General features: G+C 39.1%; 1 protein-coding gene across 1 annotated transcript; it reads right to left on the bottom strand.

The window, feature by feature from the left end:
- Positions 1 to 25816: 25816 nt before the first annotated feature.
- LOC132400118 (cadherin-like protein 26) lies at positions 25817 to 71791 on the bottom strand. The gene is made up of 15 exons (XM_059981192.1): positions 71669 to 71791; positions 68761 to 68908; positions 64553 to 64719; positions 64291 to 64419; positions 61858 to 62043; positions 60199 to 60458; positions 55761 to 55903; positions 55306 to 55539; positions 54614 to 54835; positions 43825 to 43940; positions 43040 to 43138; positions 39007 to 39087; positions 35795 to 35878; positions 33354 to 33443; positions 25817 to 27304 (listed from the first exon to the last, which is right to left on the bottom strand). Exons 1-15 carry the CDS (start codon positions 71669 to 71671, stop codon positions 27098 to 27100), a joined length of 2169 nt encoding a protein of 722 aa, XP_059837175.1. The 5' UTR covers positions 71672 to 71791; the 3' UTR covers positions 25817 to 27097.
- Between the last annotated feature and the right edge of the window lie 298 nt (positions 71792 to 72089).

The following is a 72089-nucleotide window of genomic DNA, read 5'->3' as shown; positions in this document are numbered from 1 at the left end:
AGTGCCATCTTGGCTAAGAAAAAAATTTGATTTCTTGGAGAAAGGACGAAGCATGAAATATATGAGACATACATTTACACAACACCTATCACAATCTCTGAGACATCACAGAACACTTCAAAGTCGATGAAGCAAATTTTGACAAGTAGTCAACTTATTACATGAGAAATAAGGTATAAACTTCTGTACACCAAACAACTCTTCTGATACCAGCCAGTTTGTTGATTGAAGGATAAGTATTTGTTTGGAAATTACGAGGAACTCCCCTGCTATTTCATGAAGAAGTGTCAAGACCAGGTACTTTCCAGGTGAAACTCCTGTTTGAATGTTGGTTACGTTCAGTCGTGCAATGGAACAAAATGGAACACCTCTTTACATCCTTGCACCAACTTCAGCCAAGTGATTTTTAGGTTTCTTCTTTGATGGCAGCTTGCAGTAATTCTTCAATAACTGTTGGTTAATATACCAATTTTCTTCAGCACGAACTGTAGCGCCTATACCTGATCATTTTTTTGCTACAGAAACAAACCTCTCTTGCATGGGCTCTGACTACACTTCCCAACACCTTGGGAAAACAGCCAATTTAATAAAAGACTCATCCCACCCTTTTTGTTCTTTCTTCTGCCCCCTCCCCATTAGGCAGAAGATATTAAAGCTTGAAACACTTCATAAAGTCATCAATTAGTTCCTTAGTTTCACTGACATTGAGTGAACAGTGATTGTTGAGGCACAAATCAACCAGTCATAGAGCATGGAACATAGAAGAGTATAGCACAGGAACAGGCCACCTGGCCCACAATGTTGTACCAAACAGGCTAGAAAGCAAATGAATTACATCCACACACTAATCCCTCCTACGTACACCATGTCCATATCCTTCCACCTTCCTTACATCCATGTGCCTATCTAAGCATTTCTTAAAAGCCTCTAATGCACTTGCCTCTACCACTATACAAGGCAACACATTCCAGGTATTTAAGACTATTTATAAAAATTTACCCCTCACATCACTCTTGAAATTGCCCCCTCACCTTCAATGCATGCCCTCTGATATTGGACATTCCAATCTTGGGAAAGAGGTACACTCTGGCCACTCTATCTGTGTCTCATAATCTTCTAAACCCCCAGCAGATTTCCCCTCAGCCTCTGATGATCCAGCTTAACAACCTTATCAACCTGTGTCGCTGCTTTCAAGGAGCTATGAACTTGGCACAGCAACACTGTTAAGGACCTTGCCCCTTTCCATTTGCCCTACTGAGGTGCAACATCTCACATTTATATGGCTTAAACTTCATCTATCATTTCTCAGCCCATGTCTACAACTGATCTGTATTCTTTCCCTGGCTTCTACACTATCTACATCTCCACCAACCTTGATATCACCTGCCAATTTTATAACCCACCCGTCAGCATTTTCATCCAGGTCATTTAAATGCTTTGCAAACAGCAGAGGTCCCGGCACAGGTCCCTACAGATAGAAACATAGAAACACAGAAAACCTACAGCACAATACAGGTCCTTCGGCCCACACAGTTGTGTCAAATATGTCCCTACCTTAGAAATTACTAGGCTTACCTATAGCCATCTATTTTTCTAAGCTCCATGTACCTATCCAAAAGTCTCTTAAAAGGCCCTATCATATCCGCCTCCACCACCATTGCTGGCAGCTCATTCCATGCACTCACTACTCTCTGAGTAAAAAAAAACTTACCCCTGACATCTCCTCTGTACCTACTCCCCAGCACCTTAAACCTGTGTCCGCTTGTGGCAACCATTTCAGCCCTGGGAAAAAACCTTTGACTATCCACATGATCAATGCCCCTCATCATCCTACACACCTCTATCAGGTCACCTCTCATCCTCCTTCGCTCTAAGGAGAAACGGCCAAGTTCACTCACTCAACCTATTCTCATAAGGCTTGCTCCCCAATCCAGGCAACATCCCTATAAATCTCCTCAGCACCTTTTCTATGGTTTCCATATCCTTCCTGCAGTGAGGCGATCAGAACTGAGTACAATACTCCAAGTGGGATCTGACCAGGGTCCTATATAGCTGCAACATTACCTCTTGACTCCTAAATTGAATTCCACCATTGATGAAGGGCAATACATCATACACCTTCTTAACCATAGAATCAACCTGCACAGCTGCTTTGAGTGTCCTATGCACTCGGACCCCAAGATCCCTCTGATCCTCCAAACTGCCAAGAGTCTTAGCATTAATACTATATTCTGCCATCATATTTGACCTACCAAAATGAACCACTTCACACTTAACTGGGTTGAACTCCATCTGCCACTGCTCAGCCCAGTTTTGCATCCTATCAAAGTCCCTCTGTAAACTCTGACAGCCCTCTACACTATCTACAACACCACCAATCTTTGTGTCATCAGCAAACTTACTAAACCATCCCTCCACTTCCTCATCCAGGCCATTTATAAAAATCACGAAGAGTAAGGGTCCCAGAACAGATCCCTGAGGCACTCCACTGGCGACTGACCTCCATGCAGAATATGACCCATCTACAACCACTCTTTGCCTTCTGTGGGCAAGCCAGTTCTGGATCAACAAAGCAATATCCCCTTGGATCCCATGCCTCTTTACTTTCTCAATAAGCCTTGCGTGGGGTACGTTATCAAATGCCTCGAAGAGATCCATATACACTACATCTACTACTCTTCCTTCTTCAATGTGTTTAGTCACATCCTCAAACAATTCAATCAGGCTCTTAAGGCACAACCTGCCCTTGACAAAGCCATGCTGACCATTCCTAATCATATTATACCTCTTCAAATGCTCTTAAATCCTACCTCTCAGGATCTTCTCCATCACTGGGCTATAATTTCCTGGGTTATCTCTGCTCCCTTTCTTAAGTCTACAGTAATGGATGGTGACAATTTTATAATGTAAGGCTGCCTAATAGTCATGATAAATACAGTGTTATATTAGTAGTAATCAATTTCCATAGAAGACAACAGTCAGACTTACTAGGCCAAGTAGTAAATTTGAATCTTACTTATCTCATCAGAGCTCTTGCACAGAAAATAAATAACACACCAAAATATCTTCTCATTCCTGTAATCTGCAAGGACATTGCATAAGTTATTATTTTAAGCCCAAAATGATGTATGAAATGATGGAATGCTTGACATTCAGATCAGTGGATTTACAATGCATTTTATTGTGTGCTGAGGATACATTAAACTATAAAGTTATTTTAATGACCCGTCATGTTACAGGGATAGCTAGAGTTGAGTGAAGCCATTGTGGCATTCAAATGGGAATGTAAATATTCTATCCCAGGGAAGGTCAACATTAAGAAATTCCCGAATTCCACACATCCTCAATGAGGCTATATGAATTCTAAGTCTTTATACATAATGATTTATTTCAAGGAAGATACCCACACTATATATATAAATTACCCAAACATTAAGATTAAGATTAGCTTTATTTGTCACATATGCATTGAAATATACAGTGAAATGTTTCATTTGCTTCAACGACCAACATAGTTCAAGGATGTACTGGGGAAGCCTGCAAGTGTCACCACCCTTCTAGCAGCAACATAGCATGCCCACTGCTTGCAGCTCTGAAACGTGGATGGAACAGTAGCATAGTGGCCAGTACAATTAATTTATAGTGCCAGCAACCTAGGTTCACTTCCGCTGCTGTCTACAAGGAGTTTGTACATTCTCCATGTGACCACATGGGTTTCCTCTGGATGTTCCATTTTCTTCCCACATTTCCAAAGAATGTGTGAATAGTAAGCTAATTGATCACATGGGTTTAGTTGGCTGGTGTGGCCTCATTCGGCCAGATAGGCCTATAACCATGCTACATCTCAAAACAAAAATCAGAACAGAGTACCCAGAGGAAACCCACAGAGTCACGTAAAGAGTTCCTTACAGACTGTGGCCTGAATTGAACCCCGATCTTCCAGTCGCTGGTGCTGTAAAGTGTTATACTAACCATATTATTACTGTGTCACATCGTCACAAAAACTCAAACCACTCATATATGAAAGATCATATGCCTCAGAAAATGAAAATTCAGCACCTCATAAATAAATAAATTGTCACTTTTTTGTTCCTTTCTTCACTTCTGAAATTGTCAGTGGCTGTATTTTATGCTTTCTGAGATTGAAGAGTGTGGACAGAGTATATAGAGAGGAACTGATCCCTTGGCACATAGAATGAAGATGATGAGTAAAAGTACCTAAAGTGACATGAAAAATATATTTGTACAACATTTGGAATGTATTGCCAGGGTTGAAAGATAAGGTAGATTAAATTGTAGTGTTCAGACAGAACTGGATAAATAACTAGAGTATGAAGAATTATAGGGAGAGAGTCAGGTACTGTTTTAGGGAAGGAATAGCTCTAGTGTAGTGCTGGTACATGCTCTGTGCGTTAGTTCTGTGCTCTATCCATTCTGCAATCTCCACACAACTATCAGGTTACTTCTAGCATTTATTAGTCATTTTGAATGATTCTTCATAATATCACTCCTTAAATTTGCATTCACTGTTGTCATCAGATCGATTTTATCTGCTCTTTGATTTAAAATAATGCTCAGAATTAATTTCTGCCAGCTCAATGTTTTATTAAATTCTGTATAGAAACAAGTCCAACAAACTGCATCATCTCAAAATAATTTAAACAATGCACAAAACTCAACCTGTGAAACACAGCTGTTGCCAGATGTTAATCAGGAAATCTTTGTTAGAAGTGTCATACTCTTGAAACATAGTGCTGTTTGCAATAAACCCAAGTTAACATTTGCAATTATCCTAAATCTCTCACTTCAACTAACTCAACTTTTAATGATTCCATATAATCTATAAAATATGCCCAGGTTGTGCTTCAGTTAGGATTCATTTTGAATGCTTTCTCGAAAGATTCCACAAAATAAACAATCTCTCCTTGCATCACTTAGCTCTTCATTGAACTAATAATACTCAAAACAATTTCTTCAATTCAGGCAAGGACGCAGAAGTGGTCTCCCCTTGCTTTTGATTCTGTTTATAAAACCGGAAGCATTCTGTAATTAACAAATGGTTTTTGTTCTAAGTGTTCCTGCATTACTTCTGCAATAGCAGCTAAGTTCATTTATGCTGGTTTGGCTGGAGCTGTTGAACCTTGAAGCAAACTGTATGCCTTTAAACCCGATGCATGCAGCAAAATTGGTATTCATTTCTCATTGGCTATTTCTTTCACTATTTCAAAATACTGTTTAATTAGCTCAGTATACATGAGCTGGTTAACTGCTGAGCAATTGAACATGTCAATCTTTCTGATGTTGCCAGCCATTTCTGATTGTATTTTTATGATTGTTATCACCAGGTACTCACTTTTTATGGACCTGTGAATTCTGTTTACTGCCATTTTTGTACTCCACAGTCTCTGCACGTGTTGGGCTGCGTTTTTTGCTCACTGTTCCTTGTTACAATTTTTTTAGTTTGAATGTCTCACTGCATTTCAATAGGTTGGTAGTCACCTCGAGTTCATTGTAAAAAATACTTTGTCACTGTTATGTTTTGTAACTTCAAAGCATTAAACTAATTCAAAGGAAGATATGGAGTTCTAACTTTGTGCTTACTTTTATGTAGGCATCACATGGTAGCGTGATGTCATATGCAATTTATGTATTTATACACATAACCCATAATGAATTATTTAATGAACAAGAATGCTTAATCAAATAATATATATACGAGTTTTTTCAAATGTTACTGAAATACTCAATACACAATGTATGAAAATGGCACATTTCACTATATGTTTTGATGCCATTAATTCATCTGAATCTGAAAAGTGTTAGAACTGTGTTCTGAGTCATTGGCGAGACACTGAAACTATGATATAGAAATCTTTAAGTATAACTTCTCCTGGCTTCCTCTCGGTAGAGTCTCCCAAACTCGAAGCATAATCACAATTCCTTACTCTCAGGATCAAAGGCACAACAGGTGATCCAATACAATCCTAACAGTTATGACAACATCATCCATTTCGATATTCTGAGTCTGACAATGACTCCCCTGAGACACACATCCACAGCACGAGACATCTCTGTATGTTCAAACACTTCCACCAGAACAAAGCAATTCTAAGCAAAGCTAAAGGCTTTTGGGAACAGACATGTCAGATACCCAAAATTACCCCAAATATTGGTTGATCAACTCCAGCTCTAACCAGATTTGCTATGCTAAGTGACAAAACCAGTTTGGTCAGCAAGCTTCCCTGAACTCAATCACAAATGTGCAAAACAATGTACTCATGTTGTCAATCAGCACAGCCCCATTGTCTTACATTTGAATGATGCTGATGAGAAAAACCCCATGGTCACTCCACCCTGCAAACCGCAATTCCTAGCATCTAGCTTCCTGCTGCTTGCCAGCAGCGCTGTAGACAGTACTGTTTGCTTGCAAAGCTGTTTCACCAGCTGCAAACCAATTCCCACCTGCGTTTACACCAGGAACAGAAGACTGGTTCTTGCCTGAATCAATATCTACTATATTCACATAATTCCAATATAATCCTAACACAGAGTAGCCCGGTGACAGTGCTGCAGAACACGCCATTCACTGCTCACACACTACTTTGATTACAGCAATGACAGTTTCGAGCAAACAGTCAGAAAGATGTCAAATTCTCCTGTGAGATTTTCTGTCAACAGCAGCTGGCACTAACCACATCTGAGTTCAGAAGCTGCCCCTTTGAAAATAGTTCTGAAAATCAAGATGCTCTAAAGTTGTGAGACTCATCTAGTAAGAGAACATTGGATAAGAAATATTTGAATGAAATAAGTTAGATATGGCCCTTGTGGCTAAAGGGATCGGGGGTATGGAGAGAAAGCAGGTACAGGGTTCTGAGTTGGATGATCAGCCGTGATTATACTGAATGGTGGTGCAGGCACGAAGGGCCAAATGGCCTACTCCTGCACCTATTTTCTATGTTTCTATGTTAAATAACTGAGTTATGGATGGTTCACCCTTTGATATTGCCATCATCCCTTACCATACTGAAGATAACTGTTAATATGGCTAACTAAGGATATGTCATACTTTAAGGCATATATGTCAAACTCATATATGCCAAATCCGGCCCGCAGTGGAATTATCTTTGGCCCACGAGATAATATCTAATTACTATTAAAGCTGGCCCCAGTAATCGAAGCACCTATGGCGTATGATATGGCTAATGCTGAGTTTATTCAGGTACCAGGTTTTCAGGGTTTTTAGTGTTTATTCGGTTTCCTTGGTTTATTTCCTGAATATCATAAATGAATATTTTTTTTCTATTAGAGCTGGCCCGCCGGTATATTGCATGCACCACTAATACTACAAATCCCATAATGCACTGCCAGTGCATTGCTCGCGCTTGCCTTACTCTCTCCTCAGCATCCTTATGGCGCTAGTCACGTGTGGTCAACTTTCAGCTATCCCTCACCCCAAAAATGGCTGAACGAAAGGTGGACTTTGAAAACAGGGGTTTTCAAGGCAGGTGGGAGGCAGAGTATATGTTCACAGATATAAAGGGCAAACCTGTTTGTCTTGTGTGCGGACACGGTGTGGCTGTAATTAAAGAATATAACGTAAGACGACACTATGAAACGAAACACCACGACAAATACAAGTAACTGGACAAGAAACAGAAGCCCGCGATGTGCGGTTAAAAGAGTGGATTGGTGGGCAGGATCCGGGAGAAGATGCGGGAGGAAAACGGTGCAGGTGAACTGACAGCTTATCACTGCATCATACACCAGGAATCGTTGTGTGGCAAAGCCTTGAAAATGGAACATATAATGAGCACCATAACACGAGCAGTTAACTTCATAAGAGCCAAAGGTTTAAATCACCACAAGTTCAAGTCATTTCTGGAGGAGTTGGGTTCAGAATATAATGATTTGCTCTATCACACAGAGGTGCGATGGTTAAGCCAAGGAAAAGTGCTGAAAAGATGCTTCGAGTTGCGTGAGGAGATCTGTCAGTTCATGGAAAGCAAAGGGAAAGACATGTAACCCCCTGGGTCACCTCAGGCTCGCTCAGCTCGTTCCCGTCTAGGGGGAGCAGCCTTCGGCCCCGCCAAACTGGGTAATCAGCTGGTGTGGATGCTGTGTGATGTCCCTGCCTCGCCCAAAACCAGACAGTACACCATATGCGATTAAATGAGTACAATTTATAAAGGTTACTATAACTAAGTGATTAATAACGATACAGTATATATGAAGAGAAAATTAAAGAAAAGGCGCCAAACTTATCAAAGTCCAAACCACTTCGTGCACAACCGTTGGAGCTCAATTACTGAAGTCTTCTGGCCACCATTCGATCCCCTCCGAACTCCTCGACTCTCCAAACAGCTCAGGACCCTCCAAACTCCTCGACTCTCCAAACAGCTCAGGACCCTCCGAGTGGTCAACCAAGCACATCTAGCTTCATCCCCCCCTCCTCGGAGAATCTCCCGGCCTCGGACCCCCCTTTGGGGTCCGATCCTCACCCAGCTTAGAGCATTGCGTCCTCTCTCTCGACCCCCTCGCGCCGATCTGCCCAAAAGCCCGTCAACAAAAGCTTACAGACTCAGAAGAAAGAACATTAATCCCCATTTGGTTTACAAAGGAATACCATTCTCGGTATCAGTAAATTAGCATTCCTGCTAGTTAACATAAGGAAACCCTTTCCCAACAGTAATAAAGAAAAAAAAGAAACCCCCTTTACAGACACAACAGAGCTCCAGGATAAAAAGTTGCTTTGTGAAATGGTGTTTCTGTGTGACATCACAAGCCATCTCAATGCGCTCAACCTGCAGCTTCAGGGGCGGGGTCGTGTGATCACAGACATGTGCGCTGCAGTGAGGGCTTTTAAAACCAAGCTGCGCCTGTGGGAGACGCAGATGCAGCAAGAAAACTTGAGCCATTTTCCGTGTTGCCAAACTATGAAAGAGCAGGTTTCTACCGCAGTGTTCCCACGTGCAAAGTTTGCTGAAAAACTTAGCATACTTGGTGCCGACTTCACACGGCGATTTGCCGACTTTGAAGCCCAAAAAAGCAGGTTTGAACTGCTCAGTAATCCATTTGCAGCTGACGTGGAAAGTGCACCAACCAACATACAAATGGAGCTGATTGAACTCCAATGTAGTGACACACTCAAGGCAAAGTATGACTCGGTGGGCGCTGCACAGTTTCTACGTTTCATTCCCGACACAATGCCCCAGCTGCGTACCCAAGCTGCTCAAATGCTGTCTATGTTTGGCAGCACATATCTGTGTGAACAACTGTTCTCTTTGATGAAGATAAACAAAACATCACACAGGAGTCATCTTTCTGATGAACACCTTCACTCGATTCTAAGGATTTCCTCAGCTCAGAGCCTGACTCCAAACATTGAACTTGCATCCAAGATGAGATGCCAAGTATCTGGCTTAGACTAGTGTGAATCACAGAGTGTTGGCCTGTGGAAAAATGTTTTCATTAGAAATTACTCCGGAAAAGCTGCAGATAAAGCCATAAGAAATAAATGCAACTGATTTTTTATTTATTTAATGTTCAATGTTGTTTTTGTAGGCAATAACCTAAGCTTTGTTAGTTCCAGGTTAATATGTGTAATAAATTCATTTCAATAAGTTTTGCAATAAACGCTGAACCAGTCCGGCCCTCGGCTTGTACCGATTTTTAAATTTTGGCCCACTGTGTATTTGAGTTAGACACCCCTGCATTAGGTCTACGTTTGTGTTTGCTAATGCTTGATTTCAAATGGTTTATTAATAGAAAAGGTATGGCTCCCAAAACAATCTTAGCCGAAATAGCATCGTTTCTTTCTCGTTGCCTACTTTCTTGAAATCTACGTCTATAAGTTAATACCAATCATAAAAAGAATGCTTGCTAGGCAATCTGCTTCATAAAAAATGAAATTCGTAAAGTGAAACAATTTTAGATATAGCAGAGACTGAAACACATGAGAGCAGGTTGAAAAAATGAAGGCAACGAAAGCTGTGGGAGCACGCGCGCGTGCATTCGCGGGTGCACAACTGATCCGGCCCGCACGAAGTCCCATTTTTCTCAATCCGGCCCGTGACCTAAAATGAGTTTGACACCCCTGCTTTAAGGTGACAGGCAAAATGGATTTCAAAAGTACGCCCATTCAAAGGAACATGTAAATAGGTCTATGTGAACCTACTTTAAAAAACATTGCTTTAAGCCCCATGAAGGAGGACAATTGTTACCATGGCAACATTACCCATGCAGCTACTGGTGTAGACGCATCTGCACAGGACTTTTGAGGTGAGTGGTCCTGGGTTTAATCCGGACGGCACTTTGCACATTTTCCATCCATGTTGGGAGTGTTGAGCTAGCAATTTGGCCTCATAAAAAAAAGTCAAATGCTAATGAAATGGCAAGGGTGCCATCTGATGTGCTACAAGGCACGGAGAGGAACAAAAAAAACACTACCCATGTTTCCTGGCCTGGGAAAGAAAAAGAGCAGGATTGCTACATGCAGACCCTTGGTTCTGTTCTATCATTCAAAGATCCTTCACCATCTTTGTAAAATAATTTTTTCTCATAAACGTGGCCGGCTTTTTCATTTAGACAATGACCTCTGGTTTTGTACACTGCAGCCACCAGAAATAGCTACCCTGCATCTACCATGTGAAAGTTTATATTAGATCAACTTGGTTTGGAGCTCCATCGAAGAGGACTCTGTCTCAACCATACAGGAGTAAAATCAAGTTACATGCTCTCTGACACCAACCATTAAGCTAAGCCTGTTGTCCGAGCTTCATTTACCTCACTTGAATTGATAGAGGTCCAGACATGCCACAATAGCGTCATCACAGTGAGCCAGCCAACGAAACTCATCAGAGAACGTTTGAAGCCAAGCCTACAATATCGCCTTTCACATGATTTCTTTAGCATTAAAATATCTTCAGTCATTCAAGCTTTTCCTTTGTTGTTAATGCATAAGGCAATAAATGACTCATCCAAGGCTCTTTGTGTGTGGAATGCAAGCATTGTTAGTGAAGTATAAAATAGGTCTTACCACCCTCATATCAAGTTACTGAGTCCTCCTTAATGCTTTTGCCAAAAAATGCTTTAGCATTACCAACTCTCCATCCATAACTAGAAGGAGGCCTTTTGGCACACTAGGCCATGCAAATCCCCGGCAGAATAATCCCATCAACCCACTCCCCTCATGTCCAAGCAGCTCCATTCTTTATTCTCACATTACTACCAACTCCCTTTGGCTATTTCACCACTCAGTTACTATGAAAGGTGAGTCACAACAGTCAAGTAATCCGTCAGCACTTCTTAAACAAATAAGACAAACATGCAACACCTGACAGAAATCTACACAGTGCCTGGGAGCGTAACAACCACATATAGAGAGCAACAGAACAGAACTGAAGTGCCTGCAGCAGTGCTAATGACAGTGTTTCATTCTGTATGGCTGGTTTAGCTGCTAAAGAGGAAAAGTAGTTGAGTAACTAGGAAAATAACAAATCTGAAGTTTGGCTCATGCAGAATTCAGCATTGCAACAGTAAAGAAAACTCCAATGCTTCTTGCGTGTTGTGCTGCACAAATGCACTTACAGCCCAAAGAGCATTTCCAAGAGGGAGAGTCATTTAGTAACCTAGTTCAAACATATTCTTCCTTGAATTTCACGCTTGGTTCTATCCATCTAGTGGCTGAGTGAACACAATTCCACCGTAGGCTAAATGAGAGAGAAGTCCAGTGAGCCATACCAATCACCATACGAAGCGGCTTTCAACCTTACTAAATATTTCAACACATTCAACCAGAGGGACTATGAAGCCTTTCGACAAATTCATCTGCTCACTAGAATACATCTTCTGTTTATTTCATGATGACATGCTAACCAAGAGGCCGACTACAATCTCAGTAAAGCAAAGGGTCCCATAAACCTTTCAAATCTTTCTATCCACAATGCCTCCCCTAACCTCCTTGGGCTTCCTGCTGCAGTAGAACTAATTCGCTACATTAATTGGAAACAATTGTACCAACAGTGCCTTGACTCCAGAGCCAAGGTAACCCCAATCTCAGTAGTCAAATTGCATTATGTAGATGATGTTTGCTTTTTTGCATGCTTGAAGGCCATGCTCCAAACCATCACTGACTCTTTCACTGATGACAGGTCTGACACTAAATATCCATGCCACAAATACACCTACATTACACAACACCATCTCAGAATCAGAATCAGGTTTATTATCACTGATATGTGACGTAAAATCTGTTAACTTAGCAGCAGCAGTTCAATGCAATACATAATCTAGCAGAGAGAGAGAGAGAGAGAGAGAGAGAAATAATAAATAAAATAAAACGTATCAATAAATAAACAAGTAAATTAATAACGTTTATTGAATAGATTATTAAAAAATGTGCAAAAACAGAAATACTGTATATTAAAAAAAGTGAGGTAGTGTCCAAAGCTTCAATGTCGATTTCGGAATCGGATGGCAGAGGGGAAGAAGTTGTTCCTGAATCGCTGAGTGTGTGCCTTCAGGTTTCTGTACCTCCTACCTGATGGTAACACTGAGAAAAGGGCATGCCCTGGGTGCTGGAGGTCCTTAATAATGGACACTGCCTTTCTGAGACACCGCTCCCTGAAGATGTCTTGGGTGCTTTGTAGCCTAGTGCCCAACATGGAGCTGAATAGACTTACAACCTTCCGCAGCTTCTTCTTTCGGTCCTTTGCAGTAGCCCCTCCATACCAGACAGTGATGAAGCTTGTTAGAATGCTTTCCACGGTACAACTACAGAAGTTTTTGAGTGTATTTGTTGACGTGCCAAATCTCTTCAAACTCCTAGTAAGGTGTAGCCACTGCCTTGCCTTCTGTATAACTACATCAATAAGTTGGTACCAGGTATATTCTCAGAGATCTTGACACCCAGGAACTTGAAGCTGCTCATTCTCTCCACTTTTGATCCCTCTTTGAGGATTGGTATGCGTTCCTTAGTCTTACACTTCCTGAAGTCCACAATCAGCTCTTTCATCTTACTGACATTGTGTGCCAGGTTGTTGCTGTGACACCACTCCAGTAGTTGGTATATCTCACTCCTATAACAGTTCACAACAAGGATCTGGTAAACATAAACAACTTCCCACATCTGGGGAGTTTTATCATATCAAAGGCAAGAGATGAACTTGAACATTGTCTTTAGTGCACTGGAACATCCTTTGGCTGAATGTGCATAAAATGTTTGAAAATCTGGCATAGACTGATAATCTACAGAACAGCTATTATCCCTTCCCTCTACAGGTTTCTGAAACTTGAGCCACCTATGACAAGCACATTAAGGAGTGAAACCAACAACACTGTCTCCCCCAAATCCTCTAAATCCAGAGGCAGAGTAGTAAACCATGTCAGCCTCATCTCTCAGGCAAACACTCCATCACTGAGATCCTGGTTTACAACATCGTTTACAATCTGAGTGGCTGAAACCACGCAGATTATTCCACTGCACTGATTACTGAAAGAGACGCATTTTCTTTTTGACACACTGGTTTTGTGAGAAGCTTGGAATCCCCTGAACCCCTGATCAATAAAAGACTAAGCGGAAGATGAAAAATAATAGTAACCAGAGTTGAAATGCTTGCTGAGGTCTTCATTGCATGAAGGCTGATGAAGGCTCGGCCCGAAACGTCAACAGTTTAGTCTTTTCCATAGATGCTGCCTGGCTGCTAAGTTTCTCCAGCATTGTGTGTGTGTGTGTGAGAGAGAGAGAGAGAGAGAGAGAGACTGTGTGCAGTTTACAGCACAGTGCACCTTTATGTCTTGACTAGCCAAGACACAGCAGTTTCAACTAATTCTACTTCCTCATCCTTGACCTGTAGTCTAGTGCTTATTCATGTACCTCATATCTGTGAAGGCTTTTCTCTCACCATGTTTCAAGCAGCAAGTTCCAGACCCCCAACATATTTTACTCAGCCCCATTCTAGCCTTCCTGTCATAAACATATTTCCTCTAGTCATTGTACTGCGGGGAACAGATCTTTCCTTCCTGTTCTTTCAGAAGATCTCAGAACATTATACATATCCATTACTGGACTCTTCGGTACTTTGTTTTTCCAATCTCAGAAACAAATCTCAACATAACTAATTTCACCTCACTACTCAGATTCTCCGGGTTGGCAACAACTTTTCAAATCTGTACTGCAGCCTCTCTGTGTTATTACATGCTTCCTGCAGCATGGTGACAGAATTTACAGAGAACTTATTTTGCGGAGGACCCCTGAACCTTAAGAGAGGTTTATAAAATTATGAGGGGCAAACATTTGGTAGAAAGTCATGGATATTTCCCAGGGTAGGGGTGTCGAAAATTAGTAGACACAATTTTAAGGTGATGGGGAAACATGTAATGGGAATGTGAGGGAAACACTGATCACAAATTGTCAAAGTTGAAGTTGAGTTTATTATCACAGCACAAGTACATGTTTGCACAAGTGCAATGAAAAGCTTACTTGCACAACATCACAGGCACATTATCCATATAAGCAAGTGACAAGGTAAACATAAATTAAACAGAACATACACATGTCTTACAAGAAAACACAGAACAAAAAAAAGTCTATATGATTGCAAAATGGTAATGAGGCCACAGTGTTGCTCAACTGTAGCGATTAGGTTTTTGTTAGTTAGTTCAAGAACTGAATGATTGAAGGTAAGTAGCTATTCTTGGACCTGATGGTGTGGGGCTCAGGTTTCTGAAACTCCTGTTTGATACAAGCTGCAAAAAAGTGGCGTGGCCTCAGTGATGGGCTTTTTAATGATAGTTGTTACCTTCTGCGGGCAGGGCCTCTTGTAGATAATACCATTCATGGGGAGGGATGTGCCCAAGATTTCTTGGGCAGAATCATTGCTGTCTTTAGTGTTTTACCATCCAGCACATTTGAATAGCCATGCCAGGCCATGATGCAACTTATTCTTTCAGCAGTATATCAACAGTAGAAGCTTGTTAGAATGTTCAGTGACAAGTGGTGACTAGATGGAATGTGCTGCCAGAGGAAGTGTTGATACAGGTCGAGTTACAAAATTAGAATTACAAAACAATGCAGCATAGAAACAGACTATTTCGCTCAACTAGTCCATGTTGACCACAGCATCCTCTGCTAGTCCCAGTTGCCTACATTAGGTCTATAATCCGAAAAGACCCTCCCCACCATGTACTTATCAACATGACTCTTACATGTTGCAATTTTACCTTCCTCAACCATTTCCTCTGGCAGCTCGTCTTAGGTACTCATCACTCACCATGTAAGGAAATTACCTCTGAGGTCTCTCTAAGCCTCTCCCCTCTTACCATATACCTGCACCCTAGCTTTCCACTCCACAACCCTGGGGAAAGGACTATGACCATCCACCTTATACATATCCCTCATGATTTTATAAATTTCTATGAGGTTGAAATTCTCTTCATTTTCCTACACTTAGAGGAATAAAGATCCAGCACAACCAATGTCCCCCTATAGCATCCTTGTAAGTCTCTTCTGCACCCTCTCCAGTCTGGCAATGTTTTTCATATAACAGGATGACCAAAACTGTATACAATATTCCATTTAAAAGATATTTGGACAGGTACGTGGATAAGTGAGGCTTAGGACCTTCAGGGCCAAACACAAGCATGTGGGGCTAATTTAGGTAAGCTCACTAGTCAACAGGAATAAACTGCATTGAAGACCCTGCTTCCATCCTGTATGACTCTATGATACTACTCATGGCCTAATTAATGTTTTGTATTTCACCAACATGTTTTATATGCTTTTCCTCTGCCAATAAATGCATACATTTCCAATGCCTCTGTAACAGTATTACTTCCACCTATCATCTCTGGGAGGGAAGTCACATGCTTCTTCATAAACTATCATGAAGGGGACCAGGACAACAATGCTTGGTTGTTGGTAGGTAGGGTTTATACCTGACTTTCAAGAGCCCTTGGGAGTTATGTTCCAGCTGGACTTAGTCCTTAAACTGCTGGAGAACAGTGTGGAAAGAACAGGTGCTGTTTTCTCCCGGTAGGGATTAGTTTTCAGTTCCAAGTGCTCCTGCCCTGTTTTGTCACCCTGCAACCTAATCCTTCAATCTCTTTGAATTATGGAGGACAGCATGTGTATAAATGTCTCTCCCCAGCAGATTTCATCATGATCATCATGACTCCAGTATTTTTATTATTTATAATGTTTCTTAATTGTACACATGATTTTTTTGGATTCTATCGCTGAGCAGCAGTGAACCATGTAATTGGCCTATCAGAGTTCTCTTTGGGAACTAGTTGACTTGATCAGCATTTCTGATCTGGCTATTGTTCACGATTGCACTTAATAAAAAAAAGTCACATATGTTATGATATATGAGGGAAAGGGGAGTTATCTGAACAGTTTGACTTGAAGGGTAGTCATAAGCCCTAGGTCAGATAATAAATAAAAACTGGATAGTAATTATGGTGAGAAGAATAAGAAATTTGAGTCAGGCAGTTTGAGAAATCAGGATTACGTAATGCCGGAGTATTTACATTTGATCTTGTTCAGCAAAAATTGCATTTCCAATGGTTCAGAAGGGAGGAGTAAAATAAAAGATTATAGGGACGGTGTAGAAGGTGGAGAGAAGGAGAAATAAATACCATCCTCTACTCTCAAGTGTATGAGTCTTGCAGACCAGGCAGTTTACTCATTTTCAGGATTAAGCATACTCATCAGGGCCGGAGATGTACTTGCAGTGAGAGGGGGAAGATACAGTTGCCCTTGCCCAATGTAATATAGAGGTAATCCCAGCAGACATATGAGGGGCAAGTGTCTAAATTCATAAACAGAGCTACAGGGGTATTAAGGCTTGCATTTTACATATCTTTTACTTATATATTTTACTTATATATCGAGATACAGGGCAAATAGCCAAACTGGGACATTAAGTCAAACCGTTTGGAGTTGACAGCCGGCTTAATGTGGTCTGGGAGGTACAGTAGGAGTTCCTGATTCATAAGGCACTAGTGGCATTTACTGGGGAGCAGTTCTGTTGCATTGTCTTTTACCTAAAAAGGAATAGCCAGTGCTGTTAGAAATCAATTAACTGGGGCTGAGAATGTGGTTTGATTTTAAATAGTGAGAGTTTGGGTCAGGTGAAATTAAATTTCATAAATTTAAAGAGAGCAGAGTGCAGTGATTTTGAGTAAGGATGAGCAGATTGTAACAGTGCAAAAAAACAATGAGTCTGCAGAAAGGGCCACTGTGAGGGAAGCAGAGTAGAGACAAAAGCAAAGCATCTGTTTCTGAATGAATAATATATTTGTAATAATATTAATGGCATAAATATATACGTTGTGGTAAAGAGCTACCCAGAGACATTCAACATGTAACAAGATAGATGAGTTGATGGCAAAATAGAATGAAAATAGTTTGAAATTTAATAACCGTTACAGAGGTGTGACTGTAGGGAAACCAAGACATTCCAAGTTGCCCAATGTTTCAGAAGAATATGAGTAAAGGGAAAGGTGGTGGGGTAGCATTGCTAATGAAGGAAGGTATTCATGCAGCAATTCATGAAGTACAGAAACATCAAGGAAAGAGGATAAGGGTGTGAAGGACACACACAAAATGCTGGAGGAACAGTGGGCCAGGCAGCATCTATGGAAAAAAAGTACAGTCAAAGTTCCAAGCAGAGTTCCTTCGGCAGGTGCAAATCAGCCATTTTACCCATAGGTATTGTCTCATTTTGGACAAAGCGTGAACAGAGAAGTATTGAAATGCATATACATATGAAATTGCAATTACAGATTGCAATTGCAGATTTTAATCTATGCATTTATTTGGCTTAATCAAGCTGGCAATGTACCATGGAAGAGGAACTTTAGGAGTGCATGGAGGCAAAATAAAATCAAATCTGAAGTAGTAGAAAGGAGATTTATTGCACAGAACTGGTTAATTAGAAGCACAGCTCATAAAGTCCTGAGACTGTTCTGCACAGTTTCCCCTTGTTGATATATAATAATAATGTACATACAGGATCTAGCATGAACATTTTTTTAACTCAGTCACTTCCCAATGTCTTTGCACCAGAGATGTTAATTTAATCAATGTTTCTGCTCTCTTCCTTGATCATATCAATTGGCCCTGCCCTCACCTTATCCTGCCTTTGATAATACAAGATTAGTGCTCAGATAAATTTGACAGCACTTTAAAATATCCCACAATGATTTTCAGACACATTTTAGATTTTAATTAACGGATTCTTGCAGGTGATTCTTGGAGGTGATAGGTGAAACCTGGAGGGGGTAGGGTGAATTAAGGAGCTGGTAAGTTGAATGGTGAAAGAAATAAAGAGCTGGACTAGAAATCTGATAGGAGAGAATGAAGACAGTGAAAGAAAGGGAAATGGGAGGAGCCATAGAGGGAGATGATGGGCAGATGAGGAAATAATGTGAGAGAGGGAAACAGGAAACAGGGAACTAGAAAATGCATGTAATAAGGATAATGAGACAATTGTAATGGGGGATTTCAATGTGCAAGGAGATTTGGAAAATCAGCTAGGTGTTTGTTGAGTGCCTATGAAAAGGCTTATTAGAGCATTTTGTGCTTGAGCCCACTCGGGGGAAGGCTATCTTATTATACAACCTGGATCTTATTAGCGAGCTTAATGTAAAGGAACCCTTAAGAAGCAGTGATCATGAAATGATTGAACATATACTGCAGTTTGAGAGGGACTTTAATACACATTTATCAGTATCTAATGGAATAAAGGGAATCACAGAGGCATGAGAGAGGTGGATTGGAGGAGGATAATGGTGAGGTTGACGGCAGAGAAAGATGGATGAAGTTTCTTGGAATAGTTCACAAGGTGTAGGATATATATATCCCACAGAGGGAGAAGTATATGAATGGCAGGGGTAGGTAACCGTGGCTGACAAAGGAAGTTAAGGACTGCATAAAAGCCATGTAAAGTAGCAAAAGTGAGTGGGAAAATGGATGATTGGGAAGCTTTTAAGATCCAACAAAAGACAGCTAAAGAAGCTATAAGAAGGGAAAAGATGGAATACGAAGGCAGACCTGCCGATAATATAAAGCAAGATACTAAAAGTTCTTATAGAGAGTAAAAGGGAGGTGAGGGTTGCACCACTGGAAAATGTTGCTTGTGAGGTAGAAATGGGGAACAAAGGAATGGCAGATGAACTTAATGAGGACTTTACATCCGTCTTCGCCATGGAAGACATTAGTAGTGTATCAGAGGTCTGTAAGTGTCTAGAAGGGATTGCCATTGCTATTACAAGGGAAAAGGTGCTAGCTAAACTCAAAAGTCTTAAGATGGACTATATCCCACAATCCTGACAGAGGTTGGTGAAGAGATAACAGATGCATTGGTCATGATCTTTCAAGAAACATTTGATTCTCGCATGGTCCCGGATGACCAAAAGATTGCAAATGTCACTCCACTCTTTAAGAAGGGAGGTAGGGAAAACAAGGAACTTTTAAACCAGTTAGCCTAATCTCAGTTGTTGAGAAAGTGTCAGAATTTATTATTAAGGATAAGGTTTCAAGGTACTTGGACACTAATGATAAAGTAAGTCAAAGTCAGCAAGGTTTCTCTGAAGGGAAATATTGCCTTACAAATCTGTTAGAATTCTTTAAGGGTGGACAAAGGAAAGGCAGTGGATGTCATTTACTTGGATTTTCAGAAGGCATTTGATAAGATACCACAATGAGGCTGCTTACCAAGATAAAATCCAATGGCATTACTGTAAATCAGTGGGAATAAAAGGGCCTTTTCTGGTTGGCTGCCATTGACTAGTGGTGATCCTCAGGGATCAGTATTGGGACTGCTACTTTTCACATTGTTTGCCAATGATTTAGATTATGGAAATAATGGCTTTGATGATAAAAGATAGTTGGAGGAGTAGGTAGTGCTGAGGGAACAATGCAATTCAGCAGGTCTTAGACACATTGGAAGAATGGGCAAAAAGGTGGCAGATGGAATACAGTGTTGGGAAATGTATGATATTGCAGTTTGGTGAAAGAAACAATATTGTGGACTATTAAGTAAATGGGAAGAAGGTTCAAACAGCAGAGGTGCAAAGGAACTTAGAAGTCCTTGTGCAAGACTCCCAGAAGGTTAATTTACAGGTTGAGTCTGTGGTAAAGAAAGTAAATGCAATGTTGGCATTGATTGCATGGGGAATAGAATATAAAATCAAGGAGATAATGCTGAACCTTTAAAATCTACCAAATGTTGAAAGGACTAGATAGGGAGGGTGTGGAGAGGATGTTTCCTATGGTGGAGGTATCCAGAACTAGAGAGCACAGCCTCGAACTTAAGGGGTGGCCCTTTAGAACAGAGGGAAGGAGGAATTTTTTTTAGCCAGAGAGCTGTAAATCTGTGAACTGCTCTGCCTCAGACTTGACCCCACTTGTCAAGAAAACTTTCAGCAACATCCTTGAAAGACTTCTAAGCAATTTTCAATGGTCCCACTAGAAAGTCTTCAAATTGCCTGTCATTGATGAACTGTTTGATTAGTGGACCATCAGAACTGTTTTCCTTAATCTTGGCATCTGTTATTCTGGGAATACCTGTTTGAAATATATACATCCTTCAAAGAAATTTAAATCTTTCTAAAACTTGCCCCTACCATGTAGCATCTGCCTAAGCATGCCTGGACAAGATAGAATACTTATCAGCTTACATTGCGGGCAACATTTTAATAGACTTGAATTATGAATTGAAATAGCAAATACAGATTTTTTTTAAAAAGTGGTGCATGATAGGGAAATTTCATGGCAATTTTCATCATCAGCAGCCCAAAATCCATAAGATACACCCAAAAGTATTCAGGAAGTAGAGTATAAGGCATCCAACTTTACAGATGACATAAAAATAGGTAGGTGGACATGGTGAAAACATATTTGGACTCTGCAATGGGATGTAAATGGGTTGAGTGAGGCAACAATCTGGTAAATGAAGATATTGTCATGGTCCCATCTGACAATCCCCCATCTTGCTATTATCTCCTTGACTGGGCCTTAATCCCCTCACCTGATTTCCAATTGTTCCCAGTTCCATTAATTACAGCACACCTGGTTTCCATCAGGGAATGCAGGATAAGATCCGTAGCATCACAGCATTGAGCTGCCAGTTTGTTTGTCAATTCTAGTGTGTGTAAACCTCGTTTCCTGATCCATTAGTTTCTAGCTCTGCACCATTCCCTGGAAATTCTACATGAATCTTGTCTCTGAGTAAAGACTCCTCTGGGTATCTGCTCCATGTTTGCAACTGTGCTAGCGCCTCTTGGCCCTGTCTCCGTGCCTGTGTCCTGCACTTGGGTTCATCCTCAGTCACGTCCTTGCAACAGAACAAAGTGGCCAAGAATGAACCCAGTGAGCATAGGCCCTGTGCAACAGGCCCTTGTCAACCAGGGCTCCCTACTGGGCTTACATGATCAACTGCTCAGGGAAGTCATGGAAAATCTTCGTGCCCTGTCTGAGGATGTAAAGAAGGTCAGTGAGCAGCTTTACTGGGTTTCCGCTCCCCTTACTCCGTCCATTCCAAGAACCCTGCCTGACCAAACCGCACAGCCTGGGATGGCATTGCCCTTTGGGTCGGCAACACAATCACCTTGAGAGCCATATGTACCCGAACTGGAACCGTACGCTGGGATCCTAGGGAAGTGCCGTGCCTCTATCGCAGTCTGTGGCAGAGCATTCCACAGATTTACTACTCTCTGGCTAAAAAAAATCCTCTGTTCTAAAGGGTCACCCCTCAATTTTGAGGCTGTGGCTTCTAGTTCTGGATACCCCAGCCATAAGAAACATCATCTTCACATCCACCCTATCTAGTCCTTTCAAAATTCAGTAGTTTCAAAGAGATACCCTGCATTCTTCTAAATTCCATTGAATGTAGGCCCAAGTGTACCAAGCATTCCCCTTGATCCCTGGAATCATCCTCGTGAACAGCTTCTTCCACCAGGCCATCAGACTGATTAATTCATGCTGATATAAATGTATTTCTACATTATACTGTCTGTCCTGTTGTATATACTATTTATAATAAACTACTATAAATTACACAAGCCAAAGGTAATCAAACTGCAGCTCCAGTTCCCTCACATGGTCTCTAAGGGGCTGCATCTTGATGCACCTGGCACAGATGTCATCATTGGGGAGGCTGAGAGTCTCCTGGAAATCCCACATCTGACACCCAGAACAGAACATTGGCTCTGTAGACATAACCCCTATTCTCTCAAGACTTAAATAATAAATAAGATATAGCCAAAAGTATTCTATATTCTATAAGTAAAATCTTTGTTGACCAGTGTAAGCAATTTGTTCTTCCTCTAGTTCAAATTGTTTAGCATCTACAACTTTATTTCCAACTAAATTATTTTTAACTTGGATACATCTAGAGGCACTCCTGTGATTACTTCCCAAAGCCACTGTTGTTCAACATAATTCCTTTGTGTTACTTTCCTTCTTTCCACAGCTTTTAACCCTGAAGCTTTCTCATGTTGCTTACTATCATTAAAAAAAACATTGAATGCCTATTTCTTAAAGGTCTTGCACCCTCAATACCTTCTACCATTTTTATTCAAATCCTTAGTTACTCTAGTCTGTTTGATATCTGAAACAGTTCCACAAAATCATTCCTTCTTTCATTTAACTCCTATCTACTGCCTTCACCACCAGGCAAACAATCCACTAAAATTCACTGCTTATTTTCCCATTTCCCAAAAACTCACCATTTGCCTTTCTCCATACAACTCCTATCAACCAATTCCTTCCCCTGTTCACTATCTCCATCTTCTTCATCGCTTCCTGTGAACTGTGTACACCTGCAAGGAACTCCCAACAGCAGGCTTAGTCCTTTGCTCAATTCAACTCTCCAGAGGTCTGGTAACCCACCTCATCTTGACCCTTGCTTTTTTTTTAATTACCAGCTGTTAATTGGTTTATTAGCTAATTGTTGTGCAGTTTATATTTCAGTAATATTGGAGTAATAATGCACATATATGCTTGATTAAGTACTTCTTGATGTTTACATTATGCATAGCAGGTTATATGCATAAGTATGTAAATGGCATATATTATTATTCCACCAAGTCATACATATATGCCTCACTGAAAGTAAAAAATGAATCCCAGACAAGTTCTCCTGGACTCCCATCTTTTTACTTTTAATTAGCTTTATGTTTTAGAGTTACAAAACATCATAGTGGCAATGGGAAAGTTTTAAATGATTCAGAGACAATTACCTACCTGTCGAAGAGCAGTGAGTTGTTCGAGTTAAAAAAAAGAACATAACACATATTTCTTCAGAAGAGAGAGAGAGAACACAGTCAAGTTTAAAGTAAAGGCAGAAAACAGACAAACCCAAGGTTTTGCAAACAGTGAACGCTGGGTGATATCATAAATTTTAAAAAAGAAGAAATAGCGGTTATATTGGAAAAACAGATCTGTTCAATTACATAGCGGATAACTGGAACATGTATACTGAGCGACTTGAGCAATATTTTAAAATAAGTGGAATAGCCAGTGAGAAATAAGTACCAGTTTTGCTGAATGATTTGGGTAGAAAAACATACAGTTTGCTTAGAAGTTTGACTGCTCCAACCAAACCAGCAGAAATTAGCTTTTCTGATATCATAAAGGTAATGCAGAAACATTTAGAACCAAGACCATTGTTGATTGCAGAACACTTTAGGTTTCATAAGTGAAATCAAAAGAAAGGGAAGTCCATTCAACCTGGTTGAATTGAATAATAGTCTGATCATTATCAGTTCAGTAATGCACTAAGAGGTTGCTTAGTTTGTGGAATTTTACAAGAAATCATTCAAAAACAGCTCCAAATTGAAGCACAACTTACATTTTAAAGAGCAGTTAAAATACCCGTACCAATGGAAACAACAGACAAAGATGCACACACAAAATGCTGGTGGAACACAGCAGGCCAGGCAGCATCTATAAGGAGAAGCACTGTCGACGTTTCGGGCCGAGACCCTTCGTCAGGACTAACTGAAAGGAAAAATAGTAAGAGATTTGAAAGTAGTGGGGGGAGGGGGAAATGAGAAATTATAGGAGAAGACCAGAGGGGGTGGGATGAAGCTAAGAGCTGGAAAGGTGATTGGTAAAACTGATACCAAGCTGGAGAAGGGAAAGGATCATGAGACAGAAGGCCTCGGGAGAAAGAAAGGAGGGGTGCCGGGGGGGGGGGGGGGGGGGGGGAAGCACCAGAGGGAGATGGAACTGTGGTGTAAACAGCAATGGAATTGAGTGTGAACAAAATTGCAGTATCTAGCTGGATACATGCTTGACCAAACAAATTATGTTATCATTGTGGCAGGGGCTCCCATACACCAGACCAATGCAGGTTTGAAGGTGAAACTTGCAGAAAATGCAAGAAACTAGGACACATACAAAGAGCATGTTGGGCAGACAAAAATAAATGGACTACACAGAGAAGAGAAAAAGCTAAAAGATTCATAACAGTGAAGTACAATGACTAACAAGCCACATTGCATTTTTATGTGGTAAGAACAGGAGAACCAGTGTTGTGGTGTCATCAGCGGTTGAGACAATCACAACTTGATTGAACATCCATCTACCATTTGCATGCCACATCCCCAGCAATAAAGTCAACTGAGAGCAAATCAAGAAAAGTACTGAATGAGGCCACAGCAGTGTTCAAGCATGGCATTGGAAAACTCAAACATATTAAGGGTAAAACAGTGTTTAATGAAATGCCACACCTAAGTTTTACAAAGCCCATCCAGTTCCTTATACTATCCATGATAAAGTAGCTGGTGAGCTGGATCACTTGGAGGCTGAAATAAGTTCTTCCAGGGCTGAGAGGCTCAGTGGCCAAAAAGAATGAGTCTGTCAGAATCTGTAGCACCAGTAAGGTCACCATCAACTAAATTCTGAGAGTAGATCAATACCCCCTGCCCAGGTTAAAGGATATTTTTACAAACCTTTCTAAAGGAAAACACTTCTGCAAAGTGGATTTAGCTGAAGCCACAGATGAAGATGGAAGAAGAGTCTAAATTGTTTTTCCCTATAAGCAAAGGGCTTTATTACTATAAATGAGCTTATGTTTGGAGTAGGGTCTGCACCTGCACTCAGGCACAATGCAGTCAGGCACTCAATGTTGCCTAGATGACATCATTGTTATTGGAAAGGATGACAAAGAACATTTTAAAAATCTCTAGACAGTGTTAAAAAGATTAGAAGTTTATGGGCTTACAGCTCAAGGCAACAAGTGTGAATTCTTTAAACCAGTGAATTAGTTTTATGGTTTGGAGTTATTAAACATAAATCAAATCAACTTAATTGAGCGTCAACAAATGTGTCGTGTTAAGTAAAACTAACCAGTAAGTCCTGAGAACTTACCTCCTTCAAATTCTCATGCATCTCACTCAAAGTCCCAGCTTTTGTTAACTGAAACTCACTTAACATGTCAGGACTTGTCAACAATATAGTGCCTGTGTCAACAAAAACAACTTCAATGATGTAGTGTTGGTGTTACTACTTCAGTTGGCAAGTAAGTCAGATAGAGTCACCAATTATGTATCCTTTATTGAAGACAAACAACTTCCAACTATCAGCTGGTCCACCAATATAACAAACCACAAAAGGCACAGATTTTAAATGTACATGGTCTTCAAATGTACCACAGTAGAATATGAGTGTGAGTGTGTTGGTGGGACGTGCAGTACTAGTGTGGACAGCAATATCTGTTGCAGGTGAACTGCTGACGTAGACTTTTAAGGAAAAAATGTTTATTACTGCTATTCTGTACTTGGTAGATAGGCAGAAAAAATTGGGATATTTAAACATACAGTATTTCATATTGAACTATATTTCATATAAACCCTTTTTTAACAAAAATATAAAGTGTTTAAAGTTGCATACTTAAAGATCAAAACCAGCTTCACCAATTCTCAAGATAATTCATACTCCAAAAGAATTGCTGTCTAAAACAATTCAATGTACATTTTTCAAATCCCTGTAAAAAAAATACACAATATTTACACAGCCCACTATTCCAAGACCCCAGTATAACAGTTAAGTAAAGCTAATGCAGAAAAACATAGAATTCCAAATGGTGAACCTGTCATCTTACATTCAAATATAGATTAAAAATTCTGCTGGCGGGATAACATTGAGCCAAGACTTGCAACTACAATAATGACCTTAATCTACTTCACTTGAAGTTTGTCAAGCAAAATTGAAATGTCAGGAGTATCCCCTCACCAAGCAGGATTTTGACAGTAACAGTGTCCTTTTCCTGGTTAATGCAGGAGAAAAGGGCAAGGAAATGAAGTGTTTCAGGGTGCTTTTTTACCCCTGTGAAGTTTTTGCAATGAAGAGGCATGTAGAGAGTGGCAACTACTCTGGACTTGTCTAATTAATAAGTATTGCAGTTAAGTCAGGAATGATGATGTCCTACTATTTTGTTAATGTAGTGCCAAATGATAATTGAATCCTATGTTTCAACACTGAAAATACCTGAGAAAAGGAATATTAATATAATAGAATATTCCTTTTATGTAGAAAAATGTAATACTCCTCTTGCTATATGAAATATTTACAGCCTTTTCAAACAGTTAAAATAGCTTTGCAAAGAAAATGCAAGAGCGAGCTGAACACATTTTCAATCCTTAATTGGCAATGAGTCAGAACTGTAAAAACCGCATGAAACGTTGTCAAAACTTGTCCCCAGTTTTTGCATAAACTACAATTTATGGAATTTAATTTCCAGTATAATTCTCCTCACTTGTTTGGTCTATTGCAGAAATTTCCAAAACGCTGGTTATTTTTCTAAGATTTGAATTTGCTTTTTTAATCTCATGATCAGCCAGTCGTGATAATCTAGGAAACACCGCAGAAATTCAAATGTCTGAATGTTCCACAGTATTGCATAGGGTTGCCTTAGAAGTCACAATGAAGTCATTTTGGTTCAATGTGCAAGCTTGTTATAACATGCAACAACTGAACCAGAACCATTGAGAAATATAATTTTTATCACTATGCAAATGTCATAAACTGAAGTTATTCAATTTAGTTAGGAATTGGCTAAATAAAAGGCATTGATAGCCCAGCTTTGATCTATATCTGTTGACTTAAATGTGGATTCTTATCTTGACATATTTTTGCCAGTGTTTTAAACTTTGGTTCCAAATCATTCAAGAAGCTTAAGCTTATGTTATCTTCAATCCGGCTGATGGAATCAAGAGTTAGCATACTTGCTTCTTCTCCTTCATAGCTATATACACAAGGCTTATAGACAGCCTCTGCTAGTTCTGCATCCAGTTCCTAGAAACACAAGTCGAAGTAATAAAAATCAAACTAGATATCACTTTGTTTATGATTTTCTATTAAAATGTATCTTAAATCAGTATCTGTTCTAAAAATTAAAATCTGAGTTATTATGAACCATGAACTCATTCATCACAAGCCATACATTTAAGCTAATAATTTGAAAAACTGAAACACTTGTTTTTGTATTTCCAGGGTTGGTTGTGCATGGAAATTGGTTTTCTTCATTTTTTCTCTATAGCCTGGACATTATGGAGACCAACCTCTCCTCCATATCTAACAGGTCAATGTTAGTAAGGCTACAGTCAAATAAAAGTTTTACAATGAGCCAATTTTGCAGACCTAGTAAATATAACATTTTCATACTACATATCTCATGGGGAAAAGAGCTTCTTTCTTGAGCAGTGGAAGATTGGCTGAAAACCAGGAAAGATGACACGGTCTAGTATTTGTTCTCTGATAATGAAAAAGGTGAGCTAAGTTATGCCTGTTTGGAATCTTCACTGCTAAAAACTAAATTGGTAAGATTAACCAAGAAACTAGAGTTGGTTGCAGTTAAGCACAATCAGGGTGAGGAAGAAATTAAAGGCTGTAAGTACATTCAGTAAATGCAAGGTCACCATGGAAAGTGGGCACAGAGGCAGATATTCCTACCAAATGGTGAAGATGGTGGGTCTGGTTGTGATCAGTTGTCATGGGATGGATTTGCATTACAACAGGTAAAACTTGGAGGTGAAAGGCCCAAGATTTTCTGTAGCAAAGGGTGGGTGCAAAATTTAAAGGAGACTCACTTATAGACACTTCCATATTACCAGCTCTCTATGTTGAACTTATTCTGTGCATTTTAGTTTGTTGTGAAATGGACGTTGAGTGTCATGAAGACATGTTTCTGCACAAATATCCTACTTTTCTTGGAAGTGATGTCAACTTTGTGTTTTACTGTTTCTATCAAGGCACCAACCTGCATAAAGTAACTTAAATCTGACACCAATCTGACATTACAGACGAGCTATGCAGATCCTATAGGCATTTGGAAATTATATTGCAAAAAAATTATCCTCTAGGCAAGTGATTTTCTAAACCAGTAGTATAGTATATTTTCTGTTTCTCATCATCTCTTAAATCAAGAATCCTCCATTATTTACCATATTCATTTTTTTAAGCTTGCTATAATATTCTCTTAAATAATGGTCATTTCTGATAAATGATAAACATATATTCTAAGGTATTATTAAGATAACTCTTGAATTATTGTCTGCTAGTTTATTAGGTGCAATTTACCTACCTGGAGAAAAATTTGCTGGAGCCCAGGTTCAGATATATATGTATTATCGTTAGCAACGAATAAAGGGACAAAAGACAGGAGGGTGGCTAATAGTTAGCCTTTATTTATGAAGGGTTGCAAAGAAATGCTTGATAACTATAGACCAATCAGCCTAACATCTGTGGTAGATAAGTCACTACAGGGGATTCTGGGTGTGCAGGATATATTGGCATTTGCACAGTTTTGTGCATGTGAGATCATTTCTCACAAATTTGATTGAAGTAACCACGAAATTCAATGACAGCAGAGTAGTAGACATAAGTAGTAGACATAAAGTATTTGATAAGTTTCTCAAAGGCCAGCTTCTATGGAAAGTTAGGTCACATGTGATCTAGGAAGAGCAAGCTAGCTGGATACGCAATGGTAGGAAGCAGGAAGTAGGAATGGTGGACTGTTTCTCAGACCTCCTGTCTCTATGACTAGTGGTGTTTCTCAATGGTCAGAGCTAGGCCCTTTGCTGTTTGCCATCTATTTGAATGACTTGGGTGAGAAAGTACAAGGCATGGTTAGTAAGTTTATAGATGACACTGAAATAGGTGGTGTCAGGATTTAGAAGGTTCTTCATCAGCTGAGTAAGTGTGAAAGAAGAATGGAAAACTGAGTTTAATTTCAATAAATTATTAATTTCAATAATGGTATTAGGGAAGATAAATGAGGGTAAGACTTTCACAGTGAATGGTATGGCCAATGGAGTTTTGTAGAACAGAGGAACCTAAAAGTACATGTATATGATTCCCTGAAGGTGGTGACAGGGTGGTCTTCATCAGTAAGTCACTGGGTATAGAAATTGAGATGTTATGTTGCAGGTGTTATGCTACATTTGGAATATTTTGCTCAGTTTCCATTACCCTAATATAATAAAGATGCCAATAAGCTCGAAAAGTTTCAGACGAGATTTATGAGGATGGTGCTAGGACTTGATGAATCTTCTTATGCAGGGAGTTTAAACAGGTTGCAACTTTTTACATTGTGGTGTAAGAGAAAGAAGGTTGATCGTATAGAGGTGTTTAAATCATGAGGGGCATAGATAAGGTCGATGCACATATACTGTAATTTTATTTTCCCTAGAAAGCCGGAATTAGGAACCAGAGCATATAGTTTGAAGTTGAGAGGGAAGTGATTTAATGGGAAACTGAAGAACAATTATTTCACCCAGAGAATAGTCAGTACAGGTCCATAATCCTTGGGGCTAGTTGCATTTTGGAATTCTGAATTTTTTGGATATCAGAATCCCTCCTTGTTGTTTCTGGGACCCCCCACGGGTACCAAAAACCATGTATGCTCAAGTCCTTTGTTTAATCTGTCTCAATGCGGGTGGACTTTAGGACCCGGTGGAGCTCCAGACCTATGCACATCCTCCCGAATATATTAAATCATCGCTAGATTACATATAACACCTAATACAATGTAAATGCTATGTAAATAGTTGTTATACTGTATTGTTTAGGGAATAATGACAAGAAAAATATTTTATTTATAACAAAAATATTCAATAAAACATAAAAATATATAGCTTTAGAACCGAATCAAACACATAGTAAATGACTTATTGGAATAAATGTAGAACGTCACTGTCAATATGAAACTTCAATAAATTGTCTTTCTGTTTCTTTAAATCATATACAGTGATAGATCTGACTCCATATTCTTCAGTAAGATGCCGCACAGACACACCATGAGCAAGCTTCTGCAATAACTCCACTTTCTGCGTTATTGATAATGATAGATGCTTCCTTCTCTTTCTCTCATTGTTACCCATAGGGGTATCTGCAGCTCTTTTTGACATTTTCACAGTGAAATTAAACACAAATTCAACAGTGAACACAAAATATCAGTGAACAGCAAATGTACGTGTAACCAGTACGAGCGCTGAGCCACAACTGACATCTGGCGGCCTCTGCTAGTGCTGTCACGTCACACCTGATTGACGTCAACTGTGGCTAAAAAAACTTTGGTTTTCGAGCTTTTTGGATTTCAGAATTTCGGATGAGGGATTGTGGACCTGTATATGGAATGCACTGGCACAGGAAATGGTTCAGGCAGACGCATAAACACCCTGATTTAACCCTAACCCAATCACGGGGCATTGTGATGCTTTCCATTATTCTAAACATTTAAAACTGATAAACATGAGAAATTCTTCAGGTGCTGGAAATCCAAAGCAACACACACACAATGCTGGAGGAACTCATCAGGTCTGACAACATCTATAGAAATGAATGAACAGTCGGCGTTTTGGCCCAAGACCCTTCTTCTGGGTTTAAAACTGAGACTGGTAGATATTGTGTACAAGATGTCAATGACATAATGCACATGCTTTAATTTAAATCTCATTATCAATTCCAAAGCAATATCAATCTCTTATTCTATAAGTGGATTTCAATGCAAGTTCAACTTCTTGCTGGTGATGATGGAAGTATGATTATAACCAGACACGTAACTGATGTCAGATAACATCAGATTCACAAATGATTTGACAAAGCTTATAGAATTGCTAAGGCATTTTTCCAACCGGACACTGTTTCACCTTGAAGATCATCTTGCATGAGCTAGCCTTGGTAAAACCTCTTTCATGTGCAACTTTCACATGGAAGATAGATTCAGCTGGATTGAATTTCCATGCTTGTCACCAGTTACAGTTCCAAAGAAATTCAGTTTGATACAGACTGCTTCAAGCCAGAGAACTTAGGATGGATTTTGAGCTATTATACTTATTCGTAAAATAAACTATAGTAATAATGGCTAGTACAGCATGCGTCCTCACTGTTCCCATGACTTGAATTCAATCACAACCTTCGCTGCTGTCTGGATAGAGTTGCCACGGATTTCCTTCAAATGCACTTGTTCCTCTCACATACCAGAAACATTTTATTAGTTTCATTATCTGCTGAGAAGAATCCTTTAGGTGTAGTTAAGAGGTGAATAATCAACATTGGAATTGATGGGTGTGAGTGAGAATGAGTCACTAGTGAAAAGGGAATTAGAAAAGAGATGAATGGAGCTAATGAGGTTTCCTCTGCGGGGAGCTTCCAGGGACTGGATGGTGGCCACTAGAGTAATATGTTAGCACATTTGTTAGTGGGACAACCTCACTGGTCTAAAGAGGGGCCTAGGTTTAAGTCTGACTCTGCGGTGTGCTATTTCTTCTATGGCCAGATGGGTTTTCTCCCGTATCTGTCAGGTTAATTGTAATTTTCCCCTTCCCATGGAGCTGATGTTGGAGAATGAATTGCAGGGCAACAGTCAGATAAGGAGAGAGCAAAAATGATTGATGGGAATGATCCCTAGTGAGCCAGATTGGATCCAATAGGTTGAATTGATGAGAATAAATAATTTCCTTTCATTAAATCTATATGATTATTGTCCATTCACCATATTAAAAAGAAACTTATAAAACATTCCCAGGATGTGGCTTTCTTTACCAATACATCAAAGATGTCTTAATTCTTCAAAGTATGGGGTTTCCCTTCTTCCACCATCGATGTTACCCCCACCCGCATCCCCTCCATTTCCCAAACACCCATACTCATCCCATCTTCCTGCCACCTGAACAGTGATAGAGTTCCTCTTGTACTTACCTACTTTCCCATGAGTCTCCACACCCATCATCCTCTGCAACTTCTGCCATCTCCAAAGGGATCCTATCACCAAACATGTCTTTACCTTATCCCCGCCCCCATCGTCCACTTTCTGCAGGGATTGATTCCTTCGTGATTCCCTTGTCCATTTGTCCTTCCTTACTAATCTTCCCCATTCTCCATTTTCTGCAGGGATTGATTCCTCCATGATTTCCTTGTCCACTTGTCCTTCCTTACTAATCTTCCCCATCCTCCATTTTCTGCAGGGATTGATTCCTCCATGATTCTCTTGTTCACTTGTCCTTCCCCATCTTATCCCTTCAAGCAGACTAAGTGCTACCTGCCCATTCAAGGCCCCAAACAGTCCTTTCAGATGAGGCAGCATTTCACCTGTGACTCTGCTGGCATGGCCTATTGTGGCCAGTCTTCCTGATGCAGCCTCCTCTACGCTGGTGAGACCTGACGTAAATTGCGGGACTAATTCGCTGAGCACCTTCACTCCATCCGCCAAAAGCAGAACTTCTTGGTGGCCAAACATTTTAATTCTGATTCCCATTCCCATTCGACATGCTGCTAGGTCCGTGGCTTCCTCTTGTGTCAAAATGAGGCTATCCTCGGGATAGAGGAGCAACACCTTATAGTTCATTTGGAAAGCCTCCAACTTGAAGGCATGAATATTATTTTTTTCCATCTGTTCAAAAAACTCCCTCCCCCTCCCCTCATCTTCTATTCTCCACTCTAGCTTCTTACCTCTTTTCACCTCCCTATCACCTCCCCCTGAGTCCCCTCCTTCTTCCCTTTCTCCTCTCGTCCTCTCTCCTCTCCTTCCTCTCCTGCTCTTTACCTTTCCTACCAACTGGTTTCACTTATTTCCTACCAGCTGTACTCCTTCCCCGCCCTGTATCTTTGAATTCTGGCGTCTTCCCATTTCCTTTACAGTTCTGAAGAAGAGTATTGGCCTGAAAAGCTGGACCTGCTGAGTTTCTCCAGCATTTTGTATGTGTTGCTTTGGATTTCCAGCATCTGCAGAATTTCTTGAGCTTATAAAATGTTATTTGTATTTTAGTTTCCTGTACCACTTTGAACATTCTAGAACAGAAAGGAATGTTTTGGATAATGGCATAATGATAAGATTTATTCTTACCATCTTTTCCTTGGTACCCCAATCTTGTGCCCTGTAAAAGAGTGAAGAATTCCTTGTGCTGAATATTGAACTTGCATGCGATGAATGGTCCTACCAAGAAAAATAATCATTTTATTTAATTGTCCAAGAAACCAAAGACATTTATTATGAATGCACTATTACTTCATCCAATGAGTGACAAAATAATTCATGCCTACACTTGTAGTTAGGTTCCTTTGGTGTCTCACCTTCCTACAACAATATGTTATCCTACAGGAAGCCCAGCCTTTCTCCCTACCACCTTTACACTCCTTTCCAGCAATAAATCTGAGGCCCTCTGACTGTGACTCACACCAACTTCATCTACTTCGATTGTTTTTTTCCAGCTATTCCAAAATTCACTAAGATTCATTCTACCTCTTGCCCAGTTCCATCTGACCCCTACTTTATTTTGTGTTTCTCTTGCCTCACTTTGTTTTATATCAGACCTATTTGGTTTCTAGATTCCATTCATACTACACTGTTGTGGCGACTCATTTCCTGGCACATCCGAACCGGCTCACAATTAGCCAGCTTCCCGGCTAAGGGAGATAGCCTACGGGGGTTTGCGAGCACAGAGCTTTGGAGCCTCTGCGCCACGGGGGCAGGTTGAGGGAGGCTTTAAAGTGAGGCTGGGGATTTCGAATAAAGTTTTTTTTCTTCGACTGCAGTTACCGACTCCGTGTCATAATTTTAGCGCTGCATGTAGCACACCGCTACACTGTTACATTTTCAGTTTTCCTCCTGGATACCCCACTGGCTTCATGGAAGTGGTCTAGCTTCAGTCAAAAAGCCTGTGGCAATAGTTGCTCTTTTGACCATTATGGCATTATATTTTGCATGTCTTTCTTCTGTTCTCCCTTGTACATCAGTTGTATTATTTGCAGACCTGGGGCCCTTTGAGCTGAACTGACCTTAATAATGATGGCTCCTATCTACATGCAGTTACTTAGGGTAAATGCATGAGACTGAAAGAGTGGAGTACTTGCCCTTGTGGTTTGAGCAGTGAGGCGTAGGGGTTCTTAGAAGATAAATTTGCCTTAGATTGTTTGCTACTGAAGCCCAGTCTAGACCACCGTGACAGTCCTAGATTTTATTTATTTAGAGATAAAGCATGTTAACAGGCTCTTCTGACCCAGCAAACCCACACTGCCAAATTGCACCCATGTGACCAATTAACTTACTAACCCGTACGTCTTTGGAATACAGGAGGAAACTGGAGCACCTGGAGGAAACCCACATGTCATGGGGAAAACATACAGTACAAACTCCTTACAGACAACGGCTGAATTAAACCCATGGTGCGGGTGCTATAATAGCATTATTCTAGCCACCACACTACTGAGCTTCCCTAAGAGGCAAAGCATGACTAAACCCTCACCTCCTGCCTGACCTGGTGAATATTTATAAATGTCGCACGTTCAGAGTAATTATGATTGCTACAAATAATTGAAGAAACATAATGTTGTAAACAGATTAAAAGACATTAACAATATCAATACAAATTGGGTAAATTACTTTTTACTTTTCTCCTCCGAGTCTCTGGTCTGGGTACCCCCACTGAAATACCTGGAGTTTTCATTCCCATGTTGGAAATTTTTCAACTCTTCAGTCCAATTTTTCCCAATTTTCAACATGGAGACTAATGATGAAATGAGATGGTGGATGGGCCAGTGGTTTTGTGGAACCATGGAAAATCATTACTTGGAAATCACTTGGTTGTCCATGGTTCCCTCAAAATTGCTGGCCCATGAAATGAACTTCTGCAGAGGGAATTATGGTTTGTAAGCCCTGAAAATGTATGGAATTCCTGTGTATTCTCACTGTAACTTGAAAAGGAACTTGGTGTTCAATGATATGAACATGAATACACTTGCTATCTAACTTTCTAACTTGGCATTTTTGGGATGGTATTCCCTGTAATTGCTAAAGGAAGATATGGTGGGGGGGGGGGGGGGTTCCCTGTATCATGATTTCTCGTACCTTGAGTTTTGAAAGGGCTCAGCAAAACAATGGCAAAAGGAGACTTGGTTAGAGCAAATGTAGCTTCCTCATAACCAGTTGCAGTAATCACCCATGACTGCACCAGGGTTTAAACAAAGTCCATTAGTGGGCTTAGTAGGAACTCAGCATTTCATTCCCTGATCATAGCACTCTTCATTAGGCAGCACCCTTAGTATGCTCAATATATATTTTCAAGGTTCTAATGCCTAACCTATGAGTAATATTGATTTCATATCCTGGGCACTAATTCATCTGACCCAGTGTCAAGTATTAAGGCATATAACTATATTCATGCTGATGAGAGAGAATGCACAGTTAGGCAGAGAGCAAAACTTCTATTCTCCACAACTTGCAGCCTATGTGCAATATATTAATATTTGTTTAACAAAGGATCGAACATCAGAGTTAATTGTTCTTACCATACTGTGCCTCTTAGCCAAACCAAACGTGCTAAATCTTTGTGACATGTTATTCATTCTTAATTTGCCATCTCCATAAATATGCTACAATTAAAGGAAAGATGAATAATTTAAAGTGAGTTAAAGTAATCAAATTAAATAAAATTTTAAAATTATTAATACTTTATAATACTTTAGCTTGTTTCTTACTAAAGTAAACAACGGTTATTTAGATCTCTTATGGAGACTACGCCATAAACCGAGAATACGGTTATACAAGTTGTATTTTAAGTTGTGCTTACCAATAGGGCTACTTACCTGTACACCTTCATCAGCAACTTCAGGCTAACTCAAAAATACCTTCCTTGTCTACAATTTTGAACTGCTACTCTACCAGGAAAGTTTTGATGAGTATGACCAGCAGTTGCTTGGGTTGGAAGTCCACCAGACCTCAAGGGAAAAGAAACATCTCCTTAGGCCCTGAGACTAGAAAATCTGCTACTTAACAGGTTGCTAGGATGAGTACAGGCGGACCAGCAACACTTCTGTAATCATGACGACTCTTCATCTGCAACCCAAACACCTATGGCCCACCCTAAATGTAAGCCAAGAATAGAGGCAAATGTCCTGGATGAGGAGGTAATCAGCACTATGAGAAAAGAACATGTTGAAGAATTCCTCAACTATGGCTCTGCTCTTCATTCCATACTACAACAAACTACTCAGTGCAGGCACCCTACCACCCAAAACACCAAAAAAAAGAAGAAAAAAATGCCTGTGAAGGACATTAAGCCCTTGGACTCTTTGTCTAAAATGCCCAAATTTGACAGAGAAGCGCAGAACTGCCATAATCATAACCAACTTCAAATAAAGAGATGTCCAAAATGCAGGAACCACAGTTGACCTGGAGTAAAATCCATTCAAAACGTAAAAAAACCCAGAATTTACCTCATTAAATCACCTTGATATGATAAAAGTCAAAATGTGACTCAGAGTGTTATTCCCTTGACAGGACAGTGGAATAATTCACTGACATTGGAATGAGAAGGAAACATGCTACAGACTTGTAGCGCTGACCAGCTAAAGATGTTGTAACCAAGCAGGAAGGAGCAATTACGACACGAAAATTACCAAAGGTGTAAGTGTGTAATGAGGATACAGTGCTGTAGGCAACCTTTAATATTTTGCAAGATTGAACACCTACAAACACAGGAAAAGACTACTTTGAGTAATTGCCAGGCGGAGATGTGTTTGAAATTATCTTCAAATAAAGCTGAGTCTTAGGCCTGAAGAGTTAACTCTTGTGATTTTCAGAGCTGCTGCCTGAGTATCAAGGCAATTTTAGGAAACCAGTATCTGAGCATTGAGGACATTACTAGGTTTCAATTATAGTTAATCACTCAACAGCTACTGGTCTCCGGCATAAAGGTCTCCAAAATTCATGGCCCTCTGCAGAACAAAATTCATCGTAATCTCACACACAAGTGGGAGTCCCTTTATCCCATGGATACATTGTTTTTACTTAGATGTCCTTCACTTTAAAAAAATATTATCATAGCACTCTTGAGGAAATCTGCAGATGTTGGAAATTTCTCCTATCATTTCACATTTCCCCCTCCTACTTTCAAATCTCTTACTATCTTTCCTTTCAGTTAGTCCTGACGAAGGGTCTCGGCCCGAAACGTCGACAGTGCTTCTTCCTATAGATGTTGCCTGGCCTGTTGCGTTCCACCAGCATCTTGTGTGTCTCACAGCACTCTACTAGCTTTCTCACAATCTTACGCTTTAATAAGATCTATTGGTGTATTTATGAACTGTAGATGGAATAGACTTAATCATTAGACATCCTGGGGATTCAACCCATAAACATATTGTATAAGTAAATTGGAATAAGGTGTGCAAAATTCTTTGCCATACTACAGATATAATCTTCACCTATAACACAGATGAACCAAGACTGCTCTCCTTTTTCTCCTCTCTCTGCTCTCCTACTTCCCTCTCTTCCTCTCTCTGTCCTCAGCCTCCCTCCTTCTTCTCTCATCAATAACCGCCCCCCCCCCCCGTCTCCTCCTCCTTTCATCATTTACATTCAAATGCAGAACATTCAAGATGGGAATGTTTACAGAACATTGAAGATTCATGCTGAAAGTTTGCTGCCAATATTTTCTCAAGTTTCCATGACAGCTGGTACCAAGTTTTGTTTATTTGTCAAAGGAATTTGTTTGTATTTCCAAAATGTCAAGGAGCTAGTGACTGGTCTGAACACGCTCCCCTGAAGTGATGAATCTACATTTGAAAGAAATCATGAGTTTTATTAAACTTTAAGATCTCCAAAGAAAACCTTCTTGAATAAGTGAACTGCAGTCTTTAAGGATTAGTAAATCTTCTGAGACTTTACATTTATTTTCAACTTTTACTATATTTCCAGCACAGAATCTTTCAATTGCAATGGTTAGGAACAAAGGAAACTATGTATCAATTAAAATGTATTTGGAAGCACTGGGAGCCCTTTAATAATGAAGAACTCTGGGTTTGAAAGGGAGCCCTCTGTGCTCCATAAACACAGCAAGCATCCTGGGAAACTGAGGTCAGAGCAAGCCCATGCACCCTTATGTTTTCTACTGAAAGAAAAGTAGTGCAAGTACCTTTCCTTGGAGCATCATAATTTCACAAAATCTTTGCTATTAAGAAATGGAGACCATTAAGCTTGCCAATATGTGCCATCTCTATGTAAGATTAATCCAGATAGAACTCTTTCCCAGTGCTGCAATTTTTTTCCTTTCAAATACTTAGCCAGTTCCTTTTGGAATTACTATAATTGAATCAACCTCTACCGCTTCCCTTGGTACATTCCAGACACAAATCTCTTATTTCAAAGAAGTGCTTCCCTGATGCAACAATTGGTTGCTTGGCTAATCAACTTTATTCAATGTCACTAGACTCCTGTGTAATAGGAACAGGCTGTCTCTCTGTCTCCACTTGACTTCTTTCCTGAGGTGTTGTGCTCTGAAATGATCATGGTACAATAGCTGAACCAATATTTTATAATGATCAGAAGGCCAGCACCACACACCTGGGTCTTTAAAGAACCAATCACAGAATGAAGCTAAAGAACAATTTTAATTGTATTTTGCTCTGTCAATTTAATTTGAGACCTTCAATTATGTGTTTTCTGTCATTCTACCAAAATTAAATGAAAATATTATAAAGCAGTGATGAGTATTTGCTCTTACCGAATTGCTTCTAGGAGACAATGCTCTTGAATCATGGACACTCATTTGTCTTATTGTCCCTTTGACATTGGATCTCAACCCCTAATGTGAAAAGAAATCATGTTCTGTTATTAAATTGAAAGCAGTCTATTGGTTTGGAAAAAAATTGTTTAGAAGTAGGAGAATGAGAAGTAATCATGGGTGTATAATCACATTTTGTCACAGAATTTCTAATGAAGCCACAAAGAAGATGGAAAGGTATTGTATATTGATGATATTAAATTAGCAGCCCACCCACTGGGAAAAAAACCGTGCAAGTGGATTTCAATATGTGTAAGTGAGATGCTCTCCAATTTAGATCTGGTAAAAATATATGAGAATATTTTCAATTTGATAAGAAGCGGGGAATTGGAGAAGAGCAGAGAAATTTAGAAGTCCAAGAATAAAAAACACTAAAAATTAGAGGCAACTATAAATTGGTTGAAAAGATTAATGAAAATATTGGGTCTTACCTGAAGACAGAATATTAAAGTAGAAATTATATTACAGATCCACAATGCCTTTGTGAAACCTAGCTAATCATATATTACTGATAATAAAAAAATTAAATTACTGTATTCATTTCTGTGAACTATCAAATTAGGGACACTCGGCACTTTAGCGGTGCTATATTAGTGGATGTCTTGGATTATTGAATGTTATTCTATTAATACTCCAACACATTTTAATTCACTTTTTGAAAAAAAATGTTACAAGAGTAGAAAAAAACAATTTTTAACTGAGCTGAGTAAGTTTCAAAGGAGCACCGGAATCAGCACCTGTTGAACCATGTACAAACCTGTCAGATAGTGGATTACCACAATTTTGATGTATTGCTTACTATAATATTTGATTTGCGTTACAACAAAATCAATTATTGTTGATTAAGAGAAATTCATTTCAATTTCTGCCATGAATTTACATAGGGAACAATTACCTCAAGCTACATAAGTTGAGACAATGATGGACATTGAGGAATTGGGACAAATAATTTGGGACGTCCCTTGGGCTACTGTATATACGAATTACCAAAGATGAGAGATTAACGATCCAAAAGCACATTTAAGAGGCTAAGTTTCCAAGGCCTGTCCAAGTGAGAACTCAAACCTTATGGGTAGCTAAGAAAGAAATTACAGAGATATTTACATCATCTTACATGGGGTGGAGGGGGCATGGTAGTGTGGTGGTTAGCACATTGCTTTATAATACCAGCTACCTGGGTTCAATTCCTGCTGCTCTTTGTAAGGAGTTTGTATGTTCTCCCTGTGACCATGTGGATTTCCTCCAGGTGCTCCGGTTTACTCCCACATTCCAAAGATGTAACAGTTAGTGGGCTAATCGGTCATTGTAAACTGTCCCGTGATTAGGTTTAGGGTTAATTCAGGGGTTGCTTGGCAGCACGACTCAAAAGGCCAAAAGGGCTACTGTGTGCTGTATCTTAATAAATAGATAAATAAAATCTTCAACCATGAGTAAAGTTCTCATGGTAAACCAGAAGATGGATAATGTTATACTGTTACCATATTTATGAAAGGGTAGCTAAAACAAACCAGGAAACTGGAGATTAGTGAGCTTGACAGTGGCAGTAGATAAGTTACTGGAGGTGATTCTGAGAGACACACCGAGCAGCATTTGGATAGACAAGGACCAACTAGGATTTGTTAGAAAGGCTTTGTGAATGGGAAATTGTGTCTCAGAAGTCTTAGTGTTTTTTTTTAAAGAGGTAACCAAGAGGACTGACGAGGGAAGCATGGTGGACATTTTTTATAACAAAGCATTTGATAAGATCACATATAAAAAGCTTATCTGGAAGGTTAGGTTACATGGGATCCAAGGAAAGCTAGCTAAGTAGAAAAATAATTGGCCTAATGGTAGGAAACAGAGGGTGAGAGTAGAAGATTTTTTTTTGTACTGGAAACTAGTAACAGCTATTACCATCAACCATCAGGCTCTCAAATCAATGGAGATAACTTCACTCAACTTCACTTGTCACATCATTGAAATGTTCCCACATCCTATGGATGCACTTTCAAAGACTCTTCATCTCATCTTCTTGATATTTATTGCTTATTTATCTATTTATTTATTTATTTATTTATCTATCTATCTATCTATCTATCTAGCTATCTATTTATTTATTTATTTATTCATTTATTTATTCATTCATCCATTCATTCATTCATTTGAATTCATTTTTGTATTTGCACAGTTTGTTGTCTTTAGTGCACTGGTTGAATGCCCATGTTGGTGTGGCCTTTTATTGATTCTGTTATGGTTATTATTCTATTAAGGATTTATTGAGTATGTTCACAAGAATATGACTATAATATAATCATATATAATAATATACAAGAATATAATAATAAGGTTTGTATATGGTAACATATCTGTACTTTGATAATAAATTTACTTTGAACTTTGACTAGTGATACACCACAGTGATTGATGTTAGGCCTATTGTTGTTTATGGTGAGGCAGAGAAATATCTCTACCAAAGAACATGCAAGCCACTCCTTCCCTCCGCTAGCATTCAGGGCAAGATAGAGCACATGCTTAGCCCCCTGATCAGGGTCACATGAAGCAAGTAGTGGATGCTTGTGTGAGCAGCTGGTCCATATCACAAGTTCTGGTTACGCAATCATTGACACCAGGCAGAAAATCTCTGAAGAGTATTGATATTGGTTGGGATCACCCTTCTTGTAAAGACTCTGCCCAGAAGAATGTAATGGTAAATCACCTCTGTAGAAAAAATTGTGAAGAGCAATCATGGTCATGGACAGAGAAAAGAATAAGAACAGTGTGAAGGGGGTCTTCCTCCAGGCAAGGATCAAATTAGAGACAGATGGAAGACCATGAACACACATGTCAAACGGCACAGAATAATAATGATGATGATGTGTTTGAATGAGAATCTGCAAGACATGATTCATAAGTTTGCAGACACTAAAATAATTGGTATCATAGACAGTGAGAAAGGTTATCGGAATTTAAAAGGGGATCTTGATTAGCAAGGTACAGTTAGTGAGGTCAGAAACGTTAAAAGGCATTCAACCCAAAGAAGTGCAAGGTGTTGTATTTTGTAAAGTCAGACCAGGATAGGACTTCCACAGTGCATGGTAGACAGAGGACCTAGGACACGACTACAATCGATTATAGTTAATTGGGTTATCTGTTATTCAAGATAGCCAATTATTTGATACAATTATTAAAGACAAAAACTAAATGAGAAAATAGCCAGAAGTCCCTTTGTTTCTTTGGGATACTATGTCACTTAATTGGGACTGAAGACTATTGCTGAGCAATTTCTAACTATTGTCGGGTGCAAGAACTTTAGATATTACACTATTAGGTATCACACCAGGTTTAGAGTGATCAGTTTTTAAGTAGCATCAGTTGCATGTGTATGTGTTCAAAAAGCAATGATTTTTGTCACTGATAGTTGGCAAAAAAATAAGCCATTATCTATATGAAGTTTGTACATTCCCCTTGTGACCGAATGTGTTTCCTCCAAAGACATGCAGTTAGGGTTATGAGTTGTGCATACTATACTGGCACTTGTGTGTCCCCAGCACAATCCCTAGACTGTGTTGATTGTTGATCCAGAACAACACATTTCACTATATTTTTCAATGTACATGTGACAAATAAAGCTAATCTTTAATCATTACCTGAGAAGAAGTAATCAATACCAAGGCACAGCAATCAGGAACTATGATGGCCCCACCAAATAATGAGCTATTATTTTTATATATTTTATATTTCTTGCTGCCTTTATTTATTTGAATATGACAATGCTGAAGGAAATCAAAACCTTTGTTTATATTTACAAGGTCTAAACTCACTGCTGTTTACAAAAGAACTCATCTTAATAATGTACAGAATGTTCATGCACTTGAACTTAACTGTTTCCTGCAAAGACATGAACATTGTCAAGTGATATTTTAAATTAAAACTAAATGCATCTAAAATAGCTATCATCACACCTTTAAGTGAAATTAAAAAGCCAATTACTTACTCCAACACATCTTTGACTGCCATAATTGATTGTATTTCTTTCAGCACTCAGCCCAACTTCATTGGAAACTACTTGTGATGAAAGAAAACGTGCTGGCTTCTGTTGTGAAAAAGGAATCATGTCTTTTAAATAATTTCATAAATTCAGTACATGGTGAAAGTGGGTAAGATGTAATTAACATTAAAGCAGTAAATGAATCTTAACTGATATAGTTTGACCAGAATGTTGCATGAACAGATGTGCTATACATAGAATATTTAACACATTCAAGTGATGCTCAAAGGCTTGTATTCTCGATTTGTGTTATCAATTAATGAACTGTAATGAGTTATATGGAAAGGTGGAACTGGTTAGGACTGTATTCTTTATAACATAAAAGACTGAGAGGAGATTTGATAGAGGTATTCAAAATTATGAGGGGTATAGATAAGGTAAATGTAAGCAGGCTTTTTCCACTGAAGTTGGGTGGACTTATAAGAACTCAAATAGGATACTTACCTTCTCCAGTGAGACATGGAATATAAGAGCAGTGAGTTCTAGAACAAGTATATAAAGCATTAGATAATGATGGAAATGTGATTATTACAGAGTGATACCCCTGGTCTGAAGAGCCTCTTTCTGGCCACATGATTTAATGGACTCTACAAGTAATATAAAAATTAAGCATGCGTCTTAATGACTTGCACTGATTACCTATGTTTACTCAGAAGAATGGACAATAAATTAACTAATGTTATCATAAAATTGCAATGCACAGAGGTTTAAAACAGATTTCATTTACTCACCTGATTATCTACAAGAACTCCTTCATCATTGTATTTAATCAAGGTCCACACAGGTTCATGATAAGGTTTCAAAAATGCCTTTTTAAATGTGCAAAACAGGAGTAAACATAATCCCACTGCAATATTTTAAAAGAAAAGAATGCACAGTTTAATCAGTTAATGTTCATTTGGGCACCAACTTCGTCACTAGTCTTAATCCTCGCACATCTTCCAATCTAGTGTAATGCATTTAATGTAGCATTCACAATGTTTTCTCCTCTGCATGGAAGAAACAAAATGCAAATTGAGTAATCACCTTACAGAATGCCTGCTGGAGCATCCCTGAGCTTTAATTGCCTACCACATCAGTTCTTCATCGGACTCCTCTGAACTCCCTGAAGCTTAATAAACTTGTCTTTCCTTTCCACTTCTAACTTTGATCTTTGACCTGATGCATTTGCTTTGCTTCTCTGCTTCAGATGCAGACCGACTTGCTTTATTTGATATATCTTTGATTATTTTAGCTTGTTTTAGATATCCAACATCTGCAGGTTTTTTTATGATTTTCATTAAGAAGTTACATTTACTTACATTCTTTATTCTTTCCATCTCCCAATGGGTAAAAGGTACAAAAACATGGAAGTATACACCACCAGGTACAAGGACAGCTTCTATCCCACATTATAAGCATGTTTCTCTAGTACGATAAGATTTAATCTTGTCTTCATAATCCACCTCATCATGGCCTTGCATCTTATTGTCAATCTTCACTGCACTTTCATTGTAACTGTAACACTTTATTTTGCATTCTGTTATTTATATCCCTTTGTACTGCCTCAATGTACAGATGTGGTGAAATAGTCTGAATGGATGGGGGTGTAATACAATTTTTCCCCAGTATCTTAGTACACGTGGCAATACTGAAACAACTTACAACTTTAAATATCTATTGCACGGAGTACATAAAAGTTTCCTGGTAGAAGGAAGGACACACATGAGGAATATAAGCAAGCCAGAAATGAACTAAAGAAGGGAATTAGGAAAGACAGGAGGGGCTCTGAAAAATCTTTGGCAATTAGGACCAAGGTGAATCCCAGGGCATTCCATGCATACAGCAAAAGCAAGAGGATAACTAGGGAGAGTGTGAGACCACTCAAAGATAAAGGGAATAACATTTGCTTGAATACAGAGAACTTAATGAGTATTCCATATCACCAAGGAAAGGGATAAGGAGATTCAGAACTGGTGTGTGCATAAAAGACAGAGGGTAGTGGTTATGATGGCTTGTGGCCTAGTGGATAAGGCATCAGACTAGGAATCTGAAGGTCACTGGTTTGAGCCTCAGCTAAGGCAGCGTGTTGTGTCCTTAAGCAAGGCACTTAACAACACATTGCTCTGCAACGACATCAGTGCCAACCTACTTGGGTCCTAGTGCCCTTCCCTTGGACAACATCGGTGGCGTGGAGAGGGGAAGGCTTGCAGCTTGGGCATCTGCCGGTCTCCCATACAACCCTGCCCAGGCCTGTGCCCTGGAAACCTTCCAAGGCACAAATCCATGGTCTCACCAAGACTAACAGATGCCTAAGTGGTTGAACGTACTTATTTGAGTTGGAGGTCTGTAATTAGTGGAGTTTTACAGGGATCTGTGCTGGGACCTCTGCTGTTTGTAATGTATATAAATAACCTGGATGAAAAGGTAGATGGGTGGGTTAGTAAATTTGTAGATGACACCAAGATTGGTGGAGTTTTGGATAGTGTAGATGACTGGCAAAGGATACAGCACAACATAGATCAGTTGCAAATGGGATGAGAAATGGCAGTTGGAGTTTAACCGAGATAAATGTGAGTGTTGCACCCCGGTAGGGCAAGTTCAAGGAGACAATACATTGTTAACAACAAGATCCTTAACAGTTTTACTGAGCAGAGAGATCTTGGGATTGAAATTCATAGCTGCTTGAAAGTGGCTACACGGGTTGATAAGGTGATTAGAAGGCTTATTGAATATTTGCTCTTATTAGTTGAGGCATTAAGTTGAAAAGTCAGGAGGTTATGCAGCAAGTATATAAAATGCTGGTTGGGCCAAATCTGGAGTATTGTGTACAGTTCTAGTTGCCCCACAGTTGAAAGGCTATTGAAGCTTTGGAGAGGGTGCAGAAGAGGTTTACCAGGATGTTGCCTAGTTCAGAGGGATGTGCTATCACAACAGATTGGACAAACTTGTGCTGTTCTCTCTGGCCCATCAGAATCGGAGAAGAGATCTGATAGAGGTTTATAAGATTATGAGAGGCAAACAATAATTGAAGATGAGAGGTGGCAAGTTCAAGGTGGATTGGAGAGGTAACTTTTTTACTCAGAGAGTGGTGGATGCCTGGAATGCACTGCCTGGTGAAGTTATGGATGCAAATACATTAGAGGCTTTTTAAGAGACGTTTGGAAAGTCACATGTATTTAAGGAAGATGGAGGGATATGGATATGGTATAGGTAGGAGGGATTAGTGTTGGGTGTTTTTGATTTGGCTTTCAGCTGGTTCAGCACAACATTGTGGGCCTGAATGGCCTGATCCTGTGCTGTACCTGTTAACGTTCTATGTTCTATATTTAACAATTAAATAACAGTAGCATGATAAAGCACATTCAAATATTTTAAGGTGTAAACTACAACAAAGAACTTTGTTCCGTAATCAAATGGAATGTATTGTAACAGTAACAGTACGTTAAAACAATCAACACACACAAAATGCTGTTGGAATGCAACAGACCAGGCAGCATCTATAGGAAGAAGTACAGTCAACGTTTCGGGACTTGACGAAGGGTCTCGGCCCAAAACAGCGACTGTACTTCTTCCTATAGCTGCTGCCTGGTCTATTGTATTCCACCAACATTTTGTATGTTTTGCTTGAATTTCCAGCATCTGCAGATTTCCTTGTGTTTGCAATGTTAAAACAATCAGTATTTTTTTGAATATGGGGAATGGAAATTCAGCTTGTAAAAGGCCCCTAATGGCAGTTGTATACAGGCCTCCAAACAGCAACCAGGATGTGGATTACAAATGACTGCAGGAGATGGAAGAGGCATGTCAAAAGCACAGTGTCATGATAATCGTTGGAGATTTTAACATGAAAGTGGATTGGGAAAACCAAGCTAGTACTGCACCTCAAGAGAGAGAATTTGTAAAATGTCTCAGGGATGACTTTTCAGATCAGTTTGTTGTTGAACCTACTAGGGGATCGTCTGTGCTGGAATGGGTGTTTGTGCAATGATCCGGAGGTAATAAGAGAGCTTAGGGTTAAGGAACCCTTAGGAAACAGTGATCACAATATGATTGAGTTCACTTTGAAATTTGAGAAGGAGAAACTGAATGCCAATGTGTCAGTATTTCAGTGGAATAAAAGGAAATTACAATGGCATGAGAGGGGAACTGGTCGAAGTTGACTGGAAAGAGACACTGGCAGGAAGGACAGCAGAGCAGCAATGGCTGGAATTTCGGCAAAAAATGAGGGAAGTGCAAGACAAACATATTCAAAATAAGAAGAAATTTTTGAATGGAAGAAGGACACTACTGTGGCTGACAAGTGAAGTCAAAGCCAAAGTAAAAGCAAAAGAGAGGGCATACAAGAAAGCCAAAGCTGGTTGGAAGATAGAGGATTTGGAAGCTAATAAAAACTTGCAGAAGGAAATTAAAAAGGTCATTAGGAAGGAAAAGATGAATTATGAAAGGAAGCGAGCAACTAATATCAAAAAAGATGCTCAAAGTTTTTTTAAGTATATAAAGGGTAAAAGGGAGTTGAGGGTAGATATAGGACCAATAGAAAATGACACTGGAGATATTGTAATGAGAGATGCAGAGATGGTAGAGGAACTGAATGCATATTTTGCATCAGTCATCACAGTGGAAGACATCTGCTGTATACCGGACATTCAAGAGTGTCAGGGAGGTGAAGTTTGTGCAGTGAAAATTACGACTAAGAAAATGTTCGGGAAGCTTAATGGTCTGAGGGTGGATAAATCTCCAGGACCTGATGGAATGCACCTTCGGGTTCTGAAGGAAGTAGCTAGAGAGATTGTGGAGGCATTAACGATGATCTTTCAAGAATCAGTAGATTCTGGCACTGAACTGGATGACTGGGAAGTTGCAAATGTTGCTCCACTATTTAGGAAGGATGGGAGGCAGCAGAAAGGAAATGATAAACCTGTTAGCCTGACATTAGTGGTTGGGAAGTTGTATGCAGTTTTGGGCTCCTTATTTTAGAATGGATATACTGACATTAGAGAGGATTTAAAGAAGATTCATGAGAATTATTCCAGGAATGAAAAAGTTACCATATGGGGAACGTCTAGCAGCTCTTGGGCTGTATTCCTTGCAGTTCAGGAGAATGAGGGGGGATCTCACAGAAACATTCCGAATGTTAAAAGGCCTGAACAGATTAGATATGGCAAAGTTTTTTCCCATGGTAGGGGAGTCCGGGACAAGAGGGTCCAACTTCAGGATTGAAAGACGTCCATTTAGAACAAAGATGCAGAGAAATTACTTCAGTCAGAGAGGGGTAAATCTGTGGAACTTGTTGCCATGAGCAGCTGTGGAGGCCAAGTCATTGGGTGCAGTTAAAGCAGAGATAGATAGGTTCTTGATTAGCCAGGGCATCAAAGAGTATGGGGAGAAAGCAGGGGAGTGGGGATGACTGGAAGAATTGGATCAGCCCATGACTGAATGGCGGAACAGACTCAGTGGGCCGAATGGCCTACTTTTGCTCCTATATCTTGTAATCTTTTGGTCAATTGGCTGTTTACTTCCTGTAGTACATTGTTGGAATACACACTTCCTTGTTTATTAGATGGATATAGTTTACCTCAAGAACAAAAGATCTGAATTGAACTTTTTTTATTGTTGATGTACCTAACTTTTTAAGTGCTTAAAATATGTAATGTAAAACATACAGCTTCATTGAGCATTTTCAGAGACGATATTTTGTTCAGATCTAAGGCAGTATTTGCACTCATTCCAACTTATGGTAAATAGAAGCATAAATCCAAAATTTATGATCTTACTTTTCATAAGAATGAAGTTCAGTAAAACTCCCTATTCTGTTTGACAGCATAAATCAAGGTAAATTCCATGCATTGTGAAAACCTGCTAGTAAAGCTATTAATTTAAATATTTGAAGTGTTGAAAGTCTTCCCTTAGGCAGAAATTTCTGCATTTCATTTGAGTGTGAATACGGCTCTCCTTTAAAAAAACTAGCATAGTTTCCAGCAAAGCTTACCTCAGAAAAGATATTGCTTTGCTCAACAGGCTAGACACTAAACCCTCACTACCCATCTTCCCAAAATCTCACCAGACCTTGACTCCCATCCACATATTTTTTTTTACTTTCCATTATTACTGAGGAATTGCTGCATTGGCAGATAGGATTTTAAACCTGCTCCCCTATTGCTCTCTCAGATGGAAATTCATGGCACTATGTCTTTCCTGGTGTCCTGGACAATATTCATCCATCAAGCAACGTGCCAAACACAGATTTCTTGATCATTTTACTCTTGCTGTTTATAGGGCCTCAGTGCTAGTAAATGCCTTGCTGTATTTCTGGCATTAATGACAGCTATTTAGGAACTTCCGTGGCCAGAAAGTATATTGATGTGACCTGTAAGTGCTCCTTATCTCAATTTTTTATTTAGGTGAAGAGTTGCCATGTCTCCATTAATGTCAAGATCATCTGGCCTTGCCCTATCAGAAGTGATTACTCTTCCCCACCTTCACTGTAAGCTAAAACTAACTTGTTTTTCACTCTCGTATTTCTGCCAGATGACCTTTGACGTGAAGCATTAATTCCATTTCTCTTCTGACCTGCTGTGTGTTTTTAGCTGGAGGTTTAATTGCATAAACAGGTTGTATCATAGTTTTATTTAACAAACTTTCTCACAACATGCAAACCAGGAACAAATGGTATTTGCTGTTGGCTAGCGTTAGTTCTAATTCCACTGAAGCAGAAGTTCCTCTGAAGGGAGATGCCATCATAATGCTCAATGGTTTTGCCTTGAGTGGGGCAAATACTCTTTTCCTTGCAAAATGCGATGCAGATTTCTTCCTCGACAGTAAAAGCTTGGCACTTCCTGTCCCCATCATTTACCAGGGTATGTCAATATACCAATAGCCAATGATCCAATGTCTATGGAAATTCAGCTATTTGTCCCACAAACATTCAATAACCGAGCTTACGTTGCCTTTATGGCAGTTATTTAGTTTATAATATTTTCGCTTAGTAATTCATTTGTTAGTATTTTCTAGTTAGAATTAGAAGTGTTTAAAGTATATTCATTGCGTGTAAAATATATCAGCATGTGATGATGTCACATCCGGTTTCGCCGTGTCTTGTGGGAAAATACCGGTTTGAGATCGATGCAAGGGCGGGGGCTCGCACGAGGCAGACCCGAGCAGAAGTTGTTTTGCAAGCATTAGAAATCACAGTGAGAGCAATGCTGTAAGTTAATAGATAATCAATACGTTGAACTAAGATGTTAACGCCGATCCTGTTAAAAGTAACGACGGTCGATAATGTTTATGTTTTCGTTAGTTAAAGAGTTGCGGATAGTTTGCATTGAAGTGTATTTAAAGTAGCCAATGGCGTAGGTAAACTCTCCCTGTATACTGCACCTTAATGTAATGTAGTTATAGTTACTTCTAGAAGTATTTACAATGGAAATGTGATATCAAGAAAGGAACAAATACTGTATCAATCTTGTATTGTTTTGTCAACAGTTTTCACCATATGTTAATGTGAAGAGTGAACAGTAAATGGTTAATCTTACTGCGACCTTGTTTCATTGACTGTGGTTTATCTCGGCGTTTAATTCGGTGTTTCAGTTACACCCGAGCGAGAACGCTACAGAGCTTTACAACCAATTTATTCATAAATAATTCTAATCCAATTTCCTCACCAAACAACTTAAGATGCTGAGAATCTAAAACAAAACCAGAAAATGCTGAAAATATTTAGTCTTGAAGATACTCTATTCCTATTTCTGATGGGATCTCCATTTGTCTCTTTTATGATGCTAATCCTCAATGGCTTCTGTTTCTCTTCTTTATCTTGAAAATTTATTGAGCAAACCTCACTTCAACAGCCACAGTACTTTTGTCAGAAAATATCTTCAGCTACAGTACCAACACTACCTGTGTTAGCTGGACAAACTTGGTTTTCACCTTTCACTGACATCCACTTTGCTTTCTCCAATTCCCTACAAGCTAACAGTTGCTAGTATTCTCACTTTTCTAGTTCTGATAGAAGCTGTTTGATGTTGCGGGAACCGGAATGATGGAGCAGAGGAGAGGAAAAACAGAAATAGATCTAAGGTAGTGAGCAGTAAGGATGTCAGGAAGGACAGGCAGGTGATGAAGCAAATTTGCAGCCATTGGGATGAGTTTGTGCAATAAAGTTGCTGTGCAATCAATGCAAAACGTACCAAATACTGGACTTAAGGTGTTATACTTAAATGCATGCAGCATAAGGAATAAGGTGGATGATCTTGTTGTACAGTTACAGACTGGCAGGTATGATATTATGGCCATCACTGAGACATGGCTAAAGGATGCATGTCTCTGGGAGCTGAACGTCCAAGGATACATGGTGTATCGGAAGGATAGGCAGTTAGCTAGAGGGAGTGGCATGGCTTTAATGGTAAGAAATTATATTAAATCATTAGAAAGAGTTGGCATAGGATCGGAAGGTACAGAATCTTTATGGGTTGAGCTAAGAAATCGCAGGGGTAAAAAGACCCTGATGGCAGTTATCTACAGGCCTCAAAATAGCTGCAGTGATGTGGATTACAAATTACAACAGGAAATAGAAAAGGCTTTCCAGAAGGGCAGTGTTATAATAATTGTAGGGGATTTTAACATGTGAGTGGATTGGGAATATCAGATTGGCACTGGATCTCAAGAAAGAGAATTTGTAGAATGTCTATGAGATGGCTTTTTAGAACAGCTTGTTGTTGAGCCCACCAGAGGATTGGCTGTACTGGATTGGGTATTGTGTAATGAACCAGAGGTGATTAGAGAGATGGAAGTGAAGGAACCCTTAGGAGGCAGTGATCACATCATGATTGAGTTCACTGTGAAATTTGAGAAAGAGAAGCTGAAATCCGATGTGTCGGTATTTCAGTGGAGTAAAGGAAATTACAGTGACATGAGAGAGGAACTGGCCAAGATTGACTGGAAAGGGACACTAGCAGGAAGGATGGCAGAGCAGCAGTGGCTGGTGTTTATGTGAGAAGTGAGGAAGGTGCAAAACAGATATATTCCAAAGAAGAAGAAATTTTTGAATGGAAAAAGGATGCAATTGTGGCTGAGAAGAGAAGTCAAAGCCAAAGTAAAAGCAAAGCAGAGGGCATACAAGGAAGCAAAACTTAGTGGGAAGACAGAGGATTGGATTTTTAAAAGCTTAAAAAAGGAAACTAAGAAGGTCATTAAGAGGGAAAAGATGAACTATGAAAGGAAGCTAGCAAATAATATCAAAGACAATACTAAAAGCTTTTTCAAGTTTATAAAGAGTAAAGGACAGGTGAGACTAGATATAGGACCAATAGAAAATGATGCTGGAGAAATTGTAATGGGAGATAAGGAGATGGCAGAGGAACTGAATGAGTATTTTGCATTAGTCCTTACTGAGGAAGACTTCAGCAATATACCGGACATCCAAGCATGTCAGAGAAGAGAAATATAGGCAGTCACAATTACAACAGAGAAAGTACTCAGGAAGCTGAATAGTCTAAGGGTAGATAAATCTCCTGGACCAGATGGAATGCACCCTCGTGTTCTGAAGGAAGTAGCAGTGGAGATTACGGAGGCATTAGCAATGATCTTTCAAAAGTTGATAGATTCTGGCCTGGTTCCAGAGGACTGGAAGATTGCAAATGTCACTCCGCTATTTAAGAAGAGGTCAAGGAAGCAAAAAGGAAATTATAGACCTGGTAGTTTGACATAGGTGGTTGGGAAGTTGTTGAAGTTGATTGTCAAGGATGAGGTTACGGAGTACCTAGAGGCAGAACTCAGCATGGTTTCCATAAAGGAAAATACTGCCTGACAAACCTAGTGCAATTTTTTGAGGAAATTACAAGTAGGCTAGACAAGGGAGATGTAGTGGATGTTGTGTATTTGGATTTTCAGAAGGCCTTTGACAAAGTGCTGCACATGAGGCTGCTAAACCAGATAAGAGCCCGTGGAATTACAGGGAAGTTACATATGTGGATAGAGCGTTGGTTGATTGGCAGGAAACAGAGAGTGCGAATAAAGGGATCCCGTTCAGGTTGGCTGCCGGTTACCAGTGGTGTTCCACAGGGGTCCGTGTTGGGGCTGCTGCTTTTAATGTTGTATATCAACTATTTGGATTATGGAATAGATGGCTTTGTGGCTAAGTTTGCTGATGATACAAAAATAGGTGGAGGGGCCGGTAGTGCTGAGGAAACAGGGAGTCTGCAAAGAGACTTGGATAGATTGGGGGAATGGGCAAAGAAATGGTAAATGAATCACGGTGTCGGAAAGTGTACGGTCATGCACTTTAGTAGAAAAAATAAACGGGCAGACTATTATTTAAATGGGAAGAGAATTCAAAGTTCTGAGATGCAATGGGACTTGGGAGTTCTCATGCAGGATACCCTTAAGGTTAAACCCCAGGTTGAGTCGGTGATGAAGAAGGCGAATGCAATGTTGGTATTCATTTCTAGAGGAATAGAGTATAGGAGCAGGGATGTGATGTTGAGGCTCTATAAGGCACTGGTAAGACCTCACCTGGAATACTGTGTGCAGTTTTGGGCTCCTTATTTAAGAAAGGATGTGCTGACATTGGAGAGGGTTCAGAGAAGATTCACTAGAATGATTCCAGGAATGAGAGGGTTAACATATGAGGAATGTTTGACCACTCTTGGACTGTACTCCTTGGAGTTTGGAAGAATGAGGGGGGACCTCATAGAAACATTTCGAAAGTTGAAAAGCATGGACAGAGTGGATGTGACAAAGTTGTTTCCCATGGTGGGGGAGTCTATAACGAGAGGACATGACTTGAGGATTGCAGGGCACCCATTCAGAACAGAGATGCAAAAACACTTTTTTAACCAGAGGGTGGTGAATCTGTGGAATTTATTGCCACAGGCAGCAGTGGAGGCCGGGTCATTGGATGTATTTAAGGCAGAGATTGATAGGCACCTGAGTAGTCAAGGCATCAAAGGTTATGGTGAGAAGGCAGGGGAATGGGACTAAAGGGGAGATTGGATCAGCTCATGATGAAATGGTGGAGCAGACTTGATGGGCCGAATGGCTGACTTCTGCTCCTTTGTCTAATGGTCTTAAAATATTAACTGCTTTTTCTCAACAAACTCTCAATGATCCACCAAGTATTTTCCACATTTTTTAATTTCTTCAAATTTTCAATGCAAATTTTTGAAAAATCAGTTAAAGTTGCTTTTAATAATGGAATGCATTCAAGTATTTTAACAATATGTGGCTTTGAATGTAAAATTAAATTCTACTAGAGCAAGTAGCAAACTGCTGGAGGAATTCAGCAGGTTCAGCAACATAAGGGGTAGAACTAAAATGTTGGCAATTCCTCATCCCCCACAGATGCTACATGACCAGCTGAGCTCCTTCTCGGTTTTTTTCTGTTCCAGATTCCATTATCTGCAGTCTCATATGTCTCTATTAAATCATGCTGACCTATCCTTAAATATATAACTTTTTCAAAATAGCATCAAACCATGAAATAATGCAACATGTTCAACTGAAAACAGCTGATATAGATATTTTGAGTTTGGGTATACTTACAAATTAAAAATAATAAACCAGCAAGGAGAAGACCAGTTGCAGCCTTGCCCAAGAAGGATGTTGCAGGCTTTGGAGCAGGACATGTTTTCCCATCGGTGCAATGGCAAACATATAAATTTAGTGAACTTTCCTTGGAAATTCCTTGCCTATCTCGGATTTTGAAAGGTATGCTGTAATTTCCAACGGGAACAATACTTATTCTGTGGAGCTGAACAGTAGTATCTAGCAAAACAAATGAGAACAACAGTAGGGTACTTACAGATAATAACATTGCACACTATCATTACAACACAGTTGTTGTAAAAAAATCAAATATAATGAATATTCTGAGAGGAAAAATAATGACAATAATGACAAGTATCAACCTCTCATTATTTCACTACCTTTTCCCCTGATAGCCAGCATTCATTTTGAGAGACCTTCCTGTACTCTTGAAAGTTAACTTTTCAATTAAATGCCATCCTTATACAGCCAATGAAGATTGACAGAGTGTAATTGCTCAAGATGGTCTTTGCTTTTCACTGCATGTCATAGTAAATATTTCATCAACAGAATATTATTGCTAGAAGATCGAAATATTAATTTGACAGTTCACACATTTTTACCTAAGGTATAGAGTATTTGTAGGTTTTTTTGCTTTAAGTTATTTTTTCATTTATTACATTTAAAGAAAACACATTATTGATGCATACCTGTCGGTTCACCTAATTTCCAGTATTTCTTTATATTTTGTTCATTGTCCAACAATTCAAATGTAAAGGGACCACTGAAGGGCTCTAGGTCCTGATCATTTGCTGCAACAGTTATAAATTGAACTTCTCCATCATCACACATGTCTTCATATTCAGTTTTCAGATATGGCAGATTATCATTAATGTCTGACAGGATAATAGACATTGTGCCAGTTCCTGTTATGGGATTCTCACCTAGAGTAGGAAGAGATGCAATCAATACCAAAATGAAATGGTAATACAAATTCTCTTTGGAAATAAATGGTTTGTAACAACATGGAGAAACTGAGAGAGAGCCTGCCATGTTTTGATAGTTTAATTAAAAAATGTGCATAAACAGATGCCAATGTCTATGTTCTATTTGTTCATATTCAAGCAAGTGAGTTGTAAATAAATAATATCCAGAAAAGACTTACCAAGTTCAATTGCATACACTGTAAATATGTAAACACTGTTATTCACGTAAGGGGATTCTCGATCCAATTCTTTTACTGCTGTGACAACACCAGTTTCTGAATCTACAGTCACCCATTCCGCTGGTTCATGACCTTCAGCATATCTTTCCAACAAAAAAAGACAGACTAAGTTAGCGAAGAATTCAGATTGTTAAAAATTAAGAAAGTTTATATAGTCTCCTGAGCTGCATTCAATTATCTGAGGAATAGCTTCTTTTTGACCCTGGCAAACATTTAACACTGGTTACTAATTGTCTCTGAGCAAACTGCCTTGTTGGGATATTTCAAGAGATCTCTCTGAAATCAAACATTGGCCAGAGCATGTGAAGTGGACACATTTGCTTCCATTATTTGGCCAATTTCATGGCCACACATTTTTTTATGACTCTGGATTAATAGGTCTGAATTCTGGATATTATACAGCAATAAACATGATCACTCCAAGGTCTTTTCATTGTTTCCAAGGCCATTGGTTAGTGGTGAATAGAAATTGCTTGACTGTCTATCATTCCATTTGTTTTCTGATGAGTGAGAGAAGATATTTTAACCTTACTGCATGGCTTACTCAATCAAGGTTCCTCAGGAAAAAAAACTTTAGAGGTGATGAACTAATAATTGGTAGAAATTAATTAATTCACACTTTATGATGGATGGTATGTCTCTGAGTGATTATCCCATTGCCACTAAGGCCTTCATGGCAGTGACATACTTAGCCTGATGAGAATGCCATTTGTTCTGGTGCTTTTGGCCCTCGATACTAGAGTAGCAATATTGTCAGGCCCCAGAGTGCTGGAAGCTCATCCATGGTGGAAGGAATGTGTAAAGGAAAGTCTTGAATACATCTAGGAACATATGGCATTTTCATAGTTTATGGGAGCATGGATGTCAACATTCGAGGAATAGAAACCTTCAGGATTAGGCAGTCATTGTTGGAAATCCAAACACTATATGGGGGATATGTTGAGCCAGAGGAAAACTGGCAACTAATTAAGAAAGCCTTCATGAGTCAACATTCCCAGCACCTGGAGGTCCTCTTCAGTCACATCTGATCAACTTCCATTACTACAGAGGGACCATTGCTTCTGGAATATTCCAACTTCAGTTGTGGACAGGATGAGACATAATTTCCCAGGCAAAGTACACAAATGACAATTGATTTGGAAGTCCATGACCTAGTTAAATTTCCAAAGTACATGTAATGTAATTCAACCCAGAAATGATCACTATCAAGTTCCACCCCAAAAATAACTAAATGTCATTTGTGTGATTTTGAAAAGTATTGCATTGAATTTCAAAGCTTTTGCCTTTAAGTATATTCAGCAACACAAAATGCTGGTGTCAGGCAGCACCTGCGGAAGGGAATGACACAATCAACATTTTGGGCCAAGACCCTTCATCAAGATTGAAAAGGAAGGGGGCAGAAGCCAAAACAAGAAAATGGGGAGGGGGAAAAGCAAGAAGATGGAAGATGATAGGTGGAGGAGGTAAAGGGCAGAAGAAACAGGAATCTGATATGAGGCAATAGTGAACCATAGATGAAAGGTAAGGAGGAGGAGCATCAGAGGGAGGCGATGAGCTGCTGAGGAGAAGAGAAAGGGAAAGAAGTGAGACATTTTGGGGAATGGAAAAACAGAGAAGGGATGGGGGGAGAAATTACTGGATGTTAAAGAAATCAATGTTCATGCCATCAGTTTAGAAGTTACTCAGACGAAACATGAGGTGTTGCTCCTCCGACCAGAATGTGGCCTCATCGCGGCAGTAGAGGCAATGTACCAGCATGTCAGAATGGAAATAGGAAATCAAATTTAAATAGGTGCCCATTAGGAAATCCCTGCTTTTGTGGCAGGCAGCACTCAATGAACCAGACCCCAATTTATTTCAAATCTCGCTGAAGTAGAGGAGGGTGCAACAGGAACCCAGATACTGTAGATGATCCAGACTGTCTTGCAGGTGAATTGTCATCTCATCTGGAAGGACTGATTGGAGTCCTGAATGGTGGTGATGGGGAGGTATAGGGGAACATGTGGCACCTGTGCTGCTTACAGAGTTAAGTGCCAGGAGGCACATGAGTGGGGAAGGATGAATGGACAAGAAAGTCATATTGACCCATATGGAAAGCTGAGCCTGGGAGTGGGATGGAGGGGAGAAACAAAAAGATGTGGTTAGTGGAAGGATCCCACTGTAGATAGTGGAAGTAATGGAGAATTAAGTACTGGATACAGAGGCTTATGGGGTAGATAGCGGGGAGGGCAGCATCTATGATGGTTGAAGGAAAACCTTGTTCTTTAAGCAAGGAGGACATCTCAGATGTTCTAGGATGGAAAGCCTCACCCTGAGAACAGATGTAGACAAAAGAAATGAAAAAAAATGAGTTGCATTTCTTAAGTGGTGTGCATATGACTCGGATTTTACACCAAATAAACTGGATGCTAAATCTAAGGCCTGGACAGCTAAAGGAATAACTGTTCTTGGCAATATAATGAAAGAATGAACACTGTTCAGTTTTGAAATGTTTAAAGAGAAATACTTATTAGAAAAATAAGATTTTCATTGGTATTTACAGATGCAACAATATGTTAATAGGACGGTTAAAATGTAACCAAGGCAAGAGCATGTTTGATAGAGCTATTTAGAAAAGTATGTAACTCAGATAATGGTAGTAGAATCATTTCAAGCATCTCTTAGGGTTTGTCAAATCTTAAGACACATTCTACTTCATACATTAAAACAAAATTGGAGAAGGATGGGGGGATAATTATATCTGAGGAAGAATGGACAATAATATGGAGGTATCAATGGAAGCATAGCAGTTCACAGAAATGGAGTTCGGATGGAAAAACTTGATAAGATATTTTATTACACTCTCTCAGAAATCCCATTATGATAGAGCTCCCTGTTAGTTGGAGATATTGTGGAAATCAAAATACAAACCATTATCATATTTTCTGGGAATGCTCCATTATCAAAGGCTGTTGGAGTGGAATACACAATGCCCTATAAGACGTCTTTAAATGTGAAATACCCTTAGAAAGTAAGACCATATATTTTGGGTATATATCTCAAGAATGGTTGAAAAGAGATAAATATTTAATGTATATACGGCTGGTGGCTGGTAAAAAGACTCTTACTAGGAAATGGTTATCACAGGAGAGGCCAGCCTTAAATGCATGGATGGAAATTACAATGGAAATTTACAAAATGGACAAGATACCAACATCTGTTAATCGTAAGTTGGAACAATTTGACTCATACTGGGAAAAATGGTTTAACTACATAACACCTCATAGGTCTGATTTTATCCTCAAAAATCAACTAATATGTTGTAAAAATAGGATCACTCCCTACTTTCCTCTTTTCTATAAGTGTATACCTCAGATAAATATTAAGTGGAGATTTGTGTCATATATGACTATATGATATGTATGTACAATATCTGAAACACATCTTATGGTAATGTTTGATGATGAACGTCAATAAAAAATAAATTACCAAAAAAAGAAAAAAATGAATAGCATTTTTATAAGTTACAGGGTGGGAAGTCAAGATAGCTATGAGAGTTGGTAGGTTTATAAAAGATATCACTAGACAGCCTGTCACAGAGAGATTGAAATTAAGGGGAGAAGTGTCAGAGATAGACCAAAATAGCAGGGTGGAAGTTGGATGCAAATTTGATGAAAATGACAAGCTCAGCATGGTTGTAGGAAGTAGTGCCAATACACTTATCAATGTAGCACATAAAGACCTGAGGAATGTTATCAGTGTAGGCTTGGAAAAATGGATTGTTCCACATGTATGACAAAAAGGCAAGCATAGGTGAGTCTCATACACATGCCAATGAAAAGAGAGAGAAGCTAAAAAGAGAAACTGCTGATGGAGGAACATCCATTGATGCAGCCTGATTTGTTGAGGTTCTCCAGCATGTTGTGCATGCTGCTCTAGATTTCCAGTATCTGCAGGGTCTCTCGAGTTTATAATTTCAATGGATTCAGTCACTTATGAACTTTCCGCAGCTAGATACTAGCATGTATGGTGATGTTAGTAAGATAATTTATTTGATATTTTTGACTTGTATACTGGGCCTTGTCATTTTCTATTATCCTGCCAGCATTTTCAACAAAATGTTGACAAACAAAAGATTTTTATCTCATAATCCATTGGTTATGTGGTAGTTCATTTCACTTGCTGCTTTTACATTTAAATTACGTAAGTTTACTCATGTAGTAGCAAAACCATATTTACACATTATCCAGCTGATCCTATGGCATTGGCTCACCATGCCAAAGGCTTAATTAAAACTTAACTCTTCATGATCAAAGAAATGTAACAATAATCTAGAATTGCAAAACAATTGCATGTTTCAATGTTTCACATTATTATTCTGTCGATTTCAGTATCTTACTTGATGGAATGTTTATAAAATTTGTCAGTATCATAAGCGTTGAATTTTCCCAGAACTTTTCCAGGTGCTTCACCTTCACGCTCATGAACAACTAACGTTGGAGGATCAAACACTGGGGGATCATTCACATCCTTCACAGTAATAACTGCAGATAACGTTTCCGGCTCTATAAGGTTTGTATCCAGACATGTGAAAAATGGCTCTTCATTCTCCACAGTTATTTTAAGATTTCTTTTAGGACCAAGTTCATAATCCAGAGACTGCAATAGTAAGAAACACATCATCAGTTTGAATTAAATACCTTATGGAGTTTTTCCTTATGTGGCCAACTCAGCTTATGAACACCCAATGTCTGCATTTTTGAACAACATCTGGGACGCCAGTGGAATGGCTTTGAAGGCTGCTCTAGGGCTGCAGGCATCTTCTACTCTGGGTTTATGCAGCTACATTTCTGATTTGTGTGTAGTTCAATTTACCGACCTTGTCGTAACCTGGAGGGGATTCTGTATTCTACAACAGTCTTGTATACTGTTCCTTGCATATTGTCAAAGCTCTGAATAAAGGTTCAGGCATGCTGAGTTCTCATTTTTTTTTTGTTTTGGATAATGCTTACCTGCGGTTGAATAACACTGATTTCTGAAGGAAATTCCAATCTTTACCTTGATGATTACAAAATTGTACAAGATTGTATAACTAAATGTGACTTCTGAATTGACAGAAACGTGAAGCAAGGAAGAACCACATTCAAATTTTAAAGTACAAAGTATGTTTAACGTCAAAGTATCTATACATTATACAACCTTGAGATTCATCTCCTTACAGGCAGTCACAAAACAATGAAACACAACAGAACGCATTAAAAAAGTAAAAGGGAACATTATTTTTAATCCAGAGGTTGTGATGATGACATTTTAGTAACTACACTTGACACTATTTAAAAATACTGAAAGCCTTTCCAAAAGCTTTCTTAATAATTGATCAACAATGTGTCTTGTCATTCAAAATCTACAAAGCTTCAGTAATTGGGTCTTAGCATATAATAATATTTATTTGCACATCAGTTATTAAAGTAAATAGGCATTTTTTACAGCATTAATACATTAATTTCTAACAGCTAAAGTTTATTTGAAATCCAACTCACCATTTCAGATTCAGATATGTTCAAAATAAGCTCAGCACAGTGGCTGACATTGTTTGCTAGTCTTTGGAAGCAGACTGAACTTGACTGTGCATTTTTGAATGATCAAATTAGTCATGAAGAATTGAAGTATTACAAATGGTCTTAGAATAATTGAAACAGAAAAGGAAACCAAGTTGGGAGGTTTTCTTTCCCTGACTAGATGATGGTAAGTGCAAGTGCATAGATACAGTTTTAAACTCAGCTACATGAACTAAAAATCAAATCCATAGATATAGAAATCTCACCCCAGAGTTCTCATATTGATCACTTGATCACCAAATCTATAAGGCAGAAACATTAACTTAATTCAATAATAACAATAATTGCATAAAATAATATTAAAGAATGAAGGAAAATTTTACATTCCAGCTGCAATATAAAATTGAAAATTATAAATATTTATATTGGAATTGATAAAAATGAAGCTAACATATTTCTATTTATCCATTTTTTCTTCAAGCAGAGTTTCCATATCATACCTTTATCAGACTCAGCAGACCCTCATTTGTTTCTGGATCAGTTTCCATTTTAAAATTTCCTTTTTCATTCCCTTCCAGTATTTTAAACTTTGCCCTCCAGGCTGGTGTATTGGGAGTGTCTTGATCAGTAACACCTACTCGTAATATGACCATGTTTTTGTCAGTCTCATTGATAACTGCTGCAGCCTAGAGAAAAAAAAATTAGATAGGTCACAGAAAAAAAACATACACCAAACATTTAGACTCCAAAGCCAAAATAAATAAGTTTTTTTTTAATTTTGTAGACTCCAGTGCTCAAATTCCTTGATTCATATCCTTTACTCCTTGATAAATGAACCAGAATTTAAATTCAGTGACTACTTTCTTAGGTACCTCCACTGAATGTATGTTTGTGGTCTCGTAATGCAGTAGCCCCTCCACTTCAAGGTTCAACATTTTATGTAGTCAGAGATGTTCTTCTGCACATTGCTGTTCTAAAAGGTGGCTCTTTGAGTTACTGTTGCCTTCCTGTCAGTTGAAACCAGCCTGGCCATTCTCCTCCGATCTTTCTCATTAACTAACCATTTTTGCCCAATAAAGAGGCCACTGAGAGTATATGCTTCTTAAAACTGCTGCTTGCATCTGCATCTAAAGTTAATTTGAATTTTTGATAATGTTCTACTCAATAACTAATGAAAACTACAATTCTCTCCTCTACAAACAATACAATATTAGTCCAAAATAATTAGACAGGAAGTTGTAAGTAGAGAAGTACTTGTAAAATAATATTTCAAATGATATTAAAGATTTTTGAAATCAATTTAAAACAAATTATGTACTAATTTGAAAGAATTTTGCATTGGCATGGAGTTCTGTCAGTTTTTGTATTGATACAAATTGTAATATATGACAATGTTAGACAATTTTGCAGGAACACCTGTGTACAGAAATTCTTGAGGGTGACAGGAGAATATTAAGGAGCCAGATAAGCATGTGTGACAAAGGCACATATCTGTTCTCAGTTCTGTGTTCTCATTCACATCTTCAACAAGATGTTGATAACTTATATACCTGCTCATTGTGGTGAACTACATATACCTGTTTGGACACGCCCCTCTGCTGAATGCTCCTGTTGCTCCTCCCACAGACCCCTGTATAAAGGCGATTGGAGGCACTGCTCCCCACCACCCCACCCCCAGTCTCCGAGATGCTGGGCTCTGTTTTGGTGCTAATAAAAGCCTATTGTTCGCCTCCTGTCTCCGAGAGTTATTGATGGTGCATCACTCATCTTCAAAACTCACTTCTCCATCTTCAGTGAGTGTACACTGCAGCTAGCTTGGAAAAGGCACAGACATCTACTCCCAGTTATAGATTAGAATGGGATATTGACAGAATGTAGAAATACAGCTGGACAGAGAAGTGGCAGATGGACTTTAATCTGGAAATGTGTGAAGTGACTCACCTTGGAACAGTGAACTTAAAAGCAGAATACAAGTTTAATGGCGGGATTCTTAAGAATGTAGAGGAAAAGAAGGATCTTGGGGTTCACATTCATAGAACCTTCAATATTTCAGCACGTTGATAGGGTGGTGAAGAAGGCATAAGGTGTATTGGCCTTTATTAGGGGATTGAGTTCAACAGCTGTGAGGTAATGTTGCAGCTCTATAAAACTCCACTTTGATCACACTTGGAGCATTGTGCTAAGTTCTGGTCATTTCACTCTAGGAAGAATGAGGAATTATTAGGATGCTGCCTGGATCAGACAGCATAGCTTATAAGGATGCCTTGAGCAAGCTAGGACTTTTCTCTTTGAAGAAAAGGAAGATGAGAAGTGACACATTAGAGGTGTACTGTATGGTAAGAGTTATAGATTGAAAGGACAACCAAAGACTTCTCCCAGGGGCAGTGGGTGGGAAGATAGGTCAATACATGGAAGCATAAATTTAAGGTGATTGAAGGAAATTATATGGGGCAGGATATAGAGGTAGGTTTTTAACCACAGGGAGTGGTGGGTGTGTGAAATACACAGCCAAGGATGGTGGTAGAGGCACTCTTAGATAAGCACAGGGATGAAGGAAAAATGGAGGACTACATGAGGGGAAAGAGTTATATTGACTATGGAGAAGCTTAAAGCATTGGCACCATATTGTGGGCCAAATGGCCTGTACAATTCTGCACTGTTCTGTATTCTATTATGCAAATTGAGGATGTGCATGTATGCGCACTTGCATCCAATTGTTATGTATGTTACATGCCTTTTCAAAAGTAGTCAAATTTAAGTTACTGTGCACATCTCAGCTCAGCAGTATCCAAATACAAAGGAATTAAATACAGGTGAAGAGCTACAGAGCTGGATTGTCATTTTGATCTGAAATAAGCTACGTCCACCAAACCCCCATCCCCTTCATCCATTGTACTTAATGTTCACCTCAAAGTTTCTTTAAAAATACTTACACTTTTCTGAATGAGAATAGGAGGATGGGTATTGGAATCCTTCACTTTGATCTTCACTTCGGCAGAAGATGAAAACACATTATGTCCATTGTCTCTTGCTCTAATGATTAATGAATAAGATTTGATTGCCTAGAACACAAATAAGAATCAGACCTTACAAGCAATGACTTAAAAACATTAAGTCATAGTAAGTGACAAGTGTCTGGGCTGACTAGACGTAATCAAAGCAGGTTTGGAATAAATCTCCAGGTACAATACATACCTCATAGTCTAAACATTTTTGAAGAAAAATGGTTCCATTGTCTTTATCAATACCAAACATTCCTGCAGGTATTTTAGGATTTTGAGACATAATAGAGAATGAAACTCGTCCATTACCATTGCTTATTTCATCAGGATCTTCTGCTTTTACTCTGAAGACACTTGTCCCTAAAACACAGAGCATGAACTGTTCAGTAAATTTGTTTTAACATCTGGTCACTTAGCTGTCCTCCTCCTACCTGCATGAAAGAAGAGACTAAAGAGCAAGGCATCAGGAGTAAAGACAACAAATGGATGGTCATGGGAGGCAGAGGAAGAGCTATGAGACTGTGGACTGTGCCATGTTTATGGATTTATCAGAGAACCTAAATGAATACAACACAGTTAACTGTCAATGACGAGAAATCTTCCACAGGGATCAGTGTTGGAACTGCTCTTTTCACATTGTTTGTCAGTGATTTGGGTGATGGAATTGATAGCTTTCTGGGTAGCTTTGCAGATGATATGAAGATAGGTGGAGGGGCAAGTAGCACAGAAGAACCAGAAAGTCTGCAGAAGGACTTAGACAAATTGGGAGAATTAGTGAAGAAGTGGCAGATGGAATGTAGTTTAGTGAAGTGTTTGGTCATGCACTTCGGTGTTGACTATTTTCTAAATGGGAAGAAAATTTTTAAAAACCAAAGGGACTTAGGAGTCCTTGCAAAGGGTTCCCTAGAAATTAGCTTGCAAATTGACTCATTGTTAGGGAAGGCAAATGCAATGTTGGGCTTCATTGAAGAGGACTAGGATATAAAAGCAAGGATGGAATGGTGATGTTTTATAAGTCGCTGGTCACTCTGCACTTGGAGTACTGTGAGCAGTTTGGGCCCATTGTTAAAGAAAAGGTCAGCTGGTATTGGAAATGGCCCAGAGGAGGTTAGGTTTTCAAGAATGACTCTGGGAATTAAAGGGTTAATATATGAGGAGCATTTAATAGCTCTGAACCTGTACATAAAAACATAGAAAATCTACAGCACAATACAAAGGTGTGCCGAACACGTACCTACCTTAGAAATACCTAGGCTTTACCCGTAGCCCTCTATTTTTCTAAGCTCCATGTAGTCGTCCAGTAGTCTCTTAAAAGAGCCTATCGTTTCCGCCTCTACCGCCATTGCCGGCAGCCCATTCCATGCACTCACCACTCTCTGAGTAAAAATCTTAACCCTGACATCTCCTCTGTACCTACTTCCAAGCAACTTAAAACTATGCCCTCTCATGCTAGCCATTTCAGCCCTGGGGAAAAGCCTCTGACTATCCACATGATCAATGCCTCTCATTATCTTGTACCTGCTATAGTTTAGAAAAACGGGGGAAGGGGAGGTTGAAACCTATTGGAAGGTCTACACATAGTAGATGTGGGGAGGTTGTTTCCTATAATGGGGAAGTCTAGGACCAGAATGCAGTCTCAGAATAGAGGGACATCCAGTTAGAGCAGAGATGAGGAGGAAGATTTTTCACCAGAGAGTAGAGAATCTTTGGAATACATTGGTAAAGATGACTGTAGAGTCCATTGAGTATATTTAAAGTGGAGGTGGATAAGTTCTTGATTAGTCAGGTATTAAAGGTTACAAGGTAAAGTCTGGAATTGAGAAGGATAATAAATCAGCCATGATGGAATGGTGGAGCAAATTCAATGGTCTGAATGGCTTAATTCTGCTCCTACGTCTTATGGTTGTCATGGACTTTAAAGACACTCATGGGTAAGTGGGACCCCATGAACTCATTCAGCGTCTTCCCCAACCAGAAGCCCTAGGAGAACCATGAGATTCATAATCTGATGATGGTTGGATCAAAAGTATTCAGAACTGGCAATCTAGAAAAATACAAGAGATCCAGGTAGGACTCCAAAAGGCCATCTCACAAGTGGCAATTGCAGACTAAACAAGAATCACAGAAGGATGCTCGATGGTTTGGCAGGGCTTAACTGCCATCATTTCCTACAAAGCAACACCAAGCAACATAAATGACAACAGGGTTTTGCTCCTAGGTAGTCTAACGTGAAGGCACCTTCACAAATCCACACAGCCCTCGACGACTCTGTGATTTCAGTCTCTGAAGCCATCATTAGAGTATCTTTCAGGAGGGTGAATTTATGGAAATCATCTGGCCCAGATGGCATATCTGGCCCAAGTACTGAAAATCTATGCTATTCAACTGGCTGGAGCATTTTTAAATTTCTCCAACCTCGAGCTTCACCAATCTGAAGTACCCACTTGCTCAAGCAAGCTTCAGTTATTCGGTGTCACCTAAAAAACTTCTATAACTGCACAGTGGAGGGTATCCTAACTAGTTGCATTACAGCCTGGTATGGAAACACCAATACCTAGGAACAGAAACGTTTACATAACATGGTGGATGCAGCCCAATCCACCACAGGCAATGCCCTTCCCACTAATCAACCTATTTACAAGGAGTGCTGTCACAAGAAAGCAGCATTCATCACCAAAGGCTCCCACTATCCAGGCAGTGCTATTTCTCACCATTACAATCAGCCAAGAGCACCACACCACCACATTCAACAACAGTTATTTGCACTATTTGTCTTCCTTTGCACATTGACTGTTTATCAGTCTTGTTTATGTAGAGATTTTCATAAATTCTTTTATATTTCCTTATTTTTCTGCAAATATGTGTAATAAAATGAATCTCAAGGTTATATTTTGTTATATATATACTTTGATAATAAAATTAGTTTGACTTTGAAAACAATTCTGCAGAGATTACTTTCCATGCAGTGATATATCCAACAAAAATACAAGACACTGGATTGTTTGATTGAAAAACTAAAAATTAACAACATAATGGGGCCTGGAATCCCCACCCCACCTGCAAGGACTCCACAAATGGGCACAAACATGGAACTTGAGAGTTGATGTGGTAGATTTATCTCACTGGTCCTTTATACCCTTGTGTGGAGCTGCCTAGATGTCTATTGGGTTCAAACGATGTGCTTCAGAGACTGTATTCCTTCAAAGTGTAGATCTTTGCCAAATGTAATGGATTTTTATGGTGTTTGAGGTCTCCAAAATCAAGTAACAGTTAAAATTAATTAAGCTGATGCAATTTGTCAAAACAAAATTCTGAAGCATTTTAAAAATCAATAGTACATAAAAACAATAAACAAAATCAAAATACATATTTTAAAAGGTAATACATGATTTCCCTGCTTCCCAAGTCTTTGTCCTTCCAATAAATTAAGTCAAGAACAGATTTTGTGGGTTCTTTTTACTTTACTGATCATTTTTGTTTTTGATTTCAGAATACACAATCCATATTTAGGGGTAACCAGCTTGTTTATGATTGTTGCAAATTCAGAATGTGACCAGCCAAGGCAGCATGTATTTTGGTTTTCTATCGAACAGTACAGTCCTTCTGGTGGAAGCATTCTCACAATGTTGTTGGGTAGGGAGTTTCAGGATTTAGAATCAGTGATAATGAACCACCAGAATGGTGTGACTTGGTGAGGAACCCTTTGATGCAGATAGTCCCATGCAACTTTGTTGGTAGAGATTGTAGATTTGGGAAGTATTGTTAGAATCATTAAGGAAAGTGTATTTCATAAAAGCTACACACTACAGCTTCTGTGTACTGGTGTAGAGGGAACTGAATGATTAAGGTTGTGACTTGGATGCCAAAGAAGCAAATTGATATGAAGATACTCAAATGTAGTTAGAACTCTACTTATGCAGGCATGTAGAGATTATTCTATCACCATCCTGACATGTACCTTGTAGATAGTAGAAATCTTTTGGACTGTCAGGTGGTGTGTCACTCACAAGAAGACTGCTAATTTATGATTTGTCCCTGTATCTACAGAAATTATGAGGCTGGTCCACTCGATTTATGAGCAGTAATGAATCCTATGATATTGAAGATGTGGGACTTGGCAACTGAAATGTCCTTGAATGTTAAGGATAGGTCACTTAACACTCTAGACAGAAACAGTTATTTGGCATTTTCATGCAAAGTGTGCTACGTGCAACCTATCAGCTCTTCCTACAGTGTTGTCTTTGTCTTATTCTCAAACAGACAAGGACTTTTTCATCTTATGCAAAAGTAATTATATTAATTAAGCATTATTTCTTTCTTTCTTTCTGAACAATAATATACATATGCTGAATAAATGAAGAGAAATATAAAAGCAAAATCTGTTTTGATAGAGACTCCTACCTGGATGTGTACTTTCCAATACATCAATATTATATACATCTTGGTTGAATTTAGGAGGATTGTCATTGATATCAATCACTTGAATTCTATATAACATGTGGTCATCAATTATCTTCAAAGTATCCTTATCCATTGCATCAACTTTAAACTAAGTAAGTCAAAAAAGATAGTATTAGATAAAATCCAAAAATAATTATACATTAGCAAATTCAATGTATTTATTTTCTCAAAATAAATATATTCAGTAAGTACTAAAAACGGTGTTATATATTTAAGTTATGATAAAATCATGGAACCATGAGAGAAAGGGGCCCTTAAAACTCAAATTGCTCATGCCAGTTTTAATGTCCACCTATGATAATCCCATTTGCCCACATTAGGTCCATTACTCTCTACTTATTTCTCATCCCTGTCAAAGTGCCTTATCATACCTGATTCTACAACCTCTTCTGGTAGCTCATCCAAATAGAAAAACAACTTAATATCAGATCCCCTTTAAAATTTTCCCATCTCACCTTAACCATTTCCTTCTAGCTTTAGACTCTCCTGCTTTGGCAAAAAGACCCTGATCACCCATGCTGCTCATAATTTTATAAACTTCCATAATATCACCCTATTAGAAAGATCTTTCATGGATCATTCTCTGATAGCAATGATCCAATGTGGTGCTGAATGGTGACCACTATTAAAATTGAAGGAAAAAAATCAGGAAGTTAATGGAAGTTTTTTTTTCAGGCTGCCTGATGACAGAAGGTTGGACAAGTTGGGTGAGCTTAGGAATCTAAAAAATAAATGTATTGAAACATAAAAATCCCAACTATATGGTCATCAAAACTATGTTTCCTCTAGTCTAGTGGAAGAATCTAGTTCTGAAAGACAAGTAAAAAATATTACATGTTCAAGTCAGAGATGAAGCGAAAGTTTCTTCTCTCAGAGGCTTATGTATTTTTGGAACTCTCTCCCTCAAAGGGATGGTGGAATCAAAGTTTTTGAATAACTTCAAGCAGAGATAATTATATTTGCAAGGGAATGAGAGGTTATTAGGGATGAAACATGGGAAAGGACAGTGCAATTGCACAAGTGGTACAGTCACCACCACATGGCATAGAGATCCTTGTTCAATCCTACTGCTGGTTCCGTTTATATGGAATTTTCATGGGAGAATAAAAAGTGGGATTAATATCTGATTAGTGTTAGATGTGTGGTTGATGGTTGCAATGGATTCAAAGGGCTGAAGGACCTGTTTTGTACTATATCTCTGCATGACTCTAAACTACACTTGAGGTTAAAGTCAGATGACCCATGGTCTGATAGAATGTCAAGGTTGGTTCAAGGGATTACACAACTCCTAATTCATATGCTGACAGGATCAGACTAGGTGGTGGGGATACATCTCTACTGAAGGAAGTGTAAGGTACTCTTTCCTTCCACTTGCTTGCAAGGTGCAGCACCTGCTTAGGCCCCTGATCAGGGTCACATGAAACCATGGGAGCAGGTTGTGGATGCTTGTATGAGCAGCTGGTGCATATCACAAGTCCTGGGTATGTGACCTCTGATCCCAGGCAGACAACCTCTGAAGAGTATTGATAAGATAGGGTCACCTGTCTTGTAAAGACACTGCCCAGAAAATGGCAATGGCAAACCATTTCTGGAAAAAAAAAATTGCCAAGAACAGTCATGGACAAGGAAAGACCATGATCGCCCTCATTATACAACACAACACATAATGAACAAACATAGGTTCATTTATTTAGTGCATTTTCAACATCTGTCTCTGTGCCCTGCAGCACTGAAGAATGGAATACACTAAAGATCTGAGACCTGACATCTGAACACCTGTTTCATGACAAGTCTCACCAGAACATACAAAAACATTGAACTGGATAGGAATGCACAGCGCAAATGCCATCTACAGATTCATGGGTGACACCACTACTGTTGGAAAAAATCTTAGATGCCAATGAGGAGGTGTAAAGAGTGAGGTATAGATCGGCTGGTTGAATGCTATTATAACAACAACCTTTGACTTAGTGCCAGCAAAACCAAGGAATTGATAGTGGACTTCAGGAAGGAAAAGTCAGGAGAACACACATCAGTCCTCATTGAGGGGTAAGGAATGGGCATCAGCATCGCAGAGGTTCCACTATAGGCCCAACAGATTGATATAAGATGTACTCTGGAGAGCATTCTGTCCATTCTGTAGCATCATGGTCTGATATAGAGCTTCAAATATACAGAATCACAAGACAGGAAATGCAGATGATAGCTTTTATGAATAGAAAGAGTGATTTTAAATTTATGAACTGAGGCTGAAGTGAATGTGTGTCTCCCACTATTACTGATCAAATCAAAATCAGGAACCTTTGTAATGTAATTAGGAGGTTAAGGTAATGATGAACATTCTTGGACACAATATTAAGGTTAATATGCACAATAAAAGCAAATAAAGGGCAGCATCATTTTTAGGAAGGTGCTATACAAATGCTGAAAACATTGATTTTTCATGACTGTGCAAATACAGAGCAGCTGCAAGACATGCAGTTGATCCTGGTAAGTAATAATATTAATGAAAGTAACCGCAATGCTTTCAGTCTTTTAGGATCGATTGAAATTACTACCACAGGGTCTTTGTGACAAGGAGAAATAATCTCTGAACAAGAGAGACCATGTTTATTCAAGGAGAACATTCAAGGAGAAGCTTTCAGCTGATTGTGATAATTTTGCTCAGTGGGACACTTTATTGTCCCTTATCCCTGCCTATGACATTCCAGCTCTGCCGGCGGAACATTGGCTACCAGGCCCTAAGAATTTTGTATGAATGTTGCACAAATCATAGGGCCCGGTTCGTATGCATTGAATCATACAGTAAAACATTTGTTGAAGTGAATCACAGGAAGAAAACGAGTACCATTAATGATGGAGTTTGCTCACGATCAACTTTGTGATGAACAAATATTTCTCCAGTCTCTTTGTCAATTGTGAACAAGTTTCTCTCAGGATCCTTATCAACCCCCTCACCGGAAATTATATATAGCAGTGTATGGTTTTTTGACCTGTCATTGGCAAGCTGTAAGAGAAGAAAGCTGTTACTTCCAGAAATGATTGTGCAAGAGAATGAGTCAAAGTGACTTATTGAAAATATTTCTTAAAAATATACAATTGTTTAGCTTTTAACTTGCAAACATGATGTGCCATTTGGTTTTGAATTTACTCTAAGGAATAATTTTTATGTCCGAGCTATTAATCTTTATTAAATAAGTAAATGTTTGCCAGTTTGTTTGAAATGGATTGTAGGTTCTTAGTTGATCTGGAATCTATGACAAGTTTTC

This window comes from Hypanus sabinus, chromosome 9, assembly GCF_030144855.1.
Source record: "Hypanus sabinus isolate sHypSab1 chromosome 9, sHypSab1.hap1, whole genome shotgun sequence".
In the NCBI taxonomy this organism is placed as follows: domain Eukaryota; kingdom Metazoa; phylum Chordata; class Chondrichthyes; order Myliobatiformes; family Dasyatidae; genus Hypanus; species Hypanus sabinus.
This window is presented reverse-complemented; position numbering and strand designations above follow the sequence as displayed.

Coding starts and splice junctions, on each gene's coding strand:
- LOC132400118 (XM_059981192.1), bottom strand. Junction 54,836..55,305: donor GAAATTAGGTGAACCGACAG/GTATGCATCAAT, acceptor TTGTTTTGCTAG/ATACTACTGTTCAGCTCCAC. Junction 27,305..33,353: donor GGGGTACCAAGGAAAAGATG/GTAAGAATAAAT, acceptor TTGTGTTTCTAG/GAACTGGATGCAGAACTAGC.